This window comes from Melospiza melodia, unplaced genomic scaffold, assembly GCF_035770615.1.
Source record: "Melospiza melodia melodia isolate bMelMel2 unplaced genomic scaffold, bMelMel2.pri scaffold_28, whole genome shotgun sequence".
Taxonomy (NCBI): Eukaryota; Metazoa; Chordata; class Aves; order Passeriformes; family Passerellidae; genus Melospiza; species Melospiza melodia.
The window spans coordinates 8,633,785-8,705,425 of record NW_026948600.1 but is presented as its reverse complement, the minus strand read 5'-3'; the positions used below and the strand labels follow the sequence as shown (position 1 = coordinate 8,705,425).

General features: G+C 49.2%; 1 protein-coding gene across 1 annotated transcript; it reads left to right on the top strand.

Annotated features, from left to right (window-relative positions):
* Positions 1–35,043: 35,043 nt before the first annotated feature.
* On the top strand, positions 35,044–35,643 carry LOC134433940 (olfactory receptor 14J1-like; the record flags this gene model as incomplete). Its single annotated transcript, XM_063182627.1, has 1 exon — positions 35,044–35,643. A coding segment is annotated over one exon (600 nt), but the record flags the coding sequence as incomplete, so codon positions are not given.
* Positions 35,644–71,641: the final 35,998 nt, after the last annotated feature.

The following is a 71,641-nucleotide window of genomic DNA, read 5'->3' as shown; positions in this document are numbered from 1 at the left end:
ATGTTCCAGGTCTGTTAACAGCTCTCCTGTGAGGAACTGGGCTGGATTTAAACATTTTGAAGTGACACATTCAAGGCCCTTGGTACTTATTTGGATGACTTCATACTTTAGTATTTGGGAGTCGGTTAGCCACTGAGAGGCCTTGTGACTTAAAACATCTTTGACATTGTGTGGGGTATGAACCCGAATCTTCCCCTTTCAGGTTAGTTTCTGTGTGTCTTCTGTTAGCGTGGCTGTTGCCTCTATCACTTGCACACAAGCTGGCCACCCTCTGGCTACTGGATCTGGTAACTTGGAGAGAGATGCGACCGGCTTCCTGCATCCTCCCCTATCCCATGTAAGGACTCCGCAAGCTGTCCCCTCTTCCATGTTTACCAATAGGTCAAAGATATTTTTAAGGTCTGATAGGCTCAGTACAGGGGCAGGGGACAATTTAGTTTTCAGATTCCGAAGCTGTTCCTTGTCATTTGAGGTCCAGGTTACAGGCTCTGATTCATTCAATTTGCCATATGGAAATTTAACACTCTTATTATACTGATCAAGCTATAATCTGCAATGCCCAAACAAACCTAGTAATTTTCTAACGTCTCTTTTGGTCTTTGGGGCAGGGATGGACAGAATTCCCAACATTCTCTTGGAGCTTCACTTTTTATACCCTTGGGTGATTATATGTCCTAGATCTGTTACTTCTTGTTTCACAAATTGCAGTTTCTTTTGTGATACTTTTAGGCCTTTTCCCCCTAAGAAATTTAGATGCTAGTACGCTGGAACTTCTAATTTTGTCTTGTTGTTCCCCCGATACAAATAAATCATCAACATATTGTTAAATATGTACCCCATTCTCAGGTTTAAACTGTTCTAGGAGTTCTTCTAGAGCTTGCCAAAGAGATTCGGGGATTCTCTAAACCCCTGGGGAAGACCTGTCCACCTTAGTTGCTGTTTTCTTTTCTTTTCAATGTCCTCCCATTCAAAGGCAAACCAGTTCCGGCACTCTTCAGCCAGGGGACACACCCAGAAGACAGCCTTTAAATCCATGACTGACAACCATGCATGCTCCTCAGGTACTTGGCTTAAAAGGGTTTACGGGTTTTCTACTACCGGGTGCCTCGCAACCATTCTTTTATTAACTTCTCTTAAATCTTGTGCTAATCGATACCTTCCATCAGCTTTTCTCACTGCTAGGAGTATTATGTGGAGACATGTATGGTGCTAGAATCCTTCCTTTAATAGCTGGTCCGTTACTGGGGCTGGTCCTTTCTGTCCCTCTGGGGAAATTGGATACTGCCTTACCCGAATGGGGGAGATGTCTTTCTGTATCTCTGCTTTTATTCGTGGCATATTCAAACAACTAATTTTTCCTTCCCTCATCCATGTGTTTGGATTGATTTCATCTATGTCTCCCTTTGTTAAGACCATTACTTGTACTACCATTTTTCCTTCTTTTGGGATTACTCCAGTTCTCAATTTGATTTGTAAATCATGTCCTAATAAATCACAATCGAACTTGGGGATGTAAATGAAATTATCTCAACACTTTCTTGAATTTCCTCTAATTTCTACATCTTCTATAATCTGGGCCTCCAATGGTTCTCCTTTGGCCCCTTGTACTTTGCAGACCTTTTTACCAACTGTGATTCCTGTTGGTATTTTAGTCACACATGACTTGTCTGCTCTGGTATCAACTAAAACTTCAAATTCATCATTCTGGGGACCAATCTCGAAATTTACAAAGGGCTCTTCTGGATGGTTCATTAAATTCCCCAGGGCATACAACCCTTGACACCCCTATTCCGCACATTTCTTGTCTCTTCTTAAGATGTTCTCTAGAGTTTCTTGCTCCCAGGCTATGGCTTCATCTAATTGGAGTTTCTTACAGTTTCTCTTTAGGTGTCCTTTCTCTCCACAGTAATAACAATATTTGTCACTGAGTAGAGCCCTAGTCCCTTTTGGTCCAATAAAACCTTTGTCTCTTCTAAGTGGTTCTACTGGCCCATCCTTGTTGGCTCCTCCACTTTCTCTGCCTATGGCTACCATAATTTTAGCTTTTGTTTTTGTCTTTTTTTCTTCTCTTCTCAGATATACTCTTATGGCTTCTCTCAGCAGTTCATTATACTTTTTTCCTGCCGGTCCTTTATTCTTTCTAACTTTCATCTGATATCTGGCCAGGATTTAGTTACAAATTGTATGTTGAGAAGGATCTGGCCTTTGGGGCTATCTAGGTCAACATTAGAGTAAATCTGGAAGTTTTGCTTTAGCCTATTAAGCCATGGTGCTGGGGTCTTGTCTTTTTCCTGGGTGCTGTCAAACGCTAACCTGGTATTACTCCCTCTAGGGACTGATTCTTTTATCCCTCTGGTCATCAGGGACCCGTAATCTCTCATATTCCTTCTCCCCTCTTCTTGATTAGGGTCCCAGTCAGGCTCCACTCAAGGCATTTTTTGTTACCTTGGGGCCCGGGTTGGTTTTCTCGCTCACAAATTTTCATTCCTGTAGTTCTTATTATTCGAGTCTCTTCTGGGGAAAATAGGATGTTTAAAATGTGCAATTCTCCCCATGTATAAATATTAGGGGCTAAAAATCAATCAATTTGATTTGCTATTCCTACTGGGTCTTCCACTAAATTTCCCAATTCTTTCTTAAAGTTTCCAACTTCGGACGCAGTCAAAGGAGCGTTTACAAATCCAATCTCACTGGCCACCCTGCCCATGGGAACTTCTCTGAGGGGGAACAATTTTTCCACTTCATCCACTTTGGTCCGAGTGGTAAAACATCAGCTGTGGAGGCTGACTGGTTAACTTCACTCTTGGGCATGAGATTCTGAGATGTTGTTTGGCTTCTCGTTTGTGGTGGGGGGAGGCAGAGCAGGAACTTGCTGGTGAATAAGGTGTGCATGAGATGGTTGAGGTAAGGGAACAGTAGTGAAGGGTAAAGAGAGTAAGGAGAGGGTAGAGGGGAAGGTGGTGGAGGTATAACTGGGTTAGGAGGTGGTAAAGGAATGACAGCTGAGAGAGGAGGAGGAATTGGGTCCACAGCAAGAATTGGAGGAAGGATTTGAGGTACTGCAAGGGTAGAAGGAAGTAAGTGGTCTAGGAGGTCCCAGTTTTTGTTAGCCTTCCCAGCCTCTTCTTTTACATTCCTAGCTTGCTTTCCCTCTTTTAATTTATGGACTCTTGTATTTTCCTCCTCTGAGGGGTACTTTAGCCAACAGGTGAAGTTCTGTATGTGATGGGCCTTTAGCAGGAACTTGGGGCAAAACAGAAAGTGCATCACCTTTGGACAGAGAGGTAGGTATCTCAGGATATGTTTCAAGATGTTGTTAGCTCATGCAGAATGAAAATTAGAGAGCTGAAAGCTTAAGACTTAACAAGGCATTGTCTGTGAAGGATAATAAAAATGTTTCTATAAGTACATTAATGGCAAAACGAGGTACAAGGACAATCTCCATTCATTATTAGGGGAGATGTGGTTACCAAATATGAGGGAAAGGCTGAGGTACTTAACCCCTTCTTTGCCTCAGTTTTCAAGAATAAGTCCAGTTTTCCTCAAGAAAAGTGTTCTCCTGAGCTGGTAGATGAGCACAGGGAGCAGAACAGCCCCTGTAATCCAGGAGGAAGCAGCTGGGGACCTGCTGAGCCACTCAGATGCTCACAGGTGACTCTGGGAACAGATGGGATCCATCCCAGGGGGATGAGGGCACTGGTGGATGAGCTCCCCAAGCTGCTCTCCATCATTTACCATCAGAGCTGGCTCAGCAGGGAGGGCCCAGAGGACTGGAGGTGCCAGTGTGAGCCCATCCCCAAGAAAGGCTGGAAGGAGGATCTGGGGAACTCCAGGCCTGTCAGCCTGACCTGGGTGCCCGGCAAGGTTATGGTACAGATCACCTTGAGTGCCATCACAGGGTACCCACAGGATGGCCAAGGGATCAGAGCCAGCCAGCATGGATTTCAATGTCTGCATGGAATGGTCTGGATGAGGGGATTGTGTCCAACATCAGCAAATCTGCAGATGACACCAAACTGGGCGTGAGTTTGGATCTGATGGAGGATGGAGGAAGGAGGGCTTTGCACAGGGCCCTGGACAGGCTGGATCCAGGTGTGGTTTAACAAGAATGTGTGATCCAACAAGGTGAGGTTTAACAAGACCAAGTGCTGGGTCCTGCACTTTGGCCACAACAACCCCTGCAGCACTACAGGCTGGGGACAGAGTGGCTGGAGAGCAGCCAGGCAGAAAGGGACCTGCAGGGACTGATGGACAGCAGGCTGGACATGAGGCAGCAGTGTGCCCAGGTGGGCAAGAAGGCCAATGGCTCCTGGGCTGGATCAGGAATGGTGTGGCCAGCAGGAGCAGGGCAGGGATTCTTCCCCTCTGCTCAGCACTGCTTGGGCAGCACCTCGAGTGCTGTTTGCAGTTCTGGGCCCCCAATATAGGAAGGACATGGAGGGGCTGGAGGATTTCCAGAGAAGGGCAACAAGGCTGGGGAGGGGTCTGGTACACAAGTCCTGAGAGGAGTGGCTGAGGAAGCTGGGGTTGTTTATCTTGGAGAAGAGGAGGCTCAGGGAGACAAGGCAGTGTCAGGGCACAGGTTGGATTTTATTGTCTCCGAGGTTATTTCCAACCTTGCTGATTCTGTGATTCTCTGAAACCACCCTTGGAGCAGTCTCAGGATGAGCCCTGGGCCTCCTCTTCAGCAGCTCCAGCAGCCCAGGTCCCTCAGCTTCTCCTGCCAGCCACAAAGCCCACCCTGTCAGTCCTGCAGAGCCTCTGCAGCTCCTCCTCACTGCCCAGAACAGGGAGCCCCAGAGGCAGACACAGCAGCCAAGATGTGCCCCCCTGGCCTGGGGTGCCTCTGGCAAGGGAGCAGCAGGAGGCACTGCAGGAGCCTGCAGACAATTCCTGCAGCACTTGTAGGATGATCCTGCTGCCCAAGGGACGTTCGCATGGTGCCAAGTCAGGAACTGAAATGGGGAGTGGGGCCAGAGAGGAAAAGGCAACCAGGGATGGGCCGTTTGCAGGGGAGAGAACAGGGATGGGCAAGAGGGAGAAATCTGGAACAAGAAAGAGGAGAGAAAGCAAAGGTGAAGCAGAATACTTGCTCAGGGCAGTTTGGGGGTGGCTGCCAGGCAGCCCTGGCTCTGAGCAACAGCGTCTGCAGTGGGACAGGAAACTCCCAGCTAATGGGAACAAACTTTCTGGCTGACTGCAGAGGCCACGACAAAGCTGAGTGGTTTCCCTGGTGTCCCCCAGCCCTTGCTGGCCCCAGGGGCTGATGGCATTTGTGCTCCCTCAGCTTCATGTCCCCACACCAACAGCATGGGGGTGCTCCCCCGGCTCTGTGCAATGCAAACAGGGGCTGCTGAGCCAGTGCTGTCGTGTCTGTGCCTGCAAGGATGGGGCACCTGTGTGAGCTGGGGGAGAGGCCAGGGCTGCAGAGGGGGTATGTTGTTGGCAGCTCCATCAGGACGCTCTGGGACGCTGCCCTGGGCGGCGCAAGCGCACTGGGGATGGATCAGCCCCTGCTCTGCTGCTCCTTCCCGTCTGCCCCAGGGCCCTTGCAGAGCCCCAGCCATGCTGTTTTATTGGAAAAAGGCTCCCAATATTACCAGTTAGATTGTGCCTGGGCCAGTCTGACCCTCGCTGCTGGGCCAAAGGCAGCAACTGCGGTTTATCACCCCAGAGATACCTTGGCTTGCTGGTGGTTGCAGCTGGGCACTGAACAAGTCCAGGCTTGTTAGGAACCCCGTTTACCTCAGGAGGAATAGCTTCAGGCAATGGTGAAGAGAAAAAGGAGAGGATTCTGCTGGAGGGTTTAATGTCCAGAGGTTTATTCCATGGATACAGAGGTCTGAACGTGAGCAACTGCTCCAACAGAACGACCACACGGTCTGATCACCTTTTTAAGCTCAGGGACAGGGGGAGAGGAGGTACAGGTGAGCCACCAACCAGGTGAGAGAGGCAGGGTCTCAGGGGAAGATGACACCCAGACAGGCCAATCACCTCTGGGCATAGGGGCATCCTTTGAACTTGACCAACCACACGACGCCTTGCTGGAATGTTAAGCCTGATTGACAGGACTCACTCAGCATGGGGGCAAGGGGGAAGGGAGAGAGGCGTAGGCACACTTGGGGAAATGACAGCTCCATGAGGACACTGTGGGACACTGCCCTGCACTGTGGAGCACACTGGGGATGGATGAGCCACTGGCAACACCAGGTGCTGCTGCTGCTGGGCACAGCTGCTGGGCCAGCACTGATCTGCCCCCAGCTCTGCACACAGACATTGCTGCTGCAGCTCCAGAGAAGGCAACAAAAGGGCATCTCTGCAAAAAACTCTACTGGGAAGTCCTTTATTTCCTTTCAAGTCACCCAGAGTTCAGCCCCTCATTGACACAGTCTGTGGCCACAGGAAATTTGGAGAGAAAAAAAAATGGGAAATGGCACAAACAATGACATTTTTCTGGACTATATTTAAACATAAAACAAAGGAAAAGAACCTCCACAGTTTAGCCAAAAAGAAGTAGCAAAGATGACTTTGATTACAAGTTATTTGCAGATGTTGCCCAGCAGTTTAATGTTTCTGAAAGCATGCAGTCATCAGTGTCCACACTGCAGCCTTGAGCTCCTGGTTCCTCAGGCTGTAGATGAGGGGGTTCAGGGCTGGAGGCACCACCGAGTACAGAACTGACAGGGCCAGATCCAGGGATGGGGAGGAAATGTTGGGAGGCTTCAAATAGGCAAATGTGCCTGTGCTGATAAACACGGATAGCACACCCAGGTGAAGGAGGCAGGTGGAAAAGGCTTTGTACCATCCCTGCTCAGAGGGGATCCTCAGCACAGCCCTGAAGATCTGCACGTAGGAGAAAACAATGAACACGAAACAACCAAAACCTAAACAGACACCAAATAATGAAATCCAAATTTTTCTGAAGTTGGAGTGTGAGCAGGAGAGCTTGAGGATGTGTGGGATTTCACAGAAGAACTGGCCCAGGACATTGCCATGGCACAGGGGCAGGGAAAATGTATTGGCTGTGTGCAGCAGTGAATAGAGAAAGGCACTGGCCCAGGCAGCTGCTGCCATGTGGGCACAAGCTCTGCTGCCCAGGAGGGTCCCGTAGTGCAGGGGTTTAAAGATGGACACGTAGCGGTCGTAGCACATGATGGTCAGGAGGAAATACTCTGCTGAGAGGAATAACACAAAGAAAAACAGCTGTGCAGCACATCCTGAGTAGGAGATGTTCCTGGTGTCCCAGAGGGAATTGTGCATGGCTTTGGGGACAGTGGTGCAAATCATGCCCAGGTCGCTGAGGGCCAGGTTGAGCAGGAAGAAGAACATGGGCATGTGCAGGTGGTGGCCGCAGGCTATGGCGCTGATGATGAGGCCGTTGCCCAGGAGGGCAGCCAGGGAGATGCCCAGAAAGAGGCAGAAGTGCAGGAGCTGCAGCTGCCGTGTGTCTGCCAATGCCAGCAGGAGGAAGTGCTTGATGGAGCTGCTGTTGGACATTTGCTGGGGCTGCACATGGGGACCTGTTCATGGAGAAAGGACAGTAAAGACTTTGGGGAGGTACCTGTAAACAGAATCACGGCCATTTCCCATACATCCTCCTCTGTAACACACAGACATGGTCTTTAATGTTTAAGAGTTCTGAGGTTTTCTTTATAAGCTCCCCCCGTGTCTCTGCTAGTAGTTTTGGATATCAAGCCATAAGCATGTCTGAGGCCCTCAGGGAGAACAGAGTGAGTTCCCTGGGTCAAGGTGATGAATGCAGACTGAGGAGAGATGGTCTGTCATTCTGACCTGTTCAGAGTTTCTTTGGGCTTTAAACTTTCTCAGGTGGAAGGTGACCACCTTCTTATGCTGCCCTTAAAATGCCACCACCTACTGCTGGGAGCAGATGCATCCACCACAGCCCAGCTCCACATTTGTAGCCAAGGACTCACTTTGCTTATTTCACCAACCCACCAGCATTTTCTGTGTCACAACACCTCTGCCTTTCCCCATCAATCTCATAACTCAGAGATGCTCTAGGACAGGTTTGCACCCTGGATTGAAGCTCCCAGCTTGGACTGAAATCTCAGGGAGACTCCCAAGTGTCCTTATGCTGACATTGTATGAAGGGCGATACAGCTCCTTCCCTGGCTGCACTCACAGCATTGCCCAGAGCCGGGCACTGGGGCCAGCATCACCCTGAGCCAGCTGTGCCCCCTGCCAGAGCCCCCAGGGCCGGGCAGCTGCTCCCAGCCCTGTGCTCTGCAGAGGGAACTGGGCCTGGGGCTGCAGAGCTGCCCCACGGCTCTGCTGCAGCTCTGCCTGCACAGGAGGGGCTGCACGCCTTGGAGCCCCGGCCCTGATGGCAGAGGCTTGGTTGGGGCACAGGAGGGAGGGGGCTTGTTCAGAGGGAGGGGCTGCACTGGAGGGGATCCTGTGGGCATCTCTAAACTCTCCCTGCTACAGCATCTCTGGGTATTGTTTTCTCTCCTTGCCTGATCTTCCCTCTGCTTCCTGGAGATTTCCCTCCTGCAGGTGTTTCCCTGTGCCTGATCACTCCTTGACAGCACTCACAGACCCCAAATCTCTGTGAACTTATTGATCACTAAAAGTAACAGTTCAGATGTCTCAGGAATTTGTCAAAATTCATAATCAACCTTTAATATTTATCTCCCCTCCCTGCCATTCTGCACTAGCAGGAAACGGAGTACAAAGTATTAGGAAATGTCCTTATTGTTGTAAAAATCTTTGTCTTGGAAATATTGTATGACTGATCAGAACCCCTCAGCATTTTAGACCTTCACGAGCATTTCACCTCCCCTGCACCAGAAATACCCAGAGTTGTACTCACAGAGTCTGTAGGAAGTGGGATGTTCCAGCTTTAGGATATCATTCCAGGAGCTGCAGCTGCATTGTCCTGCAGCCAGAGGTTCCTGTGGCAAGGGCTGGCAGTGATTCTGCCCCAGGCACTTCTCAGCACCTTCCCAGCCCTGACTGATTGAAGCTCTCTGTGCCTCTGTGCTGTGCCCGGGATGGCTGCAGGCAGTGCCCCAGCCCTGCTGGCTGGCAGAAGAGCTGCTCATCAAGAGAAATGTGCTTTTGAAGCTCTTCTTGGTTACCAGGAGCTGCGTCTGTGCCAGGAGCCCAGCCCAGCTCAGCAGCACAGACACAGCACCAGGACTTTAATGAGCCTCTGGGGCTTTGTGCTCAGGCCCTGATCATGATTCCCTGAGAGGGTGCTAAGAAACCATCCAGAACTCTAAGTCAGAATCCAACTCCAAACTTTCTTGGATTTTTAAAGGGTCCCACTGAGATACAAGACTGAGAAAGTGTCCCCAGGCCCCAGGCAGAGCAGAGAACTGCAGGCAGTGATGACAGGTGGGGACAAAGAGAAGCCAAGTCTTGGTGCCCTGGGGCACAGCAGGGTCTGTGCCACCAAGGGCTTTGAGGAGACACCTTTTCCTGAGGCCCTGGGGCCTCCTGGCACAGCCTCAGCCAGGCTGGGCACTGTCAGCACCTTGTCCTGCCCTCAGCATCCCCCCCCAGCCCACATCCCAGGGGTCTCAAGGATCTGCTGGAAGGAGTCCCTGGGGAGCCTTGCTCCGCAATGGCCCTGGGTGCTCCTTAATGCTCTCTGTAGGGACTGCAGGTTTTTGAAAGAACTTTGGATTTGGCTTTTGCCTTGGAGTCTCTGAGAGGTTTGTGCAATCATGGCCTCCAATTATCTGCTTTAATTATTCCCTGGAGAGGCTTTGTCAGTAACAACACTAATTGAGGCTCATTAGTACTTCAGCCTACTTCAGTTACTTTAAGGTACTTGGAGTTTCTCTTTTGATACAGACTCTGTGAGAGGTTTGTGCAATCATGGCCCCAATTATCTGCTTTAACGAGTCCCTGGAGAGCTTTGTACTGACACTCAGTTGGGCTCATTAATGGCTTTAGATACTTAAGGTTTTTAATGCACTTTTTGGATTTAAGAATACTTTTAGGTACTTTTAAGGATTTCCTTGCCCATACTTAGTCTGAGAGGTTTTTGTGCCATCCTGACCTCCAGTTCTCTCCTCCAAGGAGTCCATGAGGAGCCTGTGTTGGGTATCTTCCCTCTTTCTGTTTTACTACCAAGATGGAACTGAAAGAATTTTGTAAGACTTTCTAAAAGCATTCAAACAATCAGGGGAAAATTAACGATACAAAAACAACCACTAGGAGAATTAATAGTCCTGTTTTAGCTAGACATCATCCAACCCTTTAGTCCCTTGGAGTGGAAGTGTTTATTGAACCAGTCTTTTTTTTCCACTTGAAACTTCTTGAATCCTTCGAGTACCTGAATGCTCTTGTGGATTGACTCACTGTGGCTGGAGAGGTTCATGGAACACATGCCCTCAGAGTCTACACAGCCATGCCCATGTGCCCAGAGTAAAAATTCTATCGCTGTTCTGCAAGGTGGCATGTTTGATGGTCTCTATGTCTGAAAGCAGACCACTCAATGTGAGGGAGGTAGCATTGGTTTGCTTACTTAACAGGCACCCAAGATGGTCTGATTGTCCTAAAGCTTTAGATGCAGCCGCCCAAGGTAGTCCAAATTGGGAGTGCTACCATCCGATACCTGGATTAAAGCTTTCAAAGCCATCTCTTTGATATCATCCAATACTTCTCTGAGGATACCTACTGCTTGGTCATCTGGTAGGCTGTGTTGTCCTTCTCCAGCGAGACGGTTGATTCCGCTCTTGCCTCATTATTAGCATAGTCGCTATTAATTGATTTAGTAAACACTTCCATCCCCCTTCCCACAGGGTGTATTCTGTATGTGACAACAACATGGTCATAATATATTTTAAATCATAGGGTGTTAAGACGTGCTGTAAACATGGGCCTCATTAGGCCATTAAAACAAGGGAAGTCCCTCCTATGGTCTTTAGCTGCCCTACACAGATTCTTGATTTCCCCTCAAACCAAGGGCTGATAGCTGGGATTCTGCTCCCTTCTTTCATAACATACTGGGGCAACGAGGAGTTTCAAGACTATTTGCCAGTCTCCTTCCTTAACTGCTTATTTCCAGATCATTTCCCAGGGATCTTCTGGGGTTAAAGGGGTGAGGTGGCTCTGGGGAATCCAAACTATTTTCTAAGGAGGAAGAATAACTTGGAGGAGAAACATTTGGATTAGAAATAGTGTGACAGTTGGGCTTAGTATCTTTTACCATGGGGTCATATTGTTGCCGGAGGGTGAGGCAAAGGGCACTGCCATTTTGTCAGGTGTTGGGGAGGAAGGGCCTTGATTTAGGATGGCAAACAACTGGGCTGGCATTCTGGAGGCATGTCCCAGGGTGGAGGTGGAATGATTCACAGTGGGGGTGTGACCCACAGTTGTGGGGGTGGAGTCTGGAGGTTTGTTCAGGGTGGAAGAGAAGGTTGTGGTAGCAGGAAATGGAAGAGCCAAGATGGAGGGAGGATGATTGGGCTCTCGAGCCACGTTCAGGCTCCTTCCATCTTAACTCTCAAGGGCATGAGACTCCAAGAGAGCATGGCCATCGCCATCTTGGACCATCGTGGAAGGTCTGATAAAGGCAGGTTTTGGGCAAGGTCCCGAGTTAGGAGTGACCAATGGATTGAGTTTTCAACACACTGCTGGCTGGTGAAGGGTCTCAAGGGTGGTGTGGATGATGGGGAGTATGTGGGATGCAATGGAGTCCCTTTTGATCAAAAGGTTGTACAATTTAACTTCCACTTAGTCTCAAAATTCAGTGGTATGGATTTCAACACCAGAGGTGTCTGGAAATTTTATAATGATCCACCTCATGATTGATTTTTATTTGTTCTTTGAAAATATTTCATCATGACCAGTGAGAATTAAAGCATCCATATACACTCCTTTCTACTGTGGACCTCTGGCTGCCCATTTTTCTTTCTTTGCCTTATGGAGATGACCCACTGCAACACCTCAAATTAATTATGGGACATGGGTGCATACTGTAAAAACACAGTGGCAAAATGGGCAATAAATATCTTGCATTTCCCCAAACCCACCTGCAATCCTATGCAGGTGAAACCATCGTTGTCCCTGCCGGTCCTGGGCAAGGTCCCTTGAAGCAACGATGAATCCGCCAGGCCCGGCACAATCCAAAATCCCAGGGAGCACTGGCCTATCCATCAGCTAACCCCAGCTGATGTGACTGACACAGGAATCCCTGAATGTCATGGTCCCTGTTGGGCGCCAAATGTCACAATGAAGGTGGCTCTGACAAACATCCCTGGCTCCCTGAGTTCAGGGTGAGTGTGGTGAAAATGAAAAGAAGCAGGAGCAATGCAGTTGTTTAAAAGGAACTTTAATAACAGGGTGAAAAATAATAAACATGGAGAAGTCCAACACAGTACAAGGGGCAGGATCCTAAAACCTGAGACAAAGGTGAAGCAACAACATAGACACTTGGGGCTAGAAAACTAGAACAATAATCATATAGAACAAATAAGTAACCAATAAACCAATAGGGGAGTAGAACTTGGACAACTTAGCATAACAACACTAAAGGCTTATGGGGGATTTCTCAAGCTCAACCTAAGTAAATTGAATGATTCCTAGGACTTGAAACTCACGCCCAGTTCTTCCGGGGTAAAATCTGCGTGACTCTGAATTACAGCCGGGCTATCTCCCACATTGCTGATTTGCACTGGCCCCTTGGGACCATGCAGCCCAACAGAGCCACAATGATATCCTTGGTTTCACGAGGCTCCACAGTGTCACAATGGTCCCTTGGATCCATGGTGCTCTGCAGTGTTCCAATGGCTCCTTCATTTCACAAGGCTCCCAAATGTCACATTGGTATCCATAGGAAGAAAGCCATGGAGCCCCCAGGTTTCAGCAGCTGATGAACGGCAACCACCAGAGACCAAGGCAAGCCTGACCTGTCTGTCCTGGCAGGTTTGCTTGGAGCAACCCTTGGATATTCAAAATTATGAATGTGGAATCCTAATTTAGAACATTTGTGCCTGGAGAAGGATGATTTTTTCCATACAAAGAAAAGCTAAGAGCCCTTTCCAGTATTCGGAAAATAGGTGAATGCTGGCCCAAAGGAGTTAAAGACCAGCCAGACCTGTCTGTCCTGGCACCTTTTGTCTGGCAGCAATCCTTGCATACACAGAAATTTGGAGGTGGAATCCAAATTTTGGCCATGGACGCCTCGAAAAAATGGACAGTTCTTTTCCATAAAAAGAAAAGCCCAGGGCCCTAGTGTTTCAGGGGCAGATGGGAGTGGCCTTCCACATTCCAAGGTCAGCCAGACCTGTCAGATGACCCCTGGGAGACCAAGGCAGTCATACTTATTTCATGTTCCCTTGCTTCCAGAGGGCCCTGCAGTGTCACAATGGCTCCTTGCTTCCATGATGCCCTCAGGTGTCATAATGGCCCCTTGGTTACACAAGTCCTTAAGGATCTTAATGGTACCTATGGTTCCACAAGGCCCCACAGTGTCCTAATGGTCTTTGGGTGCCATGAAGCCCCTCTTTATCACCATGGCCCCTTGGTTCTATTGGGGTCCAGTAGTGCAACAATGATCCTCTTGGTTCCACAAGTTCCTATAGTGTCACAATGGCCCCTTCCTTCCATGAGCCCCTGCAGGATCGCAATGGCCCTTTGGTTCCATGGGGCCCCACAGTGTCAAAATGGTCTCCATGATTCCATGGGGCCTTGCAATGCTCTCCACAGATCCACGGTGCCCTGCAGGATCACAACGGCCCTTCGGTTCCACAAAGCCCTGCTGCTTCACACTGGCCCCTTGGGACCATGAAGCCCACCAGACCCACAATGATGTCCTTGGTTCCATGAGGCCCCACAGTGTCACAATGGTCCATTGCAGCCATGGTACTCTGCAGTGTCACTATGATGCCCTGCATTTCACAAGGCTCCCGAGTGTCACAATGGTCTCCATGGCTCCTCAAGACCCCACAGTGTCACAGTGGCCCCTTGGATCCATGGCACTCACAGTGTCACAATGATCCCCTTGGTTCCACAGTTTCCTACAGTGTAACAATGCCCTTTGGCTCCACAACACGCTGCAGTGTCACAATGGACTATAGGAAGGAAACAAGTGAGTCCCAGTGGTGCAGGGTCAGATGAGAGGCAGTCACCAGACGCCAAGGCTGGCAAGACTTGACTGTATTGGTAGATTTTTTTGGAGACTAACCCTTGAATATAGGGAATTTTAGAGGTAGAATCCTAATTTTGGCCATGTGAGCCTAGACAAGAAAGAGAGTTCTTTTCCACAGGAAGGAAAGCACAGAGCCCCAGTGCTTCACGGTCAAATGGGAAGTGGCCCTTGGCATGTCAAATTCAGTGGGACGTGTCACACAGTCCCCAGGAGGCCAAATCAGGCAAACCTGTTCCATGTTCCCTTTTTTTAAAATGATTCCCCACACTGTCACAACGGTCTCCTTGATTCCACAAAGTCTTGCAGTGTCACAATGGCTTCTTGGTTTCATGAGCCCCAACAGAGTCACAGGGTTCCCTTGGCTCCATGCAGCCCTGCTGTGTCACAATAGCTCCTTGTTTCTATGGACCCCAGTGTTTGATTACTGACCCTTGCGCCCATAGGGCCCCTGAGTTGCACAATGATCTCCTTGATTCCATAAGGTTCCATAGTGTCTTTGGACCCGCATTGTCACAAGTGACTCATGGCTCCATGAGGTTCCATATTGTCACTCGGGTCGCTGTCATAGGCTGGATGAGATCGATGTCCCGAGATACCTTGGGATGTCTGGAATACCCGTGTGTGGCCAGGGCTGGGTCAGACTTTGGTTCGTGGTGGGACAGAGCCCCGCCCCTTGGTCTGGCCCGGCAGAGCTGTCAATCACATAGCAGATGCTATGCCAACCCCACTCTGATTGGCTGAGCTGTCAATCAATCACACAGTAACAGCTGGTGCCTAGCCTGACTCTGATTGGACAAGCAACTGGCAGTCCCACCCCAGGGGCAGGCCCATGAAGGCCCAGAGTGTTAAAAGCCAGAGCACAAGACCAGCCCATGGTCTGGATCCTGCCTTCTCCAGGGGTTCTTCCATTGGTGACGCTGGAGCCCAAGCAGTTGGTACCTATGTGAGTTTCTTTCTATAGATCTTCTGTCTTTCTGATGTTCTCTATTTCTTCTCCTTCTAATCCTACTTACCTGGAACATTTTTGGGTAACTAAGCATCTTAAGGGTTAAAGATTTTTAGGTTAAACCCTTTGCCAAATTTCCTTGACTGTCCATATTTTGCCAGTAAAATTTAGTGTCATTTTGACCTTTTAGCTCAGTTGATTAGTGGATGGTGCTGGTATCACTGAGGCTGTGGGTTCAATCCCTCTGTGGGCCATTCACTTAAGAGCTGGACTTGATGGTCCTCGTGGGTCCCTTCCTACCAAGAATGTTCTTTGCATCTGCCCATGTTGACAATAGTTGGTTGATGTTTCTCCTGTGCACCAAACTCAAGTCAAGGAACCTTTGGTTGCCCCCAGCATTTCAGTGTTTTATGGTTTTCCAGCCCTGCAGGCTGACAATGGCCTCTTGTTTCCATGAGGCCTCACAGTGTCCCACTGGCCCCTTGGTTCCATGGGCATCTGCAGTGTCACACAGGTTTATGACATTTGTCCTTGCTGCCCCTCACCTCCCCCTGCCCCACAAACAGCCCCGAGCCACTTGTGAGGGACAGGCCCTGCTGTCCCAGGCTGGGCTCAGGGCTTGGCCTTTCTGCTTCCCCCAGCCAGCCTAGGCCTTGCTCAGCATTGCAGTTCCCTGCTCAGAGCCTTTGGCTCCCTGCAGTCCTGGCCTCAAGGATCTGCTCTCACCAGGCCCTGGGGAGCCTTTGGCACTCCTTGCCCTCAGTGGGGCCCAGTGATGCTCCAAGGCACTTGGAGTTTTGCTTCTGACTTCTTGAGCAGCTTCTTCATCCTTCTCTCAGTGCCTGAGGGTCCTGGACTCAGCCCCAAATCCACTGTGGGGATCATCAAAATACAGAAAGCCCTCAGGAGCTCTTTTCCTTCCTTCCTTCCTTCCTGCCTGCCTTCCTTCCTGCCTCCCTCCCCCCCTCCCTTCCTTCTTTCTACCCAGGGCTTTTGCAGCTGATTGGAGTCAGTTTGGAGTTCTGTTAAGGAGAAAGATTTCAAAATGCACCTCATACTTTTTTTCTTTAATCAAGTGAGTATTTTTTATTTTCCAGATCAGGGAAGAGCTGATAGAAGCATTACCCAGGTGATCTTGATGCTGAATGTCTCCTTAGGAGGACTGGGCCCAGAAAAGAATGAGCCCCTGGAGGGCTGACCCTGTTTGGACAAGCTGCTCCTCACCCCCAGCCTCACCATGTCTGACATGGCCCACCTGGCACAGACATCCCTGTGCCCTGCAGCAGAACCTTGTCCCCTGAGCTCTGCAGCTCCATGTCCCAGCCCATTGCACCATGTCCCCCCTGCTCTCATCAGGGCTCTGCCTGCACGCAGGCCCAAGAGAGAAGTTTTCCTGTTGGGAAGGAAAGAATGGAAAAGCCTGAGCATGTTTCCTAAACAACAAACTCCACTCAGGAACCACCTGCTCAGTCCAGTCTGCCTGGAGTGGTGTCATCTTTCTACAAGGGACAGTGTGAGCAGAAATGATCTCTGGAAGCAGAATTCTCTGAGTCTCCCAGCTGAATTCTCTGTCCTTGTCCTTTCCCTCGATCTCTGTTGCAGATGGAAGCTGCTGGTGCCATCCTCACCTTTAACCTCTCTCTTGAATGCAAACTGATGTTCCCAGCTGTGTTAAGCAGGATTTGCTCAATGTTCCCACAAAACTTTTGTTGTTCCTCATGGAATGAAGGGGCCATTTTGGCACTGAGGGGGTGACATGGAAGCAAGGAGCCAATTGTGACCCTGGGGTCCCATGGAACCAAGGAGCCATGGTGACACAGCAGGGCAACATGGATCCAGTGGTCCATTGTGACACTGTGGATTCAAGGAGACCATGGAGATGCCTCCAGAACCTCATGGAACCAAGGAGTCCATGGTGACCCAGTGGGGCTGCATGGAGCCAATGGTCCATGGTGACACTGCCTGTCCAAGGAGTCCATTGTGACACTGCGGAAGCTCATGGAGCGAGGGAGGCCATTGTGACACTGAAGAACTTCATGGCACCAAATATCCATGGTGACACAGCAGGGCATCATGGGAACCAAGGAACCTCTGTTTGCAGTATGGACACTCATGGAACCAGGGCCCTTTGTGGCACTGCAGAACCAACAGAGCTGCTGGACCTTGTCCCCTGGCCCTGCACAGCTCCTTGGGAGGCACGGCAGGAGCAGCACCCTGGGAACCTCAGGAATGCCCCTGTGTGATCCATGGACACACTGCCAGGAAAAGATGTTCCTGCTCTTGAAGGAAAAGCTGTTAAGAAGGAGCCAAAAGCCAAGTGGAACAAGATCCTACAGTGACATTTCACTGCCAGCCTTCACAACTTCACCCATGGCTGTTGTAGCTCCTGGATGGGGAATTAAATCATGGCAGGGTCTTTTGTGGGAGCTGCCCTGGCTCAAGGGAGACACTGAGAGAGAAACAGAGCAGGGAAAGAAAGGCAGGAGAGAAAGGAGGCCACAAACACAATCAGCTGAGAAGGTGGCACTCTGAAAAACAAAACTGAACTGATGGAAAATAAATCAGACAGAAATCAATAATTCTTAAAGGTTTATTTAATATTAAAATACATCCCACACACCCAGCCCCACACAATCCCAATCCCACTTCTCCAAATTTGGATGCCACTTCTCCCAATATCCTTCCAACCCCATCTCACCCTGGAGGCTGTGAAATTGAAAAGTCTTGACATGGGACTGAGTTTTTCTGAGGTTGAAACAAGCCATTTTGAGGTGGGATTGAAGCCTTTTTGGGGTAAGATTGAGGTGTTTTCAGTGGGACTGATTCATTCGGAGGTGACAGAACAATCCATTATAACTTCTGGACTGCAAAGTCACGGAGAACACTGTCTGAAATCCCCCAAGAACCCATGAATTCCCCAGAATATGTCTTTAAACCATAAATTCCACCTCAAATAGCTGTGAAACAGTGAGACTTTAAACATCTTAATCAATTACTTTCTTTTTAGTCCTATGTAAGGTGTTTTTATATGATAAAGACAAATCAGAATAAAATTAGGGCCAAACGAAAAGGATAACCAGCCCAATGTCTTCCCAACACAGATCACTGGGAATGTGGATCACCAGGGCTCTGACCAACATGGGTTTTCCCATGGGGGCTGAAGCTGGAGCAGGGCACAAAACTCTTCCTGCAGTTGAGGCATTTTCAGGGCTTCCCTTACCGGTGTCTCCATTAGTGTCTGGTCAAGTGAGAGCTGCTGGAGAAGCTCTTCCCACACTGGAGACATTTGTAGGGCCTCTCCCTGGTGTGGATGCGCCAGTGGGCGACAAGGTGGGAGTTGTGCTTGAAGCTCTTCCTGCAGTCAGGGCAGCGGAAGGGCCTCTCCTCTGTGTGAATTCACTGGTGCTGGAGGAGATGGGAGCTGGTCTGAAAGCTCTTCTGACACTTGGGGCACTCGTAGGGCCTCTCTCCACTGTGGATCATTTGGTGGATATTAAGTTGGGACCTGCGACTGAAGGTCATCCCACATTCCCAATATCTGTACGGCCTTTCCCCAATGTGGATCCTCTGGTGATGGATCAAGTGGGACTTCTGCTTGAAGCTCTTCCCACATTCCCCGCACTTGTAGGGCCGTTCCATGGCTTGGATCCTCAGGTGGGAGATCAGGTTGGAGCTCTGACAAAAGCTCATCCCACATTCCCCACACTAGTAGGTCCCCTCCCCAGTGTGGATCCACTGGTGCCTGGTGAGGTGGGATTTCAGCTTGAATCCCTTCCCACAGTCAGGGCAGCGAAAGGGCCTCTCCTCTGAGTGAATCTGCTGGTGCAGGAGGAGATTGGAACTGATCTCAAACCTCTGCTGGCACTGGGGACACTCATAGGGCCTCTTCCCATTGTGGATGCATCGGTGGGTCACGAGACTGGATCTGCAGCTGAAGCCCTTCCCACATTCCCCACACTTGTAGGGCCATTCCCCGGTGTGGATCATCTGGTGGTAGATCAGGTATGAGTTCTTCCTGAAGCTCTTCCCACACTCCAAGCACTGGTAGGGCTTTTCTTCCACAAGGTTCTGCCACGGGGACTTGTCCTCCCTGGTTTCCATCCTCAGCTCCTCTTCTGGGGTAGGAAGGACAAGGAGAGGATGGGATTTGCCTCTGTGCCAGAGGGAAGTGGAAGGAGATCCCCCCAGTGCATCCCCAGCAGGACGGCGTTAGCAGCGAGGTTGTCCTGCAGCCAGGGGCCATGCTGGGAAGGGAGATGGAGCAGGAGAGAGGGGGAAAGGGGCTCTGACTTCCTCCTTACCTGACTGGATGTCCTGGGGCATTGTGTCAGTTTGAAAAGACAGGTGTCTGCCGAGGAAGGCAGGAGCCTCCCTTGAAATGGAAAATGTTAATCCCCTCCCTCGAAATTACAATTTTCAAAATAGGGGGCTGTCAAGTAAAATATATGGGAATAGGAATAACAGTTCTTCAGTAGGAAAATTAAAAATACAAATGCAATACTACTAAAAAAATACCTACAGAGTCAGAATACAACCTGACACCCTGTGGATCAGAGGGTTGGTAGCACTCCCGTTAAATCGTGGCTGCACTGCTCCTGCAGTGACAGGTGTGACTCTGTTGGAGCAGTGAGCCTATAGAAAGGTGGAGTTTTCCTCTGAAGGTCCAGTGGGGGTGTCAATCGCTCTGGTCCTCCTCTGGGATCCAGTGGAGCTGAAACCTGCTCTTCTGGGAACCCTGTGGGAGAAAGCTGACTCTGTTGTTCACATTCTCAGATTATATCCAGGTAGAAATGCTTGGCTGTCACACACATCTTTTCATAAAAATCCTTTCTTTAGGATTTTTCCCCCTTCTGAGAAGCTGTGACCTCAGGAACAAAATGTAAACAAAGGTTATCTGCTGCTGTGGAATGCAACAGGTGGATGTGTGATTGGTCTTGGGTGAATGTTTGGATTTACTGACCACTCAGGGCAGAGCTGGGTCTCACTCTGTGCTGAGACACAGACCTTTGTTTATTCATTCCTTTTCTATCAGCTTAGCTAGCATTCTGAGAACTTTCTCTGTATTTCTTTTTAGTATAATTATAATGTAATATATATAATAAAATAATAAATCAAGCCTTCTGAACATGAGGTCAACATTCTCGTCTCCCTCTTCACCCTGAAAAACCCTTGCAAGCCCTGTAATATCAATTGGTGACCCCTCGTTTGAAGAGCAAATCAATTGGTGAGACCCCAGATGAGCAATTGCTGCACTGGGAAAACCTCCAATGTGTGGCATTGATGGTTGCTTCACAAGTGACCACAGAAGTGGATTCTAGCCAGGAGCTGAAGAACTGAAGATCCTGATTTGGACAGAGTTCACAGCAAGGCTGACCACAAAGAGAACCTTCTGAAAAGCCTCCAGGAAGATGTTCGGACAGAGCAGCAGCACCATGGAGCTGGCCAGAGCATGCTGGACTATTTCAAAAGGTACTGTTGGCTTTTTCCCTTCCTGATGATCCTGGCCTTCGCAGGTTATGGCTGCAAAGGTGATGGGGCATTCCCACCAGGGCCGAGGTTCCTTTCTCCCCTTCAGAGGAGAACGTTATTGCCCTCTGGCAAAAATGGGATGAAGAGGATGGAATTCTTGGAATTTTCCTGTCAGAAAGACATTTCTATGAGTTTTTCCGATGGGCAAAACTTTTTGGGCTTTTTATGAATGTGCTGTATGCCCTGGATGTTTTTGTACGGGAGTGCATGGAATCCATTTTCCAAGTCCTTTTGGACCGTGGATTGAGACACTCCCGAAGTTACCTAACATTTAAGGAACTTTTTCTGGTCTTGGAACGAAGAGCAGTTGTTTTTCCCTGGATTGCTAAATGCAACGGGCAAGCCTCATTTCCCCCATCGCCAGAGGGAAAAGACCCTTTGGAGGGGGATGATCTGCTGGTTCCCAGCCCCCCTGCATCCCGGCAGGGGGGCGAAGTTTCACCGGGAGCTGAAGTATTTTTTACTGCAACTTCTATTGAAGTGAAGGGAGACGACCATCCGATTGATGAGCATCGACTCCCATTTATTGATCAAATCAACCACCTTTTATAACAGTGTTAATTGACTTCATGCATATTGCAAAATTCGAGCTCACTGTAGGTTACAGAGAAAACTCTAACCTCTCCTTTTGTTTACAATACCTGTGGTTTGTTTATTGAAAACAGGATCAGTGTTCTCACCTGTCCTGAGGTGATCTTGTATCCCCATTCATCTGTTCTGTGCCTTTAAGACCGACTCTGAAGAGTGGAAGTTTTGTTTGGGTTTCTCTTATCAGGGACACAGAGACAGGCAGTATACATAGGGCTGTTTTTCACTTCTTGCTTTCAGCTTGCTGCTTTGTTTGCTTGCTCTTCTGCTCTTGCTTCTCCTCCTGCTTTTGCATCTGCTTATTAGCTAGTTCTAGCTAAACAGTCCAAATTCCTTCCCGAACTGTTTCTCCTCTCCTGTTCCTGTGACCATCTCGAACCTGCTCTGGACTGGGACCTGGGAACACCGAAGTTTCGGCTGCAGCAGCTGGCCCAGCGCCAGAGGGACTGAGAACAGAGCAGCCACCCCCGGAAGAGACTTTCTGATTTTGTCATCTTTCTCAGAGCGGTGTCATCTGGTATTGTTCATTTTGTGTGCTGGGGGGTGCTGTGCCTGAAATAAACAGGTTCTTTCCACCTCTCTCCAAGGAATTTTTTCCCGAACCGGTTGGGGGGAGGGGCCGTGTGGGTTTTGCTTTCTGGATGGGCCCTTCTTTGCAGATTCTTTTACAAATTTGCCCTAAACCAAGACAAAATATTGGTGCCCAAACGTGAGGCTTGAGAGAGAGTGGAAAAACCCTGTTTTGACTGCATTTTGGTTGCTATTCCTCTGTGTTCATTTAAATCAGCTAATAACCATGCTTTTTGAATTCATAATGTCTATAAGGGTGAAGGTTTGTATGCATTTCTGGTCCCTAGGGTTTTTTGAGATTTCAATACCTCTCTGGTCCCTAGATTTATTTTCTTATCCAGAAATAGCTTTAGTATTTGCCACTAATACGTAGTTTTTACATCAGAGGGACAGTGACCAGAGTAGCTATCCTGCTGGGCTTGGTGGCAATAATGTGCAAGAAGTTTATAAACATGCTAGCGTCTGCTCCAGGTATGGTTCATGGCTATGGTTATGCATCCAGTTGGTTGCAGGAGGAGCAGGAGGGAATGAGGTTTTTCAGCCCCTGCTTTCCTCCTTCTCCTATGAATCAGTTGCATCACTAGTGAAGGATATTCAGTTTCCCCTCAATGTTAAAGAAACCATCTTCCTGGTATTCAATCTGGTAACCTTCCTCTATACAGCCTGCTGCTTCTCTAGAATGAGGGCTGAGATTTCTAGACGGGCTGATACTCCTGACTCAGGAGTAGACCCCGGTGTGGAAAATCCTAAGTGGTGTGGGAAATGGGAGGATATGGGCCAAATCCTGAGGGAATTCTCTGACCCTATAGTCTGGGATTTTCCCCATGAACAAATTCAGAACCCAGCTGAGGTGGGGAAATATCTGAAAGAGAAGTACCAGGATGAGCCTAAGGAGAGGAAGGTCATTGCAGTTAGCTGGGCCCTGGCGTATGCCTATCGCACACTGCTAGATACTGTTGGGCAGCAGACAGAGGCAGGGGGGCAGGGAGATAAATCAGCAACTGTCCTGGTGACTCAGGCTGCAGCCAACAGCCCAGGCTCAAAGCCAGCATCTAAACCCATGGCTGTTGCTACCAGTACTAGAAGTGGGAAATGCACGGACAAGACCAATCGACCAGTGGATGATGATGATGATGATGAAGGAAAAGGAACCTCACTGCCTCCTGACACAAAATCCGGAGTCAAAGCAGCAGGTGCAAGATCAGATGCAAATATTGAGTCCTTTTCCCTGAAGGACCTTGGTGGCCTACGGAAGGATTACACTCGAAGGTCTGATGAATCCATAATTAGTTGGCTGGTCCATCTCTGGGATGCTGCAGGCGAGGCTACAATTCTGGATGGCACTGAAGGCAGGCATTTGGGATCCCTGTCACAGGATCCTGTCATAGACCAAGGAATGATGAGGGGGGCTAACTCTCACAGCCTCTGGGAACGGGTCCTAAGAAGTGTAGCAGAAAGATACCTGTGTGCAGATGATCTCTATATGCAGCAAACTCAGTGGAAGACAATAGAGCAAGGGATCCAACGCCTGAGAGAAATGGCAGTGGCAGAGATTGTCTTCTCAGATGATGTAACAACTAGGAACCCAGACTTGGTACCATGCACGTCTGTGATGTGGCGAAAACTTGTACGACTTGGGCCACATGACTATGCTGCTCCCTTAGCCATCATGAAGAGGGATGAGAGGGATGAGACTGTACTTGACACAGCAAGGAAGCTCCGAGCATATGCAGATGCTGTACATGGCCCGACACATGCCAGAATCGCAGCGGTAGAAACACGTCTGCAGAATTTAGAGGATAAGATAGAGGATAATCATAAGAAGCTTAGAGAGGAGATTAAAGAAGACATTCTCCAAATTTCAGCAGTACAGATCAGAGGTTCTGGTATCCAAGGCAGACGTTTCCCAGATGGTGAGAGAAGGTACACCCCACGAGCTGAGCTGTGGTTTTACCTGTGTGATTGTGGGGAAAACATGAGAAGGTGGGATAGGAGACCTACTGCTATTCTGGCATGACAGGTGCGTGAACTGAAGGAAGCCATGAGAAGGAAAGCAGCTCCAGTTGCCCGAACGGCCAGGTATGATGATGATGACATGTCTGACCCCCTCGAAGGAACATCCAAAACATACGTCCAGGGAAAGAAGGATAACCAGGCTTAGAGGGGCCCTGCCTCTAGCCAGGTAGAGGCTGGGGAAAGTTGTGTTTTTTGGTCTGTGTGGTTTTGTTGGCCTGGCACATCGGAACCACAAGAGTACAATGCTTTGGTGGATACTGCTGCGCAATGCACATTTATCCCATCAAGACATGTGGGGACAGAGTCTGTTTCTATTGCTGGTGTGACAGGGGGATCCCAGGATTTCACTTTGGTGGAAGCTGATGTGAGCCTAACGAGAAATGAGTGGAAGAAGCATCCTATTGTGACTGGCCCAGAGGCCCCATGTATTTTGGGCATAGTCTACCTTTGGAGAGGGTACTTCAAAGACCCAAAAGGACTCAGATGGGCATTTGGAATAGCTTCTGTATTGACAGAGGGCATCCAGCAATTGAACACCTTGCCTGGGTTGTCTGAGAATCCATCTCCAGTAGGATGCTGATGGGAGAAGAGCAACGAGTGCCAATTGCCACTTCCATAGTGCATCGATGGCACTATAGGACCACTCGAGATGCTGTGATCCCCATCCATAAGATGATCCGAGAGCTGGAGAGCCAAGGGGTGGTCAGCAAGACCCACTCACCCTTCAACAGCTCCATTTGGCCTGTGCGAAAATCTGAAGGAAAATGGAGATTGACTGCGGACTACCGTGCATTGAATGAAATGACTACACCAATGAGCGCTGCCGTGCCAGACATATTAGAGCTCCAGTATGAGATTGAGTCCAAGGCAGCAAAGTGGTATGCCACTATAGACATTGCCAATGCATTTTTCTCCATTCCTCTGGCAGCAGAATGCAAGCCTCATTTTGCCTTCACATGGAGGGGAGTGCAGTACACCTGGAACCGACTGCCCCAGGGGTGGAACACAGCCCCACCATCTGCCATGGACTGATCCAGACTGCACTAGAAAGGGGAGAGGCTCCAGAACATCTGCAGTATATTGATGACATCATTGTGTGGGGGAACACAGCTGCGGAAGTTTTTGAGAAAGGGAAGGAAATCATCCAGATCCTCCTGCAAGCTGGTTTCGCCATTAAAAAGAGCAAAGTAAAGGGACCATCTCGTGAGATTCAATTCCTGGGAGTGAAGTGGCAAGATGGACGGCATAAGATTCCTACAGATGTCATCAACAAGATCACAGCAATGTCTCCACCCACCAATAAGAAAGAGACACAAGCTTTCTTGGGTGAAATAGGTTTTTGGAGGATGCATATTCCTGAGTACAGCCAGATCGTGAGCCCTCTTTACCTGGTCTCCCGCAAGAAGAACAATTTCCAGTGGGGCCCTGAGCAGCAACAAGCCTTTGTCCAGATCAAGCAGGAGATTGCTCATGCAGTAGCCCTTGGCCCAATCAGGACAGGACCAGAGGTAAAGAACATGCTCTACTCTGCAGCCGGGAACCATGGCTTGTCCTGGAGCCTTTGGCAGAAGGTGCCTGAGGAGACTCGGGGTCGACCACTGGGATTTTGGAGTCGTAGCTAGAGAGGCTCTGAAGCCAACTACACTCCAACAGAGAAAGAAATCCTGGCTGCCTATGAAGGAGTCCAGGTGCCTCAGAGGTAAAAGGCACTGAAGCACAACTCCTCCTGGCACCCCGACTACCGGTGCTGGGGTGGATGTTCAAAGGCAAGGTTCCTTCCACTCACCATGCCACCAGTGCTACATGGAGCAAGTGGATTGTTCTCATCACTCAGCCCGTATAGGTAAACTGAATCACCCTGGGATTTTGGAGGTCATTACAAATTGGCCTGAAGGTGAGAATTTTGGTGTCACAGATGAAGAGGAACAAGAGCCAGTGACACGTGCTGAAGAGGCTCCTCCCTATAACCAACTGCCCCCAGAGGAAACACGCTATGCTCTTTTCACTGACAGTTCCTGTCGCATCATAGGGATGAACTGGAAGTGGAAAGCAGCCGTATGGAGCCCCACACGACAGGTTGCACAAGCTACCGAAGGAGAAGGTGGATCAAGCCAACTTGCTGAACTCAAAGCTGTTCAACTGGCCCTGGACATTGCTGAGAGAGAGAAGTGGCCAAAGCTCTACCTCTACACTGATTCATGGATGGTAGCCAATGCTCTGTGGGAATGGCTGGAGAGGTGGAAAGAGGCTAACTGGCAACATAGAGGGAAACCAATTTGGGCTGCTGATGAGTGGAAAGACATTGCTACCAGGGTAGGGAGGCTACCTGTGAAAGTCCGCCATGTAGACGCCCATGTACCCAAGAGTAGGGCCAATGAGGAGCACCAAAACAATGAGCAGGTAGACCAAGCTGCAAAGATAGGGGTGTCCAAAATAGACTTAGATTGGGAACATAAGGGAGAGTTATTCCTAGCTTGATGGGCCCATGATGCCTCAGGCCATCAGGGCAGGGATGCCACCTATAAGTGGGCACGAGACCGAGGGGTGGATCTAACCATGGATAGTATTTCTCAGGTTATCCATGACTGTGAGACGTGTGCTGCCATCAAGCAGGCCAAGCGAGTGAAGCCCCTGTGGTATGGTGGGCGGTGGTCCAAGTACAAGTATGGGGAGGCCTGGCAGATTGACTACATCACACTGCCCCAGACACGCCAGGGCAAGCGCTACATGTTGACCATGGTGGAAGCCACCACTGGATGGTTGGAAATCTACCCTGTGTCTCATGCTACAGCCTGGAACACCATCCTGGGCCTTGAAAAGCAAGTTCTGTGGAGACATGGCACTCCTGAGAGGATCAAGTCAGACAATTGGACTCATTTCAAGAACAGCCTTATCAACACCTGGGTTAGGGAACATGGCATTGAGTGCGTGTACCATATCCCCTAGCATGCACCAGCTGCAGGAAAAGTGGAGAGGTACAACGGACTACTAAAAACCCAGTTGAAAGCTCTGGGTGGGGGATCTTTCAAGAATTGGGAGCAGCATTTAGCAAAGGCCACCTGGTTAGTTAACACCCGAGGTTCCACCAACCGAGCAGGTCCTTCCCAGTCTGAGTCCCTGAATGTAATAGAAGGAGACAAAGTCCCAGTGGTACATATCAGAGGTTTGTTAGGGAAGACTGTGTGGATCAATTCTGCCTCGAGTACAGACAAACCCATTCGTGGGGTTGTCTTTGCTCAGGGACCAGGCTGCACGTGGTGGATCATGCAAAGAGATGGAACAACACGATGTGTACCTCAGGGAGATCAGATTGTGGGGTAAGAATGATGTGCAATATCACTGTTCATTGGATGTTACTGCCATTGTCTGTACATTAAACCATACAGACATGAGATAGAGGGAAATGTGTAAGTGTTGAAGGTCTGGGCAAGTGGAAGAGGCAGAAGGAAATTTGTAAGTGTTGAAGGTCTGAGCAAGTGATAGATGGAGCTTTAAGTGACTAAAGTGAAAAGGGGGAATCCTGCAGCTCTGTAATATAGGGCCTGGATTCAGTGGTCCAGTGTGGGGATGTGATGAAGGCATGATGGGTATTGCTTGTAATTTTGGAGAAACAGATGGAAATATGAATAATGCATGATGTGTTGTAGTATGTTGATGATACGGGGATAAGGGGTGGAATGTCCTGGGGTGACGTTATGATGCTTGTATCCCCATTCATCTGTTCTGTGCCTTTAAGACCGGCTCTGAAGAGTGGAAGTTTTGTTTGGATTTCTCTTATCAGGGACACAGAGACGGGCAGTACATAGGGCTGTTTTTTGCTTCTTGCTTTCAGCTTGCTGCTTTCCTTGCTCTGTTTTCTGCTCTCGCTTCTGCTCTGCTTTGGCCTCTGCTTTTTAGCTAGTTTAGCTAAACAGTCCAAATTCCTTCCTGGACTGTTTCTCCTCTCCTGTTTCTGTGACCATCTCGAACCTGCTCCGGACTGGGACCCGGGAACACCGAAGGTTTGGCTGCAGCAGCTGCCCCAGCGCCAGAGGGACTGAGAACAGAGCAACCACCCCCGAAAGAGACTTTCTGATTTTGTCATCTTTCTCAGAGCGGTGTCATCGGGTATTGTTCATTTTGTGTGCTGGGGGGTGCTGTGCCTGAAATAAACAGGTTCTTTCCACCTCTCTTCAAGGAATTTTTTCCCAAACCAGTTGGGGCGAGGAGCCGTGTGGGTTTTACTTTCTGGATGGGCCCCCTTTGCAGATTCTTTAACAAATTTGCCCTAAACCAGGACAGTCCCCAAGGTCCCCAATGTCCCCAGTGCCCTCAATGTCCCCAAGGTCCACAACCTCCCCAGTGCCCCCAATGTCCCCAATGTCCCCAAGGTCCCCATCACCCCAACATCTCCAATGTCCCCAGTGTCCCATCACCCCAACATCTCCAGGGTCCCCAATGTCCCCAATGTCCAAACATCTCCAATGTACCCGAGGTTTTCCAATGTCCCCAAGGTCCCTATCACACCAACATCTCCAATGTCCGCAGTGTCCCATCACCCCAACGTCTCCAAGGTCCAAACATCTCCAAGGTCCCCATCACCCCAACATCTCCAAGGTCCCCAATGTCCCCAACGGCCCCAACACCCTCTATGTTCGCAAGGTCCCCAAGGTCTCCAAGGTCCCAAACATCTCCAGTGTCCCCAAGGTCCCCATCATCCCAGTGTCCCCCAGGGTCCTAAAGGTCCCCATTGCTCCAACATCCCCAATCTCCCCAGTGTCGTCCATACTCCCAAGGTCCTCAAGGTCCCCAACATCTCCAATGTCCCCAAGGTCTCCAATGTCCTCAGTATCCCCAAGGTCCCATCACCCCAACATCTCCAGTGTCCCCAATGTTCTCCAATGTCCCCAAGGTCCCCAAGGCCCCATCACCCCAGTGCACCTGATGTCCCCAGTGCCCCCAATGTCCCCAAGGACCCACAGGTCTCCAACATCTCCGATGTCCCCAAGGTTCCCAAGGTCCCCATTGCCCCAACATCTCCAATGTCCCCAGTGTTTTCCAATGTCTCCAATGTCCTATCACCCCAACATCTCCAGTGTGCCCAAGGTCCCCATCATCCCAATGTCCCCAAAGTCTCCAATGTCCCCATCACCCCAACATCTCCAATGTCTCCAACATCTCCAATGTCCCCAAGGTCCCAAAGGTCCCCAACATGTCCAATGTGCCCAACAACCTCCATATTCCCAAAGTCCCCAACGTCCTCAAGATTCCCAAGGTCTCCAACATCTCCAAGGTCCCCAAGATCCCCATCACCCCAACATCTCCAACATCTCCAAGGTGCCCAAGGTCTCCAAGGTCTCCTCACTTGTGTCCCCTCTCCCCCAGGCTCGTCCCCGGTGTCCTGCCACCCTGTCCTGACGGGTGACGCGCTGCTCCTGGTGGTGGCCCAGCTGCCCCGGGTGTTCCTGTGGGGCACCGGTGGCTTCGCGCCGCACGCGGACATCCCGCACACGGACATCCCACACTGGGACATCCCGTCATGGGGACATCCGGCACAGGGACATCCCGCACTGGGACATGTGGTTATGGGGGTCCATCAGGGTTATGGGGTCATGTGGTTATGGGGGTCCATCAAGATCATGGGAGTAACCAGGGTCATGGTGTTATGGGGTTCCATCAGGGCCATGTGGTTATGGGGGTCCATCAGGGTCATGGGGTTATGGAGGTCCATCAAGGCTGTGGGATTATGGGGGTCCATCAGGGTCATGGGGGTCCATCAGGGTCATGAGGGTCCATCAAGGTCATGGTGGGTCAGCAGGATCATGGGGTTATGGAGTTCCATCAGGGTCATGGGGTTATGGGGATCCATCAAGGTTATGTGGTTATGGGGGTCAATCAGGGTCATGGGGGTCCATCAAGGTCCTCGGGGTTCATCAAGCTCCTCGGGGTCCATCAAGGTCATGGGGTTATGGAGGTCCATCAAGGCCATGTGGTTATGGGGGTCCATCAGGGTGATGTGGTTATGGAGGTCCATCAAGGTTATGGGGTTATGGAGGTCGATCACGGTCATGTGGTTATGGGGTTCTGTCGCAGGAAGGAGACCAGGACACCAGATGGTTCATCACAGGTCCAGTTTATTGAAGAAAGCTTCAAACACTTATACAGCAAATAATACGCTTATGAATATTCTGTAAGCCAAGCAATCTATTGGTTAAACTATACCATGAACTCTTCCTCATTCCTTAGGGGTTACATCTCTCTTTTCTCATGTCTCTTTCACTATTTGTTATCCTACTACAGCTAGGCCCAAGGACACACTATCTCACAGGTGCAGGACTGGGAATTAGCCATGGCTTTGTACTTTTCCAATCTCCAGCCTCCTAAATTTCCCAACACTTCCCCTGTTTTTATTTTTTATGAAAAGCAAAATTCTATGGGCTAACTGTGTCACACTCTTTGCAACACAAAAACAGGCAATTCTAACAACTAAAGAGTATTTCAAACAGTATTCTCAGCTAGCAAGGTTTCTCTCTTACAAGGGATCTAAGCCAGGGAAACAAACAGAAAAGGCTATCACTATTTATAAGATATGCTATATAACAGATACAAACAGGATTCTATGTGCTACAAGGCTCAAACAAAACTCAGGTGTGCTAATACAACTTACAAAAATAAGCTAAAGGAGTAACATGTGCACAGGTTTCACCTGCATTGATTGTCTCGTAAGTTTGCTTTCTATTCTCAAACAGCAGATATACTTCAAACAGGAACAGCTTTACTCTCAAATGCTTCTGATTGTCTCTTTTAACTAAAGTTTCTCTGATGTTCACACAAGAACACTTTGCACACTTTTAATTCATAAAATAAACATCTATCATAAAAGCATAAATTTATCTAACATCACTTAAACTTAATAGTACCTAGAATTAAAATACTTTAAACATTTAAACTTAACAAAACTAAACCTTAACAATATTTAACATTTAATGGCACTTAATAGGTAATTTAACTTAAACTACTTAGTAACAAATAAAACTTACTATAGAAAGAGAATATAGCAATTACTATAACTTACTTACAGGCCTGATTCTAAAATACTAATCTAAAACAAGTTTCTTCACGTATTTGCTGCAGCATTTTTATACTTAAATGCACTTAAACATAAAAAGTTTTTTTCAAGGTATACCTGTGGAGAAATTCTTTTGAATTCAGTGCTTGCTTTTACATTTATCACATCTAAACAAGGCTTAAAAAATACAAAAAACACACTCATTACATCTTACTTCTACAACCATTTGACACATTTTTAACATTTTTAAATTTTTTCAAAATATAATTCCAGAGTTTAATGTTCTACTGACTGAGTTAGTTGGGCTTCTGATATTTAAAGTCTCTTTCACAGTCTCTGCTAGGAAAAACAAAAAGTCCTTTTAACTTAGGTGAAAAACGTCTTGACCATAATGGTCCTCGGTGTCGTTTGTTTATTATCACTGGCTTCTTAATTGCAGTAGAAATCTTTCTTTTGTTGACAAGAGTTACATTTATTAAGCTGTTAGGTCTCACACTGAAGCTTTTGCCGGCTGCGGGGCGGAGGGAGAGTGCTCCCGCTGGAAGAAGCGCTCCGGTCCCGTGGTGCTTGTGTCGGAGGGGGCGAACCCCCCGCTGCTGCCGCCGCTGCTGCAGCTACAGCGCAGCATTTCAGGCGGCCGCTCGCCACGGCTGCTCCCCATGGCGGAGCGCCCATGCCGAGTTCGGAGCAGCACAGCCTCGCAGGCGTCCCGAGCCGCAGCTGCTGCTTTGCACTCAGAGACGTGCTGAAGTGTATTGTGTATCACCCGCCATGGCTTGCTCGGTTTCTTTGCTGACTTATCATCTTCTAACACTGCTTCCCACAGTATATCCCCAGATTTTCTCCATTCCGAGAGTTCATGGGGGTTAAGGAAAATTTCTTCAGCGTATCCGTAGGCTAATAACAAATCTATCCCCTTTATCCCTCGCCATTCTAGATACGCGGCGGATAACTTATATGCTGCTTGCCTTTTCATACCTCTTTCGTGAGCGCTCTTGCAGCTTTCCAGGCTTCCGGCAGCACGTATGGCTCAGGTCACCGATGTGAACCCCGAGCATTCTTCAAAATTCTGGCACCTATGATTTAAAATATATTATGTTGTTGTCATTTACAGAATACACCCTGTGGGAAGAGGAATGGAAGTGTTTATTATGCTAATAGTAATGAGTATGCTAATAATGAGGCAAGGGCGGAATTGACAATCAACCATCTAGCTGGAGAAGGACAACACAGCCTACCAGATGACCAAGCAGCAGGTATCCTCAGAGAAGTATTGGATGATATCAAAGAGATGGCTTTGAAAGCTTTAATCCAGGTATTGGATGGTAGCACCCCCAATATGGACTGCCTTGGGTGTCTGCAGCTAAAGATTTAGGACAATCAGACCATCCTGGTTACCTGTTGAGTAAGCAAACCAATGCTATTCCCTCACACTGAGTGGCCTGCTCTCAGACATAGAGACCATCAAACATGCCACCTTGCAGAACAGCGATAGAATTTTTATTCTGGGCACATGGGCATGGCAGTGTAGACTCTGAGGGCATGTGTTTCATGAAGCTCTCCATCCACAGCGAGTCAATCCACAAGAGCATTGAAGTACTGAATGAAGAGTTCAAGAAGCTTCAAGTGGAAAACAAAGACTGGGTCAATGAACTCTTCCAATCCAAGGGACTAAAGGGTTGGAAGATGTCTATCTAAAAAAGGACATTTATTTTCTTAGCTGTTGTTGTATTGTAAATTGTCTCATGTTTGTTTGGATGCTTTTAGAAAGTCTTACAAAATTCTTTCAGTTCCATCTTGGTAGTAAAACAGAAAGAGGGAAGATACCCAACACAGGCTCCTCATGGACTCCTTGGAGGAGAGAACTGGAGGTCAGGATGGCACAAAAACCTCTCAGACTAAGTATGGGCAAGGAAATCCTTAAAAGTACTTAAAGTATTCTTAAATCCATAAAGTACATTAAAAACCTTAAGTATCTAAAGCCATTAATGAGCCCCACTGAGTGACAGTACAAAGCTCTCCAGGGACTCGTTAAAGCAGATAATTGGGGCCATGATTGCACAAACCTCTCACAGAGTCAGTATCAAAAGAGAAACACCAAGTTCCTTAAAAAACCTGAAGTAGGCTGAAGTACTAATGAGCCCCAATGAGTGTTGTTACTGACAAAGCCTCTCCAGGGAATAATTAAAGCAGATAATTGGAGGCCATGATTGCACAAACCTCTCAGAGACTCAAAGGCAAAAACCAAACCCAAAGTCCTTTGAAAAACCTGCAGTCCCTACAGAGAGCATTAAGGAGCCCCCAGGGCCAGTCCTGAGCAAGGCTCCCCAGGGACTCCTTCCAGCAGATCCTTGAGGCCACTGGGATGTCGGCTAGGGGCGGATGCTGAGGGCAGGACAAGGGGCTGACAGTGCCCAGCCTGGCTGGGGCTGTACCAGGAGGCCCCAGTGCCTCAGGACAAGGTGTCTCCTCACAGCCCTTGCTGGCACAGACCTTACTGTGTCCCAGGGCACCAAGGCTTTGCTTCTCTTTGTCCCCACCTGTCATCACTGTCTCCAGTTCTCTGCTCTGCCTGGGGCCTGGGGACACTTTCTCAGTTGTGTCCCTCAGTGGGACCCATTAAAAGTCCAAGAAATTTTGGAGTTGGATTCTGACTTGGAGTTCTGGAGAGGTTTCCTCAGCTCCCTGTCAGGGACTGATGTTCATGGCCTGAACACAAAGCCCCAGAGGCTCAATAATGTCTATGTGCTGTGTCTGTGCTGCTGAGCTGGGCTGGGCTGCTGGCACAGAGTCAGCTCCTGGTAACCAAGAAGAGCTTCAAAAGCACATTTCTCTCGATGAGCAGCTCTTCTGCCAGCCCAGCAGGGCTGGGGCACTGCCTGCAGCCACCCTGGGCACAGCACACAGGCACAGAGAGCTTCAATCAGTCAGGGCTGGGAAGGTGCTGAGAAGTGCCTGGGGCAGAATCACTGCCAGCCCTTGGCACAGGAACCTCTGGCTGCAGGACAATGCAGCTGCAGTTCCTGGAGCCATCTCCTAAAGCTGGAACATCCCAATGTCTACAGACCCTGTGAGTACATTCTCTGATTGTCTCTTGTGCAGAGCAGCCAGAGGTGCCCAGGGCTGTCCTGCAGAGCAGGGTCCTGCAGCCCAGGGTGCTGTGCTGGGGCAGGGACTCTGCTGCCTGCCAGGGACAGCTCTCAGCCAGCCCTGGCAGCTGCTCCCAGCACTGGGGGACAAGATCTGGGTGGGAGGAGACAGCTGGTCAGGCTTGGAAGTGTTCTCCTTGTGTGGGGAGGATGCTGCATTGTTTAGGACTGCTTCCAGTTTGCCATTTCCCTGCAGAACTTTTCCAAGTAGATTATGCAGGGGGAACGGCGAGGCAGGGGATGCATAAAAGGGAAAATCCTGGTTTTTTTAATCTGCTGTTCTGGTTGCCTGGATGTGAAATTGCACATAGATATTCCTCTCTCAGTTCAGGCAGAAAAAATAAAACAGAATTTTCCTTATATCTGAATTAATTGGGTAGTTATTGAGATCAGCACAGGGCCTCTTAGAAGCAGGATCACTGTTGCTTTTCCAGCCTCTTCAGGGTTGCTCTGACGTTGTGATCAGAGCCTGCAGAGCCAGAGCTGCCCCTGGGAAGTGTCTGAGCTGGGAGGGGTTTGCAGGGCAGAGCTTAGCCCCCAGGGCAGGGCTGGGCTCTGGCACCACTTGCAGGTCCCAGCCCTGGGCACAGGGATGCAGCTGCTGGCAGGGACAGCTCCAGGCATCAGAGCCCTGGGAAGGCAGTGGGGGGAAAGTGCCCCGAAGCTGTTCTGGGATATTTAAAGTTCTCTCTCAAACCCAACTATTCCATGATTACTTTTTTTACAGATCCCCATGCCAAGGCACAGCAAATGTCCAACAGCAGCTCCATCAGGCACTTCCTCCTGCTGGCATTGGCAGACACGCGGCAGCTGCAGCTCCTGCACTTCTGCCTCTTGCTGGGCATCTCCCTGGCTGCCCTCCTGGGCAACGGCCTCATCATCAGCGCCGTAGCCTGTGGCCACCACCTGCACACGCCCATGTTCTTCTTCCTGCTCAACCTGGCCCTCACTGACCTGGGCTCCCTCTGCACCACTGTCCCCAAAGCCATGCACAATTCCCTCTGGGACACCAGGAACATCTCCTACGCAGGATGTGCAGTCCAGCTATTTTTTTTTTGTCTTTTTCATTGCAGCAGAGCTTTCCCTGCTGACCGTCATGTGCTACGACCGCTACGTGTCCATCTGCAAACCCCTGCACTACGGGACCCTCCTGGGCAGCAGAGCTTGTGCCCACATGGCAGCAGCTCCCTGGGCCTGTGCCTTTCTCTATTCACTGCTGCACACAGCCAATACATTTTCCCTGCCCCTGTGCCATGGCAATGCCCTGGGCCAGTTCTTCTGTGAGGTGCCACAGATCCTCAAGCTCTCCTGCTCCAAATCCCACCTCAGAGAACTGGGACTCATTGCTATAAGTTCCTGTTTGGTATTTGGTTGTTTTGTGTTCATTGTTTTCTCCTATATGCAGATTTTCAGGGCCGTGCTCAGGATTCCTTCAGAGCAGGGACGGCACAAAGCCTTTTCCACCTGCCTTCCTTACCTGGCTGTGCTCTCTCTGTTCCTCAGCACTGCTGCATTTGCCTACCTGAAGCTGCCCTCCATGTCTTCCCCATCCCTGGATCTGGCCCTGTCAGTTCTGTACTCGGTGATGCCTCCAGCCCTGAACCCCCTCATCTACAGCCTGAGGAACCAGGAGCTCAAGGCTGCAGTGAGGAGATTGATGGCTGGATGGTTTCAGAAACATTAAACTGCTGTCCAATTTCTGCAAATCACCTATAATAAAATCATCTTTGATACTTCTTATTGGCTTCAGTGTGGAAGTTTGTTTTGTTTGCTTTATTTTTTTTATGTTATCCACAAAGATGTCATTCTTTCTGCCATTTGCCATTTTGTTTCTCTCCACCTTGATTTGTGGCCACAGACTGTGTCAATGAGGGGTTGCACTCTTGATGGCTTTAAATGAACTAAAGGACCTCCCAGCCGAGTTTTCTGCAGAGATGCCCTTTTGTTGCCTTCTCTGGAGCTGCAGCAGCAATGTCTGTGTGCAGAGCTGGGGGCAGATCAGTGCTGGCCCAGCAGCTGTGCCCCGCAGCAGCAGCAGCACTTGGTGTTGCCAGTGCTGCTGCCGTGGCCCTGCTCCCCTGCTCTGGTGGCCTGCTGTTGCTGTAGGGCCTGAGTGCTCTCGGGGCCGGGCACAGCCCTGGGGGTGGCAGTGCCGGGGCTGCAGCAGGGACAGGCCATGGGCACTGCTGGGGCAGCACTGACGCCTCAGGCCAGGCCCTGGGGGCTCCAGGCTCCTTGCCCAGGCTCTCTCAAGAACACGGCCAGGCCAATGCTCAGCACAGAAAACCCCCGTGAGCAGGCCCAGGCTGGCCGTGGGCAGGCTGGGGGCAAACAGCATGGCTGGGACTCTGCAAGGGCCCTGGGGCAGACGGGAAGGAGCAGCAGAGCAGGGGCTGATCCATCCCCAGTGCGCTGGACAGCCCAGGGCAGCGTCCCAGAGCGTCCTGATGGAGCTGCCAACAACATCCCCCCTCTGCAGCCCTGGCCTCTCCCCCAGCTCACACAGGTGCCCCATCCTTGCAGGCACACACATGGCAACACTGGCTCAGCAGCCCCTGTTTGCATTGCACACAGCAGGGGGAGCACGCCCATGCTGTTGGTGTGGGGACATGAAGCTGAGGGAGCACAAATGCCATCAGCCCCTGGGGCCAGCAAGGGCTGGGGGACACCAGGGAAACCACTCAGCTTTGTCCTGGCCTCTGCAGTCAGCCAGAAAGTTTGTTCCCATCAGCTGGGAGTTTCCTGTGCCACTGCAGACACTGTTGCTCAGAGCCAGGGCTGCCTGGCAGCCACCCTGAAACTTCCCTGAGCATTTCCTCTGCTTCACCTTTGCTTTTTTTACTCTTCCCTGGTAGTAATTTCTTCCTTTTGCCCACCCCTGTTCCTGCCCTGGAAAAAGGCAAATAGCCCATCTCTGTTTTCCCCTTCCTCTCCTCTCCCCAGCCTTGTTGCCCTTTTCTGGGACACACTCCAGCCCCTCCATGTTCTTCCTGAATTGGGGGACACAGAACTGGACACAGCACTCGAGATGCTGCCCAACCTGTGCTGAGCACAGGGGAAGAATCCCTGCCCTTCTCCGTCTGGCCATACCATTCTTGATCCATAGGAGTTCCAGGGTTTGGATAAAAGAAATGGTGGAGAGGGGGTGGGAATAAAGTGCAATTGATTGTCAGCCATAAAGGGTCCTGATATTTGTATATATTCAGACTGCATTAGAAGGTGCTGGGGGTCAATATCAACTGGAGATTGTAGATATCAAACTAGAAAGAGGAAAAGAAAATAGAACAAAAACTTTTCTCTGATTTTTTTTAAGATAGCAGATTGAATTTTGTTACGTTTGCTCAAGTATACCATCATAAAAATAACCAAACAATATTAAAAGTAGCAGCAATTTTAAATGAATAATTAATATAAAAAAACTATAAATTGGATACAATATAACTCGATTAAAATAAGGGATAATTTGGTTCCAATAATAGCGCATAAGCAAAAGATAACCACAGGGTACGGAGGGCAGGGTTCTGGGACCCTTGCCACCTCACGTACAAGCTTGCCAAGTGAAAATCACCCTTTATATGCCATGTGTCAATACCATCTCCTCCCATTTTCGGTTCGTCATATCTCTATCTCCGCTTTCATTACCACCTTTACAACCCATGCGCCACCACTCGGTTTGGTGGTCGCACAAGTCTTTGGGGGTCGTCACTGATGAAGGCTCTGTAGTCTTCTTCTGTGTCCTTTAATTCACCTTTGGGTTACACATGCACACCAAGTCAGTACAATGTAAGCCAAGACTAACATATCGCTATATCTACATATCAAGGCATTAAATCACTTATAATTAGCATTTTCTGGGACCCAACCAGGTTTTTGCTCATTTTTAGCAATGACATCTTTGGCTTCTTTCCTGTGATCCTTGAAAACATCTGCCGGGAGGAGGGGGTGGAGCCCCTCCTCTCCCTCTCTTCTTTTTCATTACAACTTCTAACTTTTTATTATTCCCAAATATTAATTAATCTATCAATATTGATTACTGTTTCAATTTTTATCAGCATGAATCATACCTATTTATCACAAATCCCCCATTTCTCTTCTTGATCATTATGATTCATACTTTAATAAAAAGCTATGCTCTGACATCTTTTATATTTTTTCAGAATTTTGATTTTCTTGTTGTCTCTTTTCAGCTTCAAACTTTTCTAGCATTTCTATTACTGCCTCTAGTCTTTCACACTCTCTTTCAAGTTTAGTTAGCATTTCTTGGTCTATTTCAATCTTTTTAGGTCTTTGTTCTTTAACAGGGGTCGATTTAGCTTTTAATACTATTATAGATCTTGGTTTTCCTTTTTCTGCTGATTCTGAATCTAGAGACATTGTTGTAATCTGCATCCCCTGAATCACTGAGTGAAATAGCTTAATAAAACGCAAAATCATACAAGGCAGAAAGAGAAGTCTCAGAATTGAGCATAACAACATGAACTCTAACTTTTTCTTCCAAACGCTTCTAAAGAGGTTATCCCACCAATCTGCTTTAAAGATTGAATTCCACTTTTGTACTGGCACATGAGCTACTCTTTTAATTTCTTCTGCAAGTTCTGTGATAGCTTCCCCATAATCATCAATTTCTACACAGCACTCAGATTCATTAAATCTCTCACCAACTCCCCCTTCTTCTGCTAACAAATAGTCTAGGGCAATCCTATTTTGGCACACAAATGCCCGCATTTGTGTATGTTGCCTGGCTAACATTTTTAAAGCACTGGAGGTGTGATTTGACACTAGCTCTACTGCTGCTTGGAGCCTTATTAATCGATTCAACGGGTAAACTGGGGTCCTATATCCCCATGACCCATCCTGAGCCCATGTTGCTTGTTCATAATATGCTATAATTTGTTCTGCAGGCCACTCGTCCTCCCATCCTTTTTGGTTCCCTCCTGCTGTTGGAAAGTCGAAATTCAAATCCCTTTTACTCTGCTGCAGGGTTTCATACAGAGGAGTTCTTAACACATTGCTCCTAGACCTCGGTAGAGCAAAGAAGGAGAGTTGTATTACTCTAAATGTACAGGTTCCTTCCCATTTTTGAGGTAACTCACTGTATACTCATTCCCCCCAAATCCAATATCTCATCTGAGGCTTTCCATTTCTTATCAGTTTTCTCCAGTTGTTCTCAATATGACCTCAGGCTGTTGATGGATTGGTAGGGGTTAGCTCAGGACTTCTGTACCAGCATAAATTAATCTGTTCATCCCATTCACAGTTATTTTTTTTTTTATTGGCCCTCAATATCTTATAGGGGTTTCAGGTCACCAAACTTTTGAACAATCATCCATATTGACTACTAATGTGCATTTACAAAGAGTATGCCCCACTACTTTATTAAATTTCCTTCTTTCTCGAGTTACACAAATGATTCTAATTACTTGATGACTTAAAATCCATCCTTCAGGTCTCTTTAATGTTCCAGAAATTTGGGTGCAATTCTACTTTAAAAATTGCTCTGGAGCTAAGTTCTCAGTTTTTCCACAGCCATCTTTCAGCCATTTTTAGACCCTTACAAATCCAACATTTGGATAATCCCAATTCTGCAGCAATCTCTTGTATCAATCCCACAAACAGATTCTTATTTGAGGCTGGCAAATCCCAATCTTTGTAGTGCTGTTTTAGTTGTTTATACAGTTCAGCCAATTCTGTTGACTCTTTTCTCCTGTTTTGTCCTCTATTCCCCTTTGTTTCTTTTTCTTCTTTTATTTTCTCTTTCCATTTTTCTTTTAGTGCCTGGTTTCCCATGCCTGTACTTGGATCCTTTCCATTATCATCTCTTTCAAAACAAAAGAATCTTCCATATTGAGGGCAAATTTGATCACCATGGGGATAAGGAGCTTGTCTATTATATCTCAAAATTTTCCTTACCCAATACATCTTTCTTTCCTTAATACAAACATCTATAAAACTGCTGTGATTGTAGCAAGCAGAACTAACATATATGTGTATCACAAACACAGATTTCATCTTGTCCTTAATCCACACAGGTTGATTGCAATAATCACAAATGTTGAAATTGCTGGGACTTGGTTTTTGCCTTGTTTGCTTTTTCATTGCCGAAACTCTGTCCAGTGTGGCTCTCTGGCTTTGGCCAACCGTCCAGGGTACCATAATGATCACAGTGAAAATAATCCTCAGGAAATCTACCTTTCTACCTTTCTCAAAGCCCCTTGGGTTGCAACCAAGGGCCAAGATGCCAGTCTTCTTGGTAGCAAAGGTAATATCTCAGAATCTAGTCACTGGTGCTTTTCGTTTCCTTGGTACCCATAGCCCCACAGGGTTTGCTTGTCCCCTTTTATATTTCATTTCTTGGTTCTGGCTAGTTAAGAAGAAATAATTAAAATGAAAAGAACAGGGAAAAGGTTAGGCCGGAACACTATAAATTTATATTTTCCAAAATTTCAGAGATATGCCAACCACAATAAGATTTAATTAATTTTTTTTTTTTTAATTTTCTTCAAGGGCGGGGAGTGCATTAAGTCTCTGCCTCCAATTCTGGGGCCAATATGCCCCAAAAACATGCCTATGATGTGATATATAGACTTCTTCTCCACAACAACTATCAATTATGAGACACTGGTCTATAATATTATGAGCTGCTCGTTCTCTTATTTGTGCTATAGCCAATACAGCAAGAACCAATTGATCTAAGTTCTCTATTAATCCAATTGCTGCTGGAAGAGTCCCATCTCCCAGTCTCAAAGGTATTTCAAAGAAATCAATAGCAATGAGTTCTATAGTTAGCTGGCTAAATACATAACCGTAGCAAAACAAGCAAATCAATTGTCTCTCCTTCTCTTCCCTCTTACTTTCCACCATAAGTTAAAGCAAAGTGTGCAAACAATACATATCCGTGGATGACACCCTAAACCATGTTTACTTCACTCCCAGCATTTTACTTGTCTCTGATCTCTTTTAGCAACAGCTGTTATCAATCTCAGTTTCTGGAATTGCAGTTCTGTAATCAATTCTAATAATGTTGCTGGTGGGTGATCTTGGAGGAGATCTTCGATCCTTTTTAGGCTGTTCCCACCGATTCAGAAAGTCTTTTATTCTTTTTCCACCGGTGTTCCCCTGCCTCTGAGCTCAAGGGAATTGTGGTCCGCAGCCACTCCAGGATGCCTAATTCATTCTTAATAAATCAGGGTTAATATAAATCTACTTAAATCCCACCATATTTTCACATTCTTGGAATTTCGTGTTCCAACAATATTTTAGCTACCGTTTAAACTGTAGCCCGAGCTGCTGGAAATGCTTCAACTCACTGAGTTAGTTGATCTATTATAAATAACAAATATTCCACTGAGCCACTTTAAGCAAGTCTACAAAATCAACCTGGATCTTTTCAAATAGCCTGTAGGCTTTTTTTTTTGTCCTCCAGAGGGAGGGCTCTTTAACACTTTCTTATTTACCTTTTGAAAGGTAAGACACAATTTGTTTTCCAATTTCAAATATCCTTATGCACCCATAAAATTTAAAAAAATGATCACAAAAGGCTCTTGTTTCCCAGTGTGTCTGTCTATGCAAGTTATCTAAGATCTAATGTGCCACTGGTTTTTGGCATCATAATCCTGCCATGGGGAAAAACTCACTTTCCCTCCTTAAATGTTGCTCTTCATTTCCTTATAGCTGCCAATTAAGGTCGCTCTTTTTGCTTCTTTATCAGCCAAATTATTTCTCTGACTCTAATATCCCTCCCTCTCTGGTGTTCCTTTATATGAACTACTGCTATTTTCTTTGAGCCTTTTAAAGCTTCAAGTATCTGAATTATCAATCTCCCATGTATTAACCCTTTCCTTTGAATATTTATAAATCCCCTTCCAATTTTTTCTAAAAATATGTACTACACTAAAAGCATATTTGGAGTCTGTATAAATAGTCCCTTCTTGCCTTTTTAGTATTAATAATGCACAGAGTAATATATAAAATTCACAGGCCTGTGCTGACCAGGAGGGACTAAGGGGACCAGACTCCTTTATCCTAAACTTTTCCCACTTCACCTGAATGCCCACCTGTGTCATTAATTTCTAGATTATCTTCTTCAGTTAAAGAATGAATTTTAAGTTTTCTTTCACAGGGTTTTATCTGTAAATTTAAGGCTATTATTAGATCTCTGCCTAACATATTATTCTTGGCCTCTGGTATCAACAATAAATCATTTACTCCAAATTTGTCATCTGTTGCAATTTGCACTCTGTTTATTACAGGAACAGGGAAAGCCTCTCCCGTAATCCCAATTACTGAAACTCGCTCACTACTTATCTTACATCCCTGGGGTAATTTTGCCACTGTCGATCGAGAAACTCCTGTATTCACTAAAAATGCAAATTCTTCGCTCTGAGGACCGACTCTTAGCTTTATTATCAAGGCCTCTTCTGGGTGTAATTCGGTCCTCTTCATTAAACAAAGCTCCTGCCTTCTCTGATTCTCCTGAGAAGTTTTCTCATCCCGGATCCTGACCCTACACTCTCGTTTGAAATGTCCCTTCCTTCCGCAGTAAAAGCAGGCTTCAGGCTCCTTCATCTCAGTGTCCCGACCATTCCCCTGTCTTCGCTTTCCAAACTCATTCCTTCCTAACTCCTTGTTTGTTTCCCTTACGGTTGCAACTTCCTCTTTCTGTACGAACACGCGCTGTGCCTCCCGCAGCAATTCATCCAGACCTCCGTCTTGCCAATTATCTATTTTCTCCAACTTTCGTCTAATATCTTCCCATGCCTGTGCCACAAAATGCATTTGCAGCAGTGCCTGCCCAAGCTGTGAGTCCGGGTCTAGTGGGAGTGGGGGAGCCTGAGGGGGTGGAGGTGGCGGTGGAGGTACATAGGGAGGGGGAACTATTAGGGGGTCCTCCTCAGGAGAGTCCCTCTTCTTCTCATGTTTCTTTCATTCTGCCAGTTTAAACACCAATGTACCTGGTTGCTTGACCCATATTGCTGCATAATCACTTTCTTCTTGACTAAAGGGAATTTTATTGATTACCCAAGTGTCAAGATCCTGAAGGACCCAGTCCTCACTGGATCCAAATATGGGCCAATATACACTTCTAGAAATTTCTTTTCCTCCCCAAACTTCAACACAATAGTGAATCATCTTAGCTTTATCCTTCTCCTTAGTGCCCGGAAAATGTCTCCAATTTTCTAACATAAACCCCAACAGACTATCTTTGGGCACCAGAGGAAGCCTAATGGAAATAGGGGGCTCGCTTTTCCCCTGTCCCATTCTTCTGGAGTGCCTTTCACACAAATCACCACTCGCTTCCCCTTGTTCGTGGCCCTCGTCCTTGCGCACTAAAGGGAACTGCACTACTGAGGGTCCACACTCACTTGGGGAATCCGACTGTCAGTTACCCTCTCATGCACCACTTGCTCGCACTCCAGGAACCCAACCCCAACCAGACGGAACCCTTTATACTCACGCGTCCTGCGTCTTCACCCGGGCTTCTGTGCACAGTCTTTACAGGGTCCCCCTTTGCTTATTACCTAAAGTTTTAGGTTCGTTGGTGGAAATGAGGTAGGAAGGTCGGATGTTGGGCCACCCGAAGGTGGGGTGGGGCGCCTTCCCAAACACCGTCGCCTCCTCACCTATGACCATCCAAGTCACGGCACCAAATTGTTATAAATTTAACTCCCCAATGAGTTAAGTTTTTCAATTGGAATTTATTAATTGTAGCAAGCAAAGGTAATAAGCAAAGCAGCGCTGGGCGACAGGGGAGTCCAACTCCACCAACTGCCGCACCCAGTATCTCACAAGTCTCCTTTTTATACTAGTCCATTTCTGTAGACGTGTTTTTCCCTTGGCGCATGCTCCAATTGTTGCTAGGGGGTCTTCTTCTACCCTCTGGTGGTCGCTGGATGAAGGCTCAAAGTCTTCCTCAGGCCTGCACCCTTGACCTTGGAGCTCTCGCCTTCCTTATATGGAGTGGTGTTTGGCTGGTTTCTGGTTCTCGGCTAGCTCTTCTTAGTTCCTAAAACTTTAGCCTTTTGCATGGTTAGTATTTGCGCAATACGTGGTTGAATTTATAGCAAGCAATAGTAGCTGATATATTTTTTTTAGGTTATGTGGTTATGTATTTCTTAATCATATGGTTGACCATGGATTTCTCAATCACAATCATATGGTTGACCATGTATTTCTCAATCACATGGTTGTCTATATTGGGGTTTAGTGAACAGGGATATTCGTTACACCGTAGTGCAGGGGTTTGCAGATGGACACGTAGCGGTCATAGCACATGATGGTCAGGAGGTAATACTCTGCTGAGATGAAAATGACAAACAGAAAGAGCTCTGTGGCACATCCTGAGTAGGAGATGGTCCTGGTGTCCAAGAGGGAATTGTGCATGGCTTTGGGGACAGTGGTGCAGATGGAGGTCACTAAGGGCCAGGTTGAGCAGGAAGAAGAACATGGGCGTGTGCAGGTGGTGGCCGCAGGCGACGGCGCTGATGATGAGGCCATTGCCCAGGAGGGCAGCCAGGGAGATGCCCAGCAAGATGCAGAAGTGCAGGAGCTGCAGCTGCCACGTGTCTGCCAATGCCCGCACGACGAAATGGCTGATGGAGCTCCTGTTGGACATTTGCTCTCTCAGGCCTTGGGGAGACGTTCATGGAGAAAAGTCAGTGACACTTTAGGACAATATTCTTCCAGCAAAATTAAAGACTTTTCCAACAGACCCTTCTCTTGTAACCATCTGAAACCCTTTAATTTTCTATCAGATTTTCCTTTAGCTCTAAATGGGGAGCCCTGGCTGATGCTGACTTAGAGGGACGTCAGGTTCAGGGCAGCTACACACAGGGGTTTTTATAATTCAGCCTTGCTATGCAGATGTGGGAGGAGGATAGGGTTCTGTCCTCGTTTTCGACTTTGAAACCCTGTTAAGACAGAAGGCCCTGTCAGCATCTGCACCCCCAGTGCCAGAGTGTAGGAATGGTGAAGTCTGTTTAAATATCCTAGAGTTTTTAAAACTCCTCTTCCCCCTCTCCTTCTGGCTATTTTTGGATGCCAGAAACTCTCATAATTTCTGCTGCTTTCAGGGAGAACAGAGTGAGTTCTCTGATGCACGGTGAGTGGAGAGTGAGGGGAGGTGGTCTGTCTTCCTGTCCTGTTCCAGGATTCCCTGAGTTTTCACAAATCTCAGACAGAGGATGATCACCTTCCCACTTTTCCTTTAAAAACCATCCCAACACAGTTGAGAGCAAATGGATCCCCCACAGTCAACAAAATGTCCATCCCCTTCTCAAAGTCTCAGCCCCACATTTGTAGCCAAGGACACACAGAGCTCATTTCATCAACTAAACAGGATTTTCTCATCATAGAAATTCTATCTCACCCTGGGGCTTTCAGATAACACGGAGATGTTACAGGACAGGCTTGCTACCTGGAGGGAAGCTCAAAGCTAGGAAGGAAATCTCAGAGAGACTTCCCCGTGTCCTAATGATGGCATTGGATTAAGGGAGATGCAGCTCCTTCCCTGGCTGCACTGACAGCATTGCCCAGAGCCGGGCACTGGGGACAGCGTCACCCTGAGCCAGCTGTGCCCCCTGCCAGAGCCCCCAGGGCCGGGCAGCTGCTCCCAGCCCTGCGCTCTGTAGAGGGAGCTGGGCCCGAGGCTGCAGAGCTGCCCCACGGCTCTGCTGCAGCTCTGCCTGCACAGGAGGGGCTGCACGCCTTGGAGGCCCAGCCCTAAGGGCAGAGGCTGAGCTGGGGCACAGGAGGGAGGGGGCTTGTTCAGAGGGAGGGGCTGCACTGGAAGGGATCCTGAGGACATCTCTAAACTCTCCCTGCCACCGCATTGCTGGATTTTGTTTTCTCTCATTGCCCAATCTTCTCTCTGATTCCTGGAGATTTCCCTTCTGCAGGTGTTTCCCTGTGCCTGATCTCTCCATGCCCAGCACTTATAGACCCCAAAACTCTGGGCACTCTCCTTGGCCCTACAGAACCCTGCCTGTTTGCAGGGCACTGGCTGGGGGCATGTTCTGTTTGCAGCGTGGAGAAAGGACAGCTCAGACTGAGCCTGATGGCTCCAGCAAAGGTGATGCTGGTGTTGTACATGGGCAGAGTGGCTGAAAGCACATTAGGGATCTACTACTGATCACTAAAAGGTACAATTTGGATGTCTCAGGCTCTTGTCAAAATTAATAATAAATAATTCATAATCAGCTTTAAAAATTTATCTCCCCCTCCCTGCCACTGTACAAGAGTAGGAAACTGAATAAAGAGTCTTTGGAAATTTACCCAGTTTTTAAAAAATCCTTGTCTTGGAAATATTCTATGACTGATCAGAAACCCTGAGCATGCCAGACCTTAATAAGCATTTCACCTCCCCTGCACCACAAATACTCAGAGTTGTACTCACAGAGTCTGTAGGCAGTGGGATGTTCCAGCTTTAGGAGATGGCTCCAGGAACTGCAGCTGCATTGTCCTGCAGCCAGAGGTTCCTGTGCCAAGGGCTAGCAGTGATTCTGCCCCAGGCACTTCTCAGCACCTTCCCAGCCCTGACTGATTGAAGCTCTCTGTGCCTGTGTGCTGTGCCCCAGCTGCAGGCAGTGCCCCAGCCCTGCTGGGCTGGCAGAAGAGCTGCTCATCAAGACAAATGTGCTTTTGAAGCTCTTCTTGGTTACCAGGAGCTGACTCTGTGCCAGCAGCCCAGCCCAGCTCAGCAGCACGACACAACACAAGGACATTAATGAGCCTCTGGGGCTTTGTGCTCAGGCCCTGAACATCATTCCCTGAGAGGGAGCTGAAGAAACTTCTCCAGAACTCCAAGTCAGAATCCAACTCCAAAGTTTCTTGGACTTTTAATGGGTCCCACTGAGGGACACAACTGAGAAAGTGTCCCCAGGCAGAGCAGAGAATTGGAGGCAGTGATGACAGGTGGGGACAAAGAGAAGCCAAGCCTTGGTGCCCTGGGGCACAGCAGCAGGGTCTGTGCCACCAAGGGCTGTGAGGAGACACCTTGTCCTGAGGCCCTGGGGCCTCCTGGCACAGCCCCAGGCAGGCTGGGCACGGTCAGCCCCTTGTCCTGCCCTCAGCATCCGCCCCTAGCCGACATCCCAGTGGCCTCAAGGATCTGCTGGAAGGAGTCCCTGGGGAGCCTTGCTCAGGACTGGCCCTGGGGGCTCCTTAATGCTCTCTGTAGGGACTGCAGGTTTTTCAAAGGACTTTGGGTTTGGTTTTTGCCTTGGAGTCTCTGAGAGGTTTGTGCAATCATGGCCTCCAATTTTTATCTGCTTTAATTATTCCCTGGAGTGGCTTTGTCAGTAACAACACTCAGTTGGACTCTATAATGCTTGAGAGTACTTCAGTTATTTTAAGGTACTTGGTGTTTCCCTTTTGATACAGACTCTGGGAGAGGTTTGTGCAATCATGGCCCCAATTTTCTGCTTTAATGAGTCTCTTGAGAGCTTTGTACTGACACTCAGTGGGGCTCATTAATGCCTTGAGATACTCAAGGTTTTTAAGGTACTGTATGGATTTAAGAATACTTTTACATACTTTTAAGGATTTTCCTTCTCCCACTTAGTTTCTTAGAGGATTTTGTGCCCTCATTGCCTCCAATTCTCTCCTCCAAGAAGTCCATGAGGAATCTGTGTTGGGTATCTTTCCCCTTTCTGTTTTACAACGAAGATGAACTGAAAGAATTTTGTAAGATTTTCTAAAAGCATTCAAACAATCATGGGAAAATTAACAATACAACAACAACCACTAAGAGAATGAATAGTCCTGTTTTAGCTAGACATCATCCAACCCTTTAGTCCCTTCGACTGGAAGAGTTTATTGAACCAGTCTTTGTTTCTGACTTGAAACTTCTTGAACCCTTCCTTCAGTACCTGAATGCTCTTGTGGATTGACTCGCTGTGGCTGGAGAGGTTCATGCAACACGTGCCCTCAGAGTCTACACAGCCATGCCCATGTGCCCAGAATAAAAACTTTATCGCTCTTTTGCAAGGTGGCATGTTTGATGGTCTATTTCTCTGAGAGCACGCCACTCAATGTGAGGGAGGTAGCATTGGTTTGCTTACTTAACAGGCATCCAAGTTGGACTAATTGTCCTAAAGCTTTAGCTGCAGGCACCCAGGGTAGTCCAAATTGGGGGTGCTACCATCCAAACCTGGATTAAAGCTTTCAAAACCATCTCTTTGATATCATTCAATACTTCTCTGGGGATACCTGCTGCTTGATCATCTGGTAGTAGGTGTTGTCCTTCTCCAGCTGTTGTCCTTCTCCAGGATGTTTGATTGTCAATTCCGCCCTTGCCTCATTATTAACATAGTCATTGCTATTAATCTATTTAGTAAACACTTCCATCCCCCTTCCAACAGGCTGTATTCTGTAGGTGACAACAACATGGTCATAATATATTTTAAATCTTAGCGGGCTAAGATACATGCTGTAAACCTAGCCCTCATTAGGCCATTAAAATAAGGTTAGTCCCTCCTATGGTCTTTAGCTGCCCTACACACATCCTTTATTTCGTTGTAAACCAATGGCTGATTCCTGGGATTCTTCCCCCTTCTTTCATAACATACAGGGACACTGAGGAATTTCGAGACGATTTGCCAGTCTCGTTCCTTTCCTAGGGATCTTCTGGGATTGAGGGGTGAGGTGGCTCTGGGGAGTCCAAACTGTCGTTTGGGGAGGAAGAATAACTTGGAGGAGAAACATTTGGATTAGAAATCGTGTGACCGTTGTGCTTAGTATCTTTGACCTGTGGGGTTATATTGTTGCCAGAGGGGGAGGCAAAGGGCACTGCAATTTTGTCAGGTATTGGGGAGGAGGGGCCTGGATTTAGGAATGCGTATTTCCAGGCTGGCCTTCTGGAAGCATGGCCCAGCGTGAAGGTGGAAGGTGGAATGATTGAAAGTGGAGGCCTGACCTGCAGTCATGGAGGTGGAGTCTGGAGGTTCATTCAGGGTGGAAGAGAAGGTTATGGTAGCAGGAAGTGGAGGAGCAAAGATGGAGGGAGGACAGTCAGGCTCAGGGGCATCTGGAAAATTTTTGATCATCCACCTCACAATTGATTTTAATTTTTTCTTTGCAGATATTTTGTCATGATCATTGAGAATTAACTTAAAACATTCGTATACACACCTTTCTACTTTGTGGATCTACTTTGGAGATCCGTCTGCCCATTTTTCACTTTCTCCACCTTAGGTGGAACAGCCACTGGAACACCCCAAATCAGTTAAGGGATGTGGATGCATATTGTAAAAACACAGTAGCAAAATGGGCAATAATTGTCCTGCATTACCCTAAACCCACCTGCAATCCTAGGCAGGTGAAACTGTTGTTGTTCCCTGTGAATCCTAGCAAAGGTCCCTCAAAATGATAATGAATCTGCTAGCCCGTCAGAACCCAAAATCCCAGGGAGCGCTGGCCTATCAATCAGCTAACCCCAGCTGACATGATTCAAAGTCAGGGTCCTTGTTCAGGTGCCAAATGTCACAATGAGGGTGGCTGTAGCAAACCTTTCTGGTTCCCCAACTTCAGGTCAAGCGTGGTTAAAATTAAAAGGATCAGATGCTGAGGAAGATGAAACAGGAAAGCCTTATAAATATTATTGCCTGGCAATACATTTTGAGAATATGGAAGCTATAAGTGAGATTGAAATGAAAGCAAGCTTTGAGATACCAAGCCTTAGTTACTGAACAACTGGAAAACAATGGTATGACTGGCTGAAGGTAATCCCCTTTTGATGAAAAAATACCCTCTGCTTGCAGACAGGTCCAAGGATCAGAGAAGACTGTACTAGCTTTTCAGAAGGGGTCCAAAGAGTAGTTTTTCAGGGCTTAAAATATAACACAGTACAGTAATGTAATGATTCTTATAGGCTGTATGTAAATGCTATAAGATTTGTATCTTGTACTATATTGGTTAGTGAAAATTAGAATATACAGCACAGAAGAAGATTTATTGTATAGTAATGGGAACTCCCCTCCTCTTTTGGGCATCCATTTTGGGCGTCTCTTTCCATCTCCTCTTTTGGGCCTGCTCCGAGCTGTGGCTGGCAGCTTCAAACAAGGCCCCTGCACCCACACCCTTTGCAATAAACCACAAGTTCCAAGAACTGGCTTCAGATATCTCTTGTCTCTGTCCATCCCAACCGTCCTAGCCCCCAATGATCCTACAAGCAGGATCAATGAGTTTGCCCAAAAAGAACTTTAGTAACAGGGAAAAAACAATTAACATGGAGAAGTCGAGCACAGTACAAGGTTTGGGATTCAAAGACCTGAGATAAAAGCGAAGAAATAATATATACACTTGAGGGTAGAACACTCTAGAACAATAACCATATAGGACAAACAAGTAACCAGTAGGGGAGGAGAACTTGGACAACTTAGCATAACAACACTAAAGGCTTATGGGGGAACTCTCAAGCTCAGCCTAAGTTCAACAAATGATTCCTAGGGCTTGAAACTCACATCCAATTCTTCCTGGGTAAAATCTGATTGACTCTGAGTTACATCTGGGCCAACTCCCGCACCACTGCTTTGCTCTGGTCCCTTGGGACCGTGTGGCCCAACAGAGCCACAAAGATGTCCTGGGTTCCATGAGGCTCTGCAGTGTCGCAATGGCCCCTTCATTTCACAAGTCTCCCAAGTGTCACATTGATCTCCATAGGAAGGAAACCACGGAGGTCCATGTTTCAGGAGCCGATGAACAGCAACCACCAGAGGCCAAGGCAAGCCTGACCCGTCTGTCCTGCCAGGTTTGCTTGGAGCAACCCTTGGATATTTGAAATTATGAATGCAGAGTCCTAAATTCAGACATTTGTCCCTGGAAAAGGATGATTTTTTCCATACAAAGAACAGCACAAAGCCCTTTACAGTGTTTGGAAAACAGGTGAGTTCTGTCACTCAGGAGTCAAAGATAAGCCAGACTTGTCTGTCCTGGCAACTTTTGTCTGGGAGCAATCCTTAAATTCACAAAACTTTGGAAGTGGAATGCAAATTTTGGCCATAGATGCCTGGAAAAGATGGACAGTTCTTTTCCATAAACAGAAGAGCCCAGAGCCTGGTTTTTCAGGGGCAGATGGGAGTGTCTTTCCAAATTCCAAGGTCAGCCAGGCCTGCCAGATGACCCCTGGGAGGCCAAGGCAGCCACACCTATTTCATGTTGCCTTGGTTCCACAGGGCTCTGCAGTGTCACATTGGCTCCTTGCTTCCATGAGCCCTTGCCGTGCCACAGTGGTTCTCTTGCTTCCATGATGCCCTCAGGTGTCATTATGGCCCCTTTATTGCACAAGTTCTAAAGCATCTTAATCGTCTCCATTGTTCCACAAGGCCCCCCAGTATCTTAATGGTCTGTTGGTTCCATGAAGCCTCGCTGTGTCCAATGGCCCCTTGGTTCCTTTGGGGCCCAGTAGTGCAACATTGATTCCCTTGGTTCCACAAGTTCCCAAAGTGTATCAATGGCCCCTTCCTTCCATGAGGTCCTGCAGGGTCACGATGGTCTCCATGATTCCATGGGGCCTTGCAATGCCTTGCAATGGTCTCCATGGATCCGTGGTGCCTCGCAGGATCACAATGGCTCTTTGACTCCATGAGGCCCTAAAATGCTACAATTGTCTTTTGGTTCCACGAAGCCTCATGGCTTCACACTGGCCCCTTGGGACCATGCAGCTCAACAGAGCCACAATTATGCCCTTGGTTCCACAAGGCCCCACAGTGTCACAGTGGCCCCCTGGTCCATGGTACCCTGCAGGATCAAAATGTTCCCCTTGGTTCCACAAGTTCCTACAGTGGAACAGGGTCCACAAGGGCCTGCAGTGTCACCATTGCCCATTGGTTCCACAATCCTCCATAGTGTCACAACAATCTCTATAGAAAGGAAAAAAGTGAGCCCCAGTGGTGCAGGGGCAGATGAGAGGCAGTCACCAGAGGCCAAGTCTAGCCAGGCTTGACTGTATGGGCAGATTTTGTCTGGGAGTAACCCTTGGATATAGAGAATTTTAGACATGGAATCCCAATTTTGGTGAAGGCGCCTAGACAAGAAAGGCAGTTCTTTCCCACAGGAAGGAAAGCACAGAGCCCAAGTGCTTCGCAGTCAGATGGGAAGTGGCCCTTGACATGTCAAATTCAGTGGGACCTGTCAGACAGCCTCCAGGAGGCCAAACCAGGCAGACTTGTTCCATGTTCCTTTGATTTCATGGAGCCCCATACTGCCACAATGGTCTCATTATTCCATGAGCTCTCACAATGTCACAATGGCTTCTTTGTTTCATGAGCCCCTACAGAGTCACAAGGGTCCATTGTCTCCATGTAGCCCTGCTGCGTCACAATGGTTCCTTTTATATATTGGTCCCAGAATTTCATTATTGACCCTTCCTTCTATAGGGCCCCTGAGTTGCACAACAGTACCCTTGATTCTTTGAGGTTATGTAGTGTCCTTTGACCTGCATTGTCACAACTGACCCATGGTTCCAGGAGGTTCCATAGTGCCACCGTGGTCGCTGTCAGAGGCTAGATGAGATCAATGTTCCGAAACACCTTCGGATGCTCGGAACACCTATGTGGGGCCAGGGCCGGGTCAGGCCTTGGTTTGTGGTGGGGCAGAACCCCACCCACAGCCCTGACCTGGCAGAGCTGTCAGTCACATAGCAGATGCTGTGCCAACCCCACTTTGATTGGCTGAGCTGTCAATCAATCACACAATACCAGCTGGTGCCTACCCTTAATCTGATTGGACAAGCAACTGGCAGTCCCACCCCAGGGGCAGGCCCATGAAGGTCCGTGGGGTTAAAAGCCAGAGCACGAGGCCAGCCCCTGGCCTGCATCCCAGTTTCTCCTGGGGTTCCTCTGTTGGTGTAGCTGGAATCTGAGTAGTTGGTACCTATGTGTGTGTCTTTCTATGGATCTTCTGTCTTTCTGATGTTCTCTATTTGTTCTCCTTCTAATCCTACTTACCTGGAACATTTTGGGTAACTAAACATCTTAAGGGTTGAAGGTCTTTAGGTTAAATGGGCTAAGTTAATGAAGTTAATGCTTTGATAAGAGTTTTATGTTGAAGTGGATGTTGTAATAAACCCTTTGCCCAAGTTCCTTGACTGTCGATATTTTGCCAGTAAAATTTTGTGTCATTTGGACATCTTAGCTCAGCTGGTTTTTGCATGGTGCTGGTATCACCGAGGCTGTGGGTTCAATCCCTGTGTGGGCCATTCACTAAAGAGGTGGACTTGATGATTCTTGTGGGTCCCTTCCTACCAAGAATATTCTTTGCATCTGCCCATGTTGACAATGTCGGGTTGGTGTTTCTCCTGTGCACCAAACACAAGTCAAGGAACCTTTGGTTACCCCCAGCATTTCAGTGTTCTGGGGTGTTCCAGCCTTGTAGGCTCACAGTGTTCTCTTGTTCCCAATAGGCCTCACAGTGTCACACTGGCCCCTTGGTTCCACGGGCCCCAACAGTGCCACAATGATCCCCTTGGTTCCACAACTTCCCACAGTGTCCCACTGGCCCCTTGGTTCCATAAGGATCTGCAGTGTCACACAGTATTATGACATTCGTCCTTGCTGCCCCTCACATCCCCCTGCCCCACAAACAGCCCCAAGCCACTCGTGAGGGACAGGCCCTGCTGGCCCAGGCTGGGCTCAGGCCTTGGCCTTTCTGCTTTCCCCAGGATGGTGCTAAAGTGGCTGGAATCAGAAATGCAGCCCAGCCCCTCCCAGCTCCTCTAATCTCTGAACACCAGCTGGAATGCAAGGGCATTGATTTCCTGCTCAATTCCCAAACACAACACACACTGATTCCCTGGGGGCTGTTAACCTGAAAGTGATGTGTTTCTGCCAGTGCTGGAAAAGGGCAGAAAAAGCTCCCTGGAGAAGGAGAAATTACACAAGGCTTCTCCTTCTAGCAAACAAACAAACAAATAAACAAACAAAATATGAAAGTGTTACCCACTCCAGTGTCTAAAGCACTTGGATGCAGTGAAGGGATGTTTGGCAGGGAAACAGCCCTTGTGCTGAGCATTGGCTCTATGGATCCAAGGCAGGGATCAATGGCAGTCTGCCTGAAGGTCCCTCATGAGCCCCCATTGTCCAGGCTAACGCTCCCTCAGCCCCTCCTCCCTGGCCTTGTGCTGCACCCCTTGCCCAGCTCCCCTGTCCCTCTGTGCCCACGCTGCAGCCCCTCCATGACTTTCTGCTTCCCAGGGCCCACAGCTGCACACAGCACTCCAGCTGTGGCCGCAGCGCTGCCCAGCACAGGCCACGCTCCCTGCCCTGCTCCTGCTGCCCCACTGCTGCTGGCACAGCCACCGTGCCCTTGGCCTTCTGGGCCCCCTGGCCCCACGCTGCCTCATCTTCAGCTGCTCACGGCCGCCAGCCCTGCGTCCTTTGGGCCCACGCAGCTCCCCAGCCACAAAGGTGCCCATTGCACTTCAGATACTGCAGGCACCATTGCAAGATGGCCTTCCTGTTCTATAACCACATCTTCTAAGTAGATATCATAAAGTTTGATAGGAATAGAATTCTAAGGGACTCTGACTAAATTAAAATGGTCTAATTCAACTGTACAGGAAATTGCTCCTAAGTAAACATTCCACCCTATCTGTCGTCAGCAAGCAAGGTTCTCTCTGCAACACTAGGTTTGTAGTTTTTCAAAACTCTGATATAGAAATTTAAATATCCATTTTGCACTTGGTTATTTTTCTTCAGGCATGAAAATGGATTTTCTTTCAGCCTTCCTAGCTGGCTCTCTACTTGCCAAGCTCTGGCCAAGCTCTCAGCTTGCTCCACAATTCTTAAACACCAGGAACATGAAATGTTCCTTTCTCACTCACCTCAGGATCTTCAGCACTGCTGAATACATGCTTCAGGTGACCTGTAGTGGGAAGGGAAAATGAACCAGATGCTGTCAGAAAACTGCCTGGGGCTGCTGAATCTCACAGAACAAGTCAACCCAAACAGAGACGATTTCCCGTTTCACAACATCCCTCCAGCAGACACATTTCATTCACACATCCATCAAGGGATGAGGACAATATTCATGGTTGTGCCTACACTTCAGCCTGTTTTGCCAGTAAATGAATACAAATATGACCAAGAAAATGCAAATTGTTCTTTAAAACTCAGTGCTCCTGTTCTACCAAACACATAAAACAGCTTCTAAAATCCTCTCCTTCAGGTACTCTTTTTTTTTTTTTTTTTTTTTTTTACGGTCAGTTACACGCACTAATTCTGATTAACTTGCAGGAAACAGTTGCCCAGAAAAGCTTCCCAAAATTGCCCTGAGCTGTGGCAGTTCTATTGTGGAAGAGCACAGCAGCACCTCTAGGGTTCAGAAGCAGACACTCACTGCTTTAGAGTTTGAACTTCCTTTCAAAGGGAATAACTATTTTAGCACTCAGTAAAAGGTTATTAAGTTAGACAGTCAAATCCTTTCATGACAAAAGTTAAAAAGAAATAAACTTTCTCTGAATTCTGGGAACAACTGCAGAGTTTTAAGAAGGCATTCCAAGAAGCTCTGCCAGTCTACAATTTCAAAGGTGTCTTGCTTGTCCCAGCAACCTGAGGAAATGACAGACTCTGCTGCCACAGACTCTCCTGTGGAGGGAATGGAAGCCCTGCAGGTTCCCCTGCAAATGCTGCCCCTGTGGCTACAGACACCCCCTTTTTAGCTGAAAGCCTTTACAGGAGCTTTACCAAACAACTGGCATCCTAATGCTCTTTCCCTTTCAAAATCAGTAACTCAGCCACCAAGAATGAGCAGGAAGACATACAAAAGCCAGGTTAGGTTACATCCTAACCAAAGTAGAAGGGAAACCTCTACTTACGGGTGAAGTGTGTCATGTAACACATGGAGAATAAAATGCCATATAGAGCAAAAGCTGCCATGGCCAGTTGGTGAAACATAGTCATTTTTGAAAGTTAGATAAATAATAGAAAAAACAATGCTCTTGTCAGTGGACAGCTACCCACTGACAAATTCCCCAGCCAGTAAAGTTCGCCTGATCTGAGGAAGCACTAGGGCTGGTCTGACACTCAGGTCTTCCGTGCACCAAGGCAACCTTCTGATGTCACTACGACAAGGTGGCAACCATGCCCTGACATCACAAAGCAAATGTTCCATGTTGCTCTATGAATTTATGCACAGCGATAACCAACCTTCCCTACAGCAAACACAAAAGAGCCAGGGAAGTTCTCCTCTGTCACAAAGCAGCACAAATTCCCCTCATGGGCCAAACCCTGTTGTTCAGGGGATCCAAGAGGAACTCCAAGGGTGCCCCAAGCACCTACAGCCTGTACCCCAGCTGAGCACTCATGGGGCACAAGCAAAGGAAACCAGACCAAGACAATGGCATTGCAAAGCATTGCACATGTGAGAAATGACTCTGACTTTTAAAATTTTAAAGGTTTAGTAAACCTTAACAAAGGACTGAATAAGAAAAATTATGGCAATGGGAGACTCTGTGACTAGCAGCCACCTGGTCATTTACAAAAAGGATGCTCTGCCTTTCATACTCTCAGCTCCTCCAAAAGTTTTGTCAGTCAACTCTTTCTCTGCTGCCCATTGGTGGAGATTACTTTCCTGCATCCCGACTGGAGGTCAGGCATTGTTACACCCTGCCTGCTGGTCACAAGCCAGCCCTCCCCAAATGCCCTGACTACCAAGGCTATTACAAGGGGGACGGGAAAGAGGACTATTGGAGGATTTATTACAATGCCATCACTACGCATTTGAACATCCACATAACATCTACTTCTTAATTGTCAGAGCCAACCATTGCATTACTTGTCTAGAACACACAGAACCAGGAGAGAAGCCGCTGTTGGCATCACAGATGAAATGCTTCCTAAAAAATCTCCCCACACATTTGCTCCTTTATTGGACATGCCCAGGGCTCCGGTGCGTGTATATCTCTGCCTCTCTTCCCCTTTGGCAGCAGTCGAACTGGCAGCATCTGCCCACCAGCAGCAGCTGCTCCCAGCTGGGAACGCCACTGGCGCTGCTGATTTCCAGAGGCTTCTGTGTGCCAGGGAAAGCCAAGGCAGGAGCGGGTTGAACGGTGCTGGCGCTGCTGCTGCTCTGTGCCAGAGAGCCCCGGCTGGGCAGGGCACGGTGCCCACTGCGCTGCGGGCTCCTTCTCCTGCCACAGCTGGGCACACCTGGCAACAAGGCATGACAACCTGTGGGCAAGCCAAGGGGTTTCTGGGGCTGCACTGCTCTGCACACACCCAGCACACCTGCAGCACACAATTTTAACCCTCAAACAGGTAAACCAAAGGGAAACATCTGGAAAAAATTTCATTTTAACCATTCTTTATGCTTTAATAGGAATGACTAAAATGAAAGTTTCCAAGCAGGGACAATCCACACTGCCAGTTCAGTGTGAGAAAAGAGGCATTACTTTATTTCAGTGCTGGGTGCGTGGGCAATCACTCCCCTGAAAGATGCACACCCACGTGTTAGTATCCATGGAACTAAGACATTACTTTCATTACTTTTATTCATTACTTTGCTGAAACTCACAGGCTAAACATTCTCACAAAGTATTTGACATGTTTAAATCCCTTCCCCAAAATTACTGACATTTAGAATAGGGGTCTCTTGAGGGTCTCTGCTGGCCATGTGGTGAACATCCCATTCCTCCAATTGTCCTCCCATGGTTAGGAGCCTTCTTCTCCTTGAATGCATTGCCCACTGTCAGTAGGCCCACTATCTTTATTCTCAAGGCTAAGACATCCACTTGCACACATTAACCTCTGGTGTGAGGGAAGGTAGGACTAAGCACTGCCTGGTAGAGCTTAACAAATTCACAATTTGTTGCAGGTCAACACTTCCCCAACGTCTCCTGTTCCTTCTCTGGGAATCAAACACAAGCATTTTGTGATCAGTGAGCCCAAGGCCGTCTCCAACCCTCCTGTCACCCAGCAGCCCTTCTCTCCTCACAAACAGCAGGTCCAGCAGTGCCTTCCCTCACTGGTTCAGTCCCCAGCTGTGTCAGGAGTTCTCTGTCACACACGGCAGGACCATCCTGGACTGTTTGCTCTCCGCTGCACTCTGTTGCCAGCAGACATCCCCACCCTGCTCCATGCCCCTTGCAGAACCCTGCACCTGCTGTCCATGGGCACCTGGAAGGGGAGGCACTCACGGCAGAGATGCACCAGCTGCACTGGGCAGGAACCAAAACCCTCTGGCGGCACAGCTGCTGGCCTGGGTCTGGCACAGCCCTGCACGCCCCACTCCTCACGGGCTCTGGGCTGGAAATGCAATTGCACTTTCTGCCCCATGGAGAAACACCAGGGCTGCACAAACAACGGCCAGCAGGCCACATCCCAAAGGCACTGCAGCATGGAGCTGAGAAGGAAGAAGACCCTTCCCCAATTCCTAAACATACCAAAACCACCATTATTGGGACTTTTAATCTTCTGAATGTAGAGTTGATTCACAGGTGACAAGGGAATCTTCCAATGGAGTTGAAGTTTGGTAGAGTTTTTTTTCTGAGTCCTACTAAGACTGTTGATCTGAAAATTTATTTGAAAATATTTTTAAAAGGCTGCACAGTCATATGGTTTTGTTCTAATACCAAGATGGCTAAATGAAATGTACTGGCATTTTAATTGCATCCAAACAGATTAGTCTGTAAAAGCCTTCCTGCAGAATAGCCACTAAACAAGAAATGAAAATCTGTGGGCTGTTGACTTTGCAAATTTCTACTAAACTTATCAGACAATGAGGCATTTTTAGGTAGATCAAAGAGCAAATTAATTCCTCTGGATAACTTGATTTGGATAAACCTGTTGATTACAAATTAAAACTGCCAGCACGTACTAAGTGGAAATCTGAATACTCACTCCTATGAGCTCTGATGTATTAGATAGTCATTGTTTGCCATATTAACAAAAATTAACATTCTGGCTGTTTTTTTTTTACTTACAGCCAGCTCTTCAACACTCTTTGTAACATCAGAAAGAGAATTTGTAGCAATGTGAACCATGGGTTGGTGGGGCATTGCAGAAGGCTCCTATGCCAGCACTAAACGTTCACATTTACCATGGCATCACTTCTTGCCTTTAATTCCAAGCTACAGCTCAGTTCCTGCAGTATAGATGCACACTTGTAGTCTGTATTTGCAGCTGGTTCTTACCTTCCAGTCCATAAAAAAATCATGCTTGGATCTCAAATCAAAATAAAATGAGGAGAGAGTCAGGTTCTGGATAGGTATAGCAAAAACTAAGAGTTTTTTTGCAAATATGCTGGAAAGTTGTTTGTACATGCTGCAAAAACAGCAGATTAAAGACTTGCACTCTTACTTGCAAGCTGAGGTTTGCCTCTTCTTTCTGGACTGATTTCTTGAGGGCAGACACTGAATCTAATCAGTAAGAAAATCCAAACCACAGGAGCAGTTTGAAGAATATTGTAAATTATTCTGTCATGATGCTTTTTGCCTAAAAGTTCTGGCCATCATCCGACTGGAGTAATTAGAGGAGATCGAAGCCATCATACTGTGCCTGTGCACACAATTCCTTCCCAGGAGTAATCCATGAAGCAACGCTGACAAATCCACACCAGCAGCTGCTGCCACACAGTCATGAAGCAGAGAATATGTATTTCTGCTACACTTGGACAGCTGAAAATGCCTCTGCTGAGCTAATTTTAGGGACTGCCCACCACAGATGAGACCTTGTGGTCAGTCTCCAGCAAGTCAGGGCAGTTAATATTCTGCCTAGATGAAGTAAGTCTAGCAATACATAGACCATGGAGCCTGAGGAAAGCCAGCAGCTGTGGGAGATTTGTTTCCATATCTTTCTTTTTACTAATTTATTGCAGTCTATTATTTAAAGAATGGAAACTTTTGGCATATCATTGGCTGGAAGGTTGGTCAATCTTCCATTCATGACTCCTCTGAAAGCACCACCCCAATGTTTTTATCAGTAACTCTTCCATCATCATGGCTCACACAGCATTTCCTGCAGCTCTTGCTGGAGTCAGGGAAAGGCACCAGGAGAAGGGGGAGGAAGCTGTGTGCAGAGACTGTGTCAGCTACAGAGACATTTGTTTCCTCTGATTTGACTGAATGGCTGCAGGAACCTTGCTGGCACTGCTGGCGGGGTGGCCTTTTGCAGGGCTGGGCAGAGTCTGGGGCCCAGGATCCCTCCTCTCGGTGGGACACCAGAGTGAGCAGCCCCTGTCCCAGCCAGGAGCAGAGGTTCTGTGGCTCTGCCCGGGGCACAGGGACCTGCCACTGCCACGAGCTCCTGCCACGGCTCCTCTGGGGCAGCTCCTGCTCTGCAGTGATGATGGGCGCAGCTGGGGGAGGCTGCAATGGAGGGGGGCTTCCAGTGGGCTCTGCTGGTCTGCCACACTGGAGCCAGCAGAGCTTCTGGAAGGAGTCTCCTCTTGTGAGCTGCTGGAGCTGGCACTGGCCACAGAGCCGCTGTGTTCATCCCTGGCAGGCCCAGAGCACAGCAGCCTCTGGGCCTCCTTGCTGCACGATGGCAGTGAGGAGGCCATGGAGCAGAGGTTCAGTATGTGTGACTCAGTTTCCTGGTAAACTGTGCTAAGAAAAGCCTGCATCCCTCCTGCCAGATCTAAGACACTCCAAGAAATCTGTTGGCACATTGGGAACTCAGAATTGTTTGAATTTTGAACAGTTGTCCTGTGAGCGCTTTTGATGGTTTTTGTCATTTTGTGTTGATTCAGTTGATCCTTCAGAGAAGCTTTCCTAATAATATAAAACAGGAGAAATTGTGGAGACCCTGGGGGGGCATTCCCTGGTCTAGGGAGACACAAGAAGCTTCCCTCAAAAAGCTGTTAGACCCCATTGGCTCCTTCCCCTGTTCCTGTGTCTGTTCCTGTGTTCCTGAGCCACACCTTCCCTATTCCCTGATCGGCCCCCTTATCTTTGTACTGCCCCGAGATCAGGGTCAGCCCCCAGGCCCCTGTGGAAACAAAGTGAGACCCTCTGTGTGTGGGTGCTGGGAGCTGAACATCTCCCTGCACAGCTGAATAAAACATCATTGGAGATTATGCAAAGGTCCTTTTTGCTTCTTTACCCTGGACTGTGCCAGCAGCAATTCAGACTGCTACAGAGGAGAAGCTGCAGTACTGGCACCAAGGTTTTGGCAACTTGACCATAGGCACAGAGGGCGTGCAGGATGCTGCTCTATGAATTCCTTAACCAGCCATCTCTGGTGCTGGCATATTCCCTCCAGCTTCTGCTGCAGCCAGGGCCACCTTTGGTCCAGCAGATGACATTGTTATTTGAAAAATTCGGCCCACTCCTTGGGCAGGAGACCATCCACAGGCTCTGGCCCTGCAGCCCCCTGCTCAGCTGGGGACAGTGTTCCCTGTGGGGAAGATGGAGCAGCCATCACAGGGTCTGGGGGGCTGCTTTCAGCAAGGTGGCCAGGCTCTCTCCCTGCTGGGCTCTAGCAATTGTTTGGGGGAGCTGATGGCAAATTGTATGTAGTCCTGTTCATCCTACTAAGAAAACATGACAGCTTCTATAATTCTTCTGCAGAGTTGGCACGCTGGATTTCTCTTTGCCCACCGCAGGATGCAGCCCAGGCAGAACTGGTGGTGACAGGGCAGAGAAAAATTCACATCCTTCTTAGTGCCCTGGCAGATGGGGCAGCTCTGTTCTGTCCCCATGGCCATGTCTGTCTGTCACAGCAGCAGGGAAGAGCTGAGGACCATGAGCTGCTCTCATTCGCAGTCTTGCTTGGCCAGAGCCCAAGGTCCAGCCAGAGTGCTCCAGGCTCTGTCAGTGCCAAAACATAACCAGAAAGGGATGTTGTATCACAATGCATTCCTTGGTGAAGGAGGTCCATAGCAGCCTCAAGAGGCACCTCAGACACTCAACAGTCAAGGCAGTAACATATGGTCAGGACACAGATAGCAGTTCCTGGCTGGGAGAGCATTTGTAGATATATCCAAGGACAAATTTCCCAGGAACTCTCCACAGCTCTGGGATCTGCCCATCAGCTCTGTCAGAAGCTTCAGCAGAACAACCAAAGTCCTAAAAAGCAGCTCCCAGACACTTTTCCTACCACCCTGCCTGAGTAGCCGGGTTGCTTGCTGCAAAACACTCTTTTTCTCCTCTTCCCCAATGCCCTGTGGACACTTGCGGCCAAAATAAAAAGCTCCTGGCCCTCTGTGTGATGTGATAATACAGTTTTTATATTTCCATGCTGGGATGAAAGAAAGCTGTGCTGTGGGTCAGGAGAGGCAAGGACCCACTTGGCCTTGCTGCAGGCTGAGGTGGTGCCAGCAGACATCCTGCTGCTTTTTTGGGGAATGTGTGAGGGGGAGTGGAGGGGGTGACAGAGAGGCCGAGATCACAGAGTGGAAACTCAGCTCCAGAGTGGCAGTGCAGACTCTCCCTGCTGAATGCCTGCTGGGGCTGGCAAAGAAGGAAAATGCCCCAATAACAGCCCGGTGGCACTGTGTCTCAGGGACAGGTACAGGGAGGTGACAACAAACAGCAGCATGGCCCGGTCTCACAGCTCCTAGGAAGCAGTGACAGAGGGGCCTCATGTGCCAGAGGTTTCAGAAAGGCTGTCTTCTCAAATGGCCACTCTAAAACCCCTCTCTTTGCCTCTTGGGTTTGTGAATGCTTTTGGCAGCCACCACATCCTGGGGCAATGCATTCCATGATTTCATTAAGCACTCCTTGAAAAGCACCTCCCATTGTTCAACTGAGCTGCCAGCCTGGTCATTTCAGAGGGTGCTGCCTTGGTGGAGAGAAAAATCAATCTTCTGCCTTTCCGGGAGCTGAAGGAGAAGGGACTCTTCACCATCCAACACCTGGCTGGGTCCCATTCACAGGTCCTGCTTTGCAGACTTGGTGAGGTTTGTTTGGCAGTTACCAGCGAGGTGAGAACATTGTTCTGAATTGTCCCCCATACTTCATACACAGTGTGTAGAGTAGGTATGTGCTTGCTCATCTCCATGTGTGCTCAGGGTGTGCCTTCATTTCTGTTTTAGACCTGATATTTCTAATGTCTGTCAGCTCTCATGTTACATCTGAAGAAAATTGCAAAAGATCATCAAGAATTCTGCGGTCAGGAACAAGACAAGAGCCTTCCGACACTCACCTGCAGCTGTCCTGGATTGCTGCAGCCCTTTGTGAAAAGGTGCTGCAGACAGAGTGTTTGGAGTTGGTTTGGGCCTTTATGAAAGATCTGTGGAGCAGTGTGCAGGGCTCTCCTGGCAGGAAACTGTTTGTCCAAGCCCAGGGACACGGTGCCGGCAGGAGCGGAGCGGCCCCGCTCCCAGCCCGAGAGTCTGTGGGCTGAGCCACGCCGGGGAGACAAGGCAGCGAGGGGCTCCAGCCCAGCTGCTTCACTGCCCTGCCCGCTCCATGGAGCTCTGCCCTGGGAGAAAGCCGACGCCGGACGAGCCCCCGAGCTTCCATCAGCTGCTGGAACTGCTCCGTGACAGCTCCTGTTCTTCCGAGAGAGACCCCGGCCCCTTCTTGTAACGCGTGTCATGGGGGGCTTCTGTTTGTTAATAAACTGTTGGGGGTTTTCCACTTTCATCTATCAGTAATAATTTCCTATTGCTGGAAAGGGACTGTTGGAACACTTCAGAGGAAATGATTTATTGCACAATATCCTGTTTGAAGTTGTCTCAAACTGTGTGAGACAGATGGCTTCACACAGGAGCATCCCCAAGGCTGCTGAGGGGAAGGCACAGAGGAAGACAAACCCAGTATTTCTGAGGGAACTCCTTGACACCAAACCAACCTGAGCTGTCAAACAGCAGACCTGATGTTTCGAGACATGGGCCACAGGGGAAACCCTTCAGGGTGTTTGGTCCAGGCTGGGTTATGCTCGAGGCAAAGGTGTGTCAGTGTGTTGGATAATACTCTTTTCCTGACCTAGAGATGGGGACACTGAGAGGTGTTTTAAAAACTTTTATTCCATTTTCAGTCTCATGAGAAGGGTGAGACAATACAGATGTTCTAATTCACGCCATCACAATCAGAAGCCAACTACTTCCTAATTATAATACATTATAAGCATTTCTTGGTCTATCAGCCTTTTTGCCATGCCATGTTGTAGATGCCTTAAAGCCAATTATTTGAAACTACTCCTCGTGGGTCCCACTACAATGCATCTTTCATAGCTCTGTTTTTCCAAAGTCTTATTTGCAAGGCCATCTTTAGAAACTTTTATCTAGCTCCATTTCTCTCTCAACAATATCTGTCCTATTCCATAGAAATTTTTAAGTTACCATTTCTTGTCTCAAGATTGAAATACATATTCATACTTTGTGGGCTTTCTATCAGGCTCTAAAATCTTTCTACAAATCCATTTCCCACATCAGTGCACTTGGCTCCTTCTCTCCTCATTGTGCCTGGCAAGCACAGGAGCCCAGAGCTCCTGCAGAACCCATCCCAGCACTCAGTGGGAGCAAACTTGTGTCCAGTCCTCGCCTGGAGCTGTGGTGCCCAGCATTCCACCTCATTGCAATGAGGAACTGTTCCTGCTCTTTCAGAAGGAGCTAAGGAGCTTTGGCCTTCAGATCAATTGTCTGCAGGCTCCTGCAGTGCCTGGTGCTGCTCCCTTGCCAGAGGCACCCCAGGCCAGGGGGGCACATCTGGGCTGCTGTGTCTGGCTCTGGGGCTCCCTGTTCTGGGCAGTGAGGAGGAGCTGCAGAGGCTCAGCAGGACTGACAGGATGGGCTTTGGGGCTGGCAGGAGAAGCTGAAGGACCTGGGCTGCTGGAGCTCCTGAAGAGGAGGCCCAGGGCTCCTCCTGCAACTGCTCCAAGCGTGGTTTCAGAGAATCCCAGAATCAGCAAGGGTGGAACAGGCCATGGAGATCATCAAGTCCAACCTGTGCCCTGACACCACCTTGTCTCCCCTGAGCCTCCTCCAGGATAAACAACCTCAGCTCCCTCAGCCACTCCCCACAGCTCTTGTGCTCCAGACCCCTCCCCAGCCTTGTTACCCTTCTCTGGACACGCTCCAGCCCCTCCATGTCCTTCCTAAATTGGGGGCACCAGAACTACAAACAGCACTTGAGGTGCTGCCCAAGCAGTGCTGAGCACAGGGGAAGAATCCCTGCCTTGCTCCTGCTAGCCACACCATTCCTGATCCAGGCCAGGAGCCATTGGCCTTCTTGGCCACCCGGGCACACTGCTGGCTCATGTCCAGCCTGCTGTCCATCAGTCCCTGCAGGTCCCTTTCTGCCTGGCTGCTCTCCAGCCCCTCTGGCACCTTGTTGAGGGAGGTAGGCAGGGAGGGAACAGGTCCAGATCCATTCCTTCCTGAAATGTGGTTTTTGCTGGCACTGCCAGTTCCCAGATTTTGATATTTCCCTATTCTGGCACAGCCCAAGTGCAGCAACTTGCTGGCAAAAAAAGCCAAAACCAAGCAAAGACCTGGTACCTACAGCAACCCGATCTCATGTTTGCTGACACCGTCAGTACCCAGATCAGGAATGTTTCAGATGCCTGCACAGCCTAATTCCAGCAATTTGCTGGCACAGAAAATTAGCATCTGGCAATTTCTTAGTGCCAGCAAAACCTGGCTGAAAAAAATGCAGCAATTTTCTGGAAAGAAAGCCGGAACCCAGCAGCTTCCCGGCACTGCCACCAGCACCGCCCAGGTCTGGTGTTTGCTGGGCAAGTGCCCAGATCTGGAAATTTCCCAGGGCTGGCACAGCCCAAGTCCAGCAATTTGCTGGCACAGAAAGCCAAAATCTGGCAATTTCCTGATGCCAATACAGGTGCCCAGACCTGGTGTTTGCTGCCACTGCCAGTGCCCAGATATGGAAATATCCCTATTCTGACACAGCCCAAGTGCAGCAATTTGCTGGCACAGAAATCCAAAACCTGTGGCAGCTTCCTGCTACTGGGTCTGGCACCGCCCCCACATCTTGTGTTTCATGTAACCAGAACCCAGATTTGGAAATTTCTCAGTGCCAGCAGAGCCCAAATCTGGCAGATTTCTGGCAATGACACCACCCAGATCTGGTGTTGGCTGGCAGTGCCAGCGCCCAGATCTGAAAACTTCCTGGTGCCAGCACAGCCCAAGTCCAGTGATGGCACAGAAAGCCAAAATTTGGAAATCTGCAGGTTCTGGCACCAGCATCATCCAGCTCTGGTGTTTGCTGGGACCGCCAGTGCCCAGATTTGGAAATTTCCCGATGCCTTCACAGCCCAGGTCTAGCAATTTGGTTTTAGCTAGCTTAGGAAGAGAAGTTCCTTGGACTGTGGCTTTCCTTTTTCTTGGAACTGTTTAAACCTGCTCTGGACTGAAAACCCAGACAAACACCGTCAGCAGCTCACACCTGTGGCCCCCCGACCTCTGGGACGCTGCATTCCAGCGCCAGAGGGACTCAGGAGAGACCGAGTGAGCCAACTTCAACCCACAAAAAAGACTTTCTGAATTTGCCATCTCCACCACTGTCAGAGGTTTTATTTAATATTATTCATTTTTCATGCTTGTGAATACTTTACTTGTTAAATAAACTGGGGTTTTTTCAATTTTCTCGAGGGAAGTCTTTTCCTGAACTAGTAGGGGGAGGGGCCATTTGAAATTGCTTTCTAGACGGACCCCTTTTGGAGATTTCCTCCCAAAATTTGCCCTAAGCCAGCACAAACAGTCATCATGAAAATTTCACCAGTGGCGTAATTTCCCGGTGGCAAATCTTGTGAGAGAAGCTTGACCTTGTTTTCCATGAGAGATTCTTGGGAAGAGCAGACAGGAGAAGATTCCTGGAAAACTGGAACAGCTTTCCAGAAGTGAAATGAAAATGAAAGAAACAATCCAAGATGTTTTCCTCTATTTATTTCTATGCTCCCCTTTTCTATGTTGCATCCCAGTAATTCCAGATGCACCTCGCCTCTAAGATTGGTGACTTAGTGATTTTTAGACACTAAAATACCATGAGCCACACACAGTTTTCCTTCCCCTGTTTGTACAGGAAAGCAACACTGGAGGTGTCAGTGCAGTCCTGGGGTCAGGTAGGAATCCTACCCCAAGGGAAGGTGTCAGGACAGTGTTTGACCCTCAGCAAGGACAATGCACAGCAGCGAGCGAGGGGATCGCTGTGCCAGTGTGCAGGAGTCAGGGCTCTGCATCTGGGCTCAGCACTGCAAAGTTCCCGTGTTTGGGCAGACGGAGGGGCTGTCCCCGGGGCGCGCGGGGCTCGAACGTGGGGCTCGTGGGGCGAGCGGGGAACGGACACGGGGACGAACGGCCCCGGTGCCTCAGTTGCAGCGGCGGCAGCGGCGGCAGCAGCAGCGGCGGCAGCAGAAGCGGCGGCAGCAAAGAGATATTTTGAATACTCTTTCTTTCTCTTCTCTCTTTCTTTCTCTCTCTCTCCCTTTCCCGCGGTCGGGCACCCTTCTCTCGGGGTCCCTTGCCCGGCGTTCCTCCCCTCTCCCCGCCTCCCTCTCCCCGTGATGGGCCGGGCCATGCCCCCGGCCCGCCCCCGGCCTCGGGCGGGGCTGCCCCGTGCCCGGCCCCGGCCGTCCCGCCGCGGTCTCGCCTCCGCCCGGCTCTGGCCGTGCTGGCGGTGGCGCTGCTGGGCGGGCATCAGTGCCTGGGGCGGGGGCGGCATCGCCGCCCTTTGCCTCCGCCTGGCCCGAGCCCGGCCCCAGACCCGACGCAGGGTCCGGTCCCGACCCCGGCCCCAGCCCCGGCGCCGGCCCCGGCCCCGGCCCCGGCCCCGGCTCCTCCCGGGGCCCGCGGAGCACACAGGCGGCGCGGCCGCTCCCGCCGCCTCCGCTGCGGCTTCCCCGGCCCGAGCTCCGCCGCTCGGCAGCGCGGCCGCCGGCCCCGAGCCTCCCGTGCCGCGTTCCCGGGAGCGAACGCCTGGCCATGGCCGGCCCGGGGCAGGTGAGGGGCGCTCGGGGGCCCTGGCTGGCCTCGGGCCGAGCGCTGACAGCCGCGTCCCGCCCGCAGGGACGGCGCAGGAGGCCCTGCAGGAGCGGTACCGGCTGGGATCGCTGCTGGGGCGCGGCGGCTTCGGCAGAGTCTTCTCGGCCACGAGGATCTCGGACGGCGCCCCGGTGAGCGGCGGGGCCGGCGGCGGGCGCAGGAGGAGGGGATGGAGGAGGAGGAGGAGGGCAGAGGGCAGAGGATGGGGCTCGTAGTGCGGGCAGCGAGCTCACCCCGCTGCTGCCCTTGGCTTGCAGGTGGCCATCAAAAGGGTGCCACGGAACCGCGTCCGGCACTGGGGCGAGCTGGTGAGTGAGCGGGGCCAGCAGCCGGGGCTGCCGGCCGGGGATGAGCCGGGGCCCGGCACGGTGGGAGCTGCCAGGACGCCCCGAGGGAGAGCGGGCGTGGGGCCAGCGCAGGGCGCAGAGCATCCCGGGCTGGCTGAGGGCTTCCCCAGGCCTGGCACGGCATCGGCCCCACTGACGGCATCGTGCTCCTCCCGCAGCCCGACGGCACCAGCGCACCCCTGGAGGTCGTGCTGCTGGCCAAGGTGTCCACTGGCTTCCCCGGTGTGGTCCAGCTGCTGGAGTGGCTCGAGCTCCCCAACTGCATCGTGATGGTGCTGGAGCGGCCAGAGCAGTGTCAGGACCTTCAGCGTTTCATTCGGGCACGGCGGTTCCTGCCCGAGGAGGAGGCGCGGGAGCTGTTCCGCCAGGTGCTGGAGGCCGTGCGGCACTGCACCAGCTGCGGGGTCCTGCACAGGGACATCAAGCCAGAGAACATCCTGGTTGACCTGGACACCGGGCAGGCCAAACTGATTGACTTTGGCTGTGGCACCTACCTGCAGGACACAGTCTACACTCACTTTGCAGGTGAGCCTACACAGAGCTGTGCTCCAGCTGCTGACATCTCATGGCCCAACATCTCTCAGTCCAAGCTGGCTGCGGCAGCGGGAGTTCTCCCTTTTGCTGCCAGTCAGGGCACTGAATCTTCAGCTGAGTTACTTTAGAGCAGGGTTGGGTGGGCAGCCATCTTCCAGCCCTGCTGGCAGCCTTCGCCAGCCACTCTGCCCAGGACTGGGACTGGGCTGGGGCAGCCAGCCCGACCAAAACCCCCGTGGGTGGGGGTAGCAGAGAGGGGGGCTGGAACCTTTGCCTCAGCCACTTTGGTGTGCAGATGAGGGGAAGGGCTTGGGCTGCTCCACTCGCCCTGTTTGCCTTGGCTTCATAATATTTTTGGGGCAATGTAGGCAGGGAGGATATGGGCAGGTTTTTTCCCCAGCATGGAGTGGGTTTTTTCTTTGCATGTCATGGTCGGGCCTAGCCAGGGCTGCCCTCTTCCAGCACCAGAGGCTTCTTTTCCAACCCTAACTTTGTGCACAAGTCCCAGGTGCTGGCGAGAGGGCAGTGGTCACCCTGTGTGCCCCTGATGCAGCCCCGGCACACCCAGGGATGCTGGGGCCAGGCTCTGGGAGCAGCAGCATCCCCCTGATGAACTCCATCTGTATTCCATAGGAACACTGTCCTACAGCCCCCCGGAATGGAACGACTTTGGCTGGTACCATGGCGAGGCAGCAACGGTCTGGTCCCTGGGCATCCTGCTGCACCAGATGGTCTGCGGGGAGCACCCTTTCAGGAGGGGCCAGAACCTCAGCTGGGGCCAGCTCCCGCTGCCACAACGGCTCTCTCAAGGTGGATCCTCTTCTCTGGGCATGAGGGGAATGCCAGTGCTGGGAGCCAGCAGCGAGGTCATGGGCATCCCTCTCTGGCAGCTGCTGAGGAGGTGGCACATGTCCTGCTCTCCTCCAAAACAGGGAATTGATGGGAAAGTTTAGGCCCAGCTCTGAGCACATCCAGCATGGCCTGGGCACGGGAATAGTGGGGTAAAGCAGAAAGGAGCCTTCTCTGGCCGACCGGCAGTTTCTGCTTAGTCTCCCCAGAGTGCGAAGATCTGATCAGGTGGTGTTTATCCGTGAACTCCTTGGACAGACCTGCACTGGAAGACCTGTTCTGTGATCCTTGGATGTGGGATATTCCTCTGCCATAGAAGAAGGGAGAGAGCCACAGGCACACTTTGATCCAGAGCCCTGGTAAGTTCCTGGTCCACATATGCCTTGGCAATGAGAAGCAAAGGAACCCAGAGCTTTTTGTGCTGCCAGTGTCACTGCACTGGGGTCATGGGATGGGAACACGCAGCCCTTGTGCTGGAGCTGAGCTGCTCTGCCCAGCACTGGTGGCCGCCATCCCAGCTGGTTTTGCTTGTCCTGGTTCCCTGACAGCTGGGGCCCTGGGCAGAGCCCTGAGAGCCTGATCTGCCCCCAGGGAAGGAGAAGGAGCCCCTGGAGAAGCTGTACCGGGTGGGGATGCTGCTGCTGCTGCTGCTGCTGCTGCTGGAGACAAGGAGGGTGACATCAGGGATGACAAGTGAAGCCCTAAAGCAGATAGCCTTCCAGAAATAATGGGTTAAAACATGGAATGAGAGGCATGTAAAGAAGGGCCTAGCACTAGAACACACGGAGAAAGCACAGCACTAGGAAAACAGAGCAACAAATTAGATAAGAGGTAGAGCATCATGACAGGGGAAGAGATAGGTATAGGAGAAACTAATGGGCTAAGCAGGTTTAGAGCCAGCAATGTTGAAACGACCCTAAGGGTTTTGCCAAGCCACGGGATCTAAGCCAAATACACCGGGAATTGACCAAATTAGGAAAGGAGTTCAAAAGTTTAAAGAGGAAGACTAATCGGAAAGACCCCGTCTAGGATGAAGGCAACAGGAACGACCACCTGAAAATTCCCCAAAAGAGATGTCTCCACCTACGCTCCGCCCACGCTCCGCCTACACCATGCCCCATATGAATATGCATGATTATGTATCTGATCTGATGTAATCCTATACCCAAAATTGTATATAAGGCTTGCTTTTGCTATGTGAACTTAGAAATCCATTTTGTGATTTCTCCGACGCGTCGTTAATAAAAATACCTCCTGCTTAATTGACTTAAGCTGAGTCTGATTAGGCAGTCACTCTGCCTGTTTGGGGCAAAATTCGGCATCATTTCTGGCGAGCCAGCCAGGAGATATGGCACCAGACAGGAGATCCAAGCCTTAAGGGTCCTCTCCCGAGCCGGGTCCGGGGCCGGGGTCTTCTGGGCGCCCCTGACGGCTTTTCGTCGGGAGAAGCTCCTTCCCTGGACCAGTGCTCTCGGATGGACGCTGGCTGCATCTCCTGCTCAATTAAAGAGGTATTTTAATTGCCTATTGGCTTTAAGAGGTATTTAAATTGTTTATTGGTTTTGGGATAAAGCGCTTTGTTTGGAAAATGAGGGTCAGACGTGACCGCTCGCAGGGTAAGCCGGAGGGACGCCTCGGTAAAAATCCCTGATTATACGGGTTAAAGTCCCGTAAATACGGGTTAAAGTCCCGTAAACGCGAGTTAAAGTCCCGTAAATACGGGTTAAAGTCCCGTAGACGCAGGTTAAAGTCCTGCTACTGGGTTAGAGTCCCAGCTACTGGGTTAGAGTCCCAGCATTCTGATTATACGGGTTAAAGTCCCGTAAATACGGGTTAAAGTCCCGTAGACGCAGGTTAAAGTCCTGCTACTGGGTTAGAGTCCCAGCTACTGGGTTAGAGTCCCAGCATTTGGTTTTGTGAACGTAAAAAAAAAAAAAAAAAAAAAAAAAAAAGAAAAGAAAAGAGAAAACGCAGGTTTAAGTCCTGCTGGAAGGAGTATTTGTTTATCTTGGTATCTTTGGTTTGTTTTGCTGTATGGGAGATTGCCTACTGTTCTTTGAGAACGGG